Genomic DNA, 69167 nt, shown 5'->3' with positions numbered 1-69167 from the left:
GCTCGCTCATGGCTCAGCCGGCCCAGCAAAGTGCCGTGCGGGACTCATAGATTCATAGATATTTAGGTCAGAAGGGACCATTATGATCATCTAGTCTGACCTCCTGCACAACGCAGGCCACAGAATCTCACCCACCCACTCCTACGAAAAACCTCTCACCTATGTCTGAGCTATTGAAGTCCTCAAATTGTGGTTTAAAGACTTCAAGGAGCAGAGAATCCTCCAGCAAGTGACCCGTGACCCATGCTACAGGGGAAGGGGAAAAACCTCCAGGGTCTCTTCCAATCTGCCCTGGAGGAAAATTCCTTCCCGACCCCAAATATGGCGATCAGCTAAACCCTGAGCATATGGGCAAGATTCACCAGCCAGATACTACAGAAATTCTTTCCTGGGTAACTCAGATCCCACCTCATCTAATATCCCATCACAGGCCATTGGGCCTATTTACCATGAATATTTAATTACCAAAACCATGTTATCCCATCATACCATCTCCTTCATAAACTTATCGAGTTTAATCTTAAAGCCAGATAGATCTTTTGCCCCCACTGCTTCCCTTGGAAGGCTATTCCAAAACTTCAGTCCTCTGATGGTTAGAAACCTTCGTCTAATTTCAAGTCTAAACTTCCTGGTAGCCAGTTTATATCCATTTGTTCTTGTGTCCACATTGGTACTGAGCTTAAATAATTCCTCTCCCTCTCTGGTATTATTCCTCTGATATATTTATAGAGAGCAATCATATCTCCCCTCAGCCTTCTTTTAGTTAGGCTAAACAAGCCAAGTTCCTTGAGTCTCCTTTCATAGGACAGGTTTTCCATTCCTCGGATCATCCTAGTAGCCCTTCTCTGTACCTGTTCCAGTTTGAATTCATCCTTCTTAAACATGGGAGACCAGAACTGCACACAGTATTCCAGGTGAAATCTCACCAGTGCCTTATATAACGGTACTAAAACCTCCTTATCCCTACTGGAAATACCTCTCCTGATGCATCCCAAGACCACATTAGCTTTTTTCACAGCCATATCACATTGGCAGCTCATAGTCATCCTATGATCAACCAATACTCCAAGGTCCTTCTCCTCCTCCGTTATTTCTAATTGATGCGTCCCCAGCTTATAACTAAAATTCTTGTTATTAATCCCTAAATGCATGACCTTACACTTCTCACCATTAAAGTTCATCCTATTACTGTTACTCCAGTTTACAAGGTCATCCAGATCCTCCTATAGGGTATCCCAGTCCTTCTCTAAATTGGCAATACCTCCCAGCTTTGTATCATCCGCAAACTTTATTAGCACACTCCCACTTCTTGTGCCGAGGTCAGTAATAAAAAGATTAAATAAGATTGGTCCCAAAACCGATCCTTGAGGAACTCCACTGGTGACCTCCCTCCAGCCTGACAGTTCACCTTTCAGTAGGACCCATTGTAGTCTCCCCTTTAACCAATTCCTTATCCACCTTTCAATTTTCCTATTGATTCCATCTTACGCAATTTAACTAATAATTCCCAATGTGGCACGGTATCAAACGCCTTACTGAAATCTAGGTAAATTAGATCCACTGCGTTTCCTTTGTCTAAAAAATCTGTTACTTTCTCAAAGAAGGAGATCAGGTTGGTTTGGCACGATCTACCTTTTGTAAAACCATGTTGTATTTTGTCCCATTTACCATTGACTTCAATGTCCTTAACTACTTTCTCCTTCAAAATTTTTTCCAAGACTTTGCATACTACAGATGTCAAACTAACAGGCCTATAGTTACCCGGATCACTTTTTTTCCCTTTCTTAAAAATAGGAACTATGTGAGCAATTCTCCAATCATACGGTACAAACCCTGATTTTACAGATTCATTAAAAATTCTTGCTAATGGGCTTGCAATTTCATGTGCCAGTTCCTTTAATATTCTTGGATGAAGATTATCTGGGCCCCCCGATTTAGTCCCATTAAGCTGTTTGAGTTTCACTTCTACCTCAGATATGGTAATATCTACCTCCATATCCTCATTCCCATTTGTCATGCTACTCCCTAAGCTCCTCATTAGCCTTATTAAAGACTGAGGCAAAGTATTTGTTTAGATATTGGGCCATGCCTAGATTATCCTTGACCTCCACTCCACCCTCAGTGTTTAGCGGTCCCACTTCTTTCTTTTCTTCTTATTTATATGGCTATAGAACCTTTTACTGTTGGTTTTAATTCCCTTTGCAAGGTCCAACTCTACTTGACTTTTAGCCTGTCTCACTTTATCCCTACATGTTCTGACCTCAGTAAGGTAGCTTTTCTTGCTGATCCCTCCCTTCTTCCACTCCCTGTAGGCTTTCTGCTTTTTCTTAATCACCTCTCTGAGATGGTTGCTCATCTGCCTGCTCCCTGCCCAGCAATTAATTCTGTCCCCCAACCTCCAAATCAATCCTGTCCTCTCATCAGTTCTGTCATCTCCCCCACTCCTGGCTTCATCTCTGTTCCTCTGGGTGTTCTTCGTCCCCTCTCTCAGGTCCCTCAGGCTGCAATGGGGCCCTTTCCCAGGCTGGGTGGTGTTGGGGTCATAGGACGGAGGAACTGCCTTAAACTGCTGAATGCTTTCTGCTCTCCCTCTCCTGTGAGAACGGCGTCAGTCCCTGGGGATGGGGTGGGAAGGAGGTGGGAGTCTTGCCTGCGCCCTGCAGGAGCCCCGATTGGCTGCTCTGCCCCAGGCGGTGGGACAGTGGGGGAAGTGGCCCATGAGAGGGGTTTCCCCAGGCAGGGATGGAATTCACAGAGGGCTGGAGTTTCTCACGTCATCACGGGATGGGCCACAGCCCGGCTGAGATCCCGTCACTCACAAAGAAATGGTGCCTCTTGCCAGCACTGAGCTGGGTTTAGGCAGGAGCTGGCCTCTGAGAGGCTTGAAGTCTCTGTCCCAGTGGCAATAAACACCTGTCGCGCTTGTAGCCAGTTGGCTAATTGCAGCCAGCAGAGCGCCATAAACTATGGAAAATATTAACATTCACTTTTTTCTCAGGCTTACAGAGAGACTGCTGGCATAAAATTGATATTTCTAAGGTGCAAATTTGGCTCCAAATTTGAGTTTTGTAAAAACTAACCCAAGCTTTGCAAAACCTCAGAGCCACAGGAAGATCTCTGGGCTGTTATAGCTTGTAAATACCAATGGCAGATGGAGGAGCTGGCCTTGTGACTAGCCCGGGACTCAGGTCACCTCGGTTCAATTCCCTGCTCTGCCACAGACTTTCTGTGTGACCTTGGCCAAGTCACTTAATCTTTCCGGGCCTCACCTCCCCAGCTGCAAAATGGGGATCAGAACATTCCTCTCTGCCTTGTCTGGAGTGTGAGCTCCTTGGGGCAAGGACTTGGTGTCTGTACCGAATCTAGCACACTGGGCCCTGCTCTAGGCATGCCATGCAGCACCCGTCTCACTCACCCGACCAGGCTGCAGGGCCTGAGCAGGGTTTATCCTGCGGTGACTCCTCCCAGACACGATAGCACCAGCTTGGAGGGCAGAGGACCTGGCTCTGCTCTGCTCTCAATGGCCCCGCTAGGGATTGGAGTTGCCAGGGAAAGGAGGATGCGGCAGCTGGCTCCCTCAGGGTCTTGCTGACAGGAGGGCGAAAGGGAAGGGGCTGGGGTGGTGGACACTCTTCCCTCTAAGCTGTGCACGTGTGCGCACGCACACAGATCCTAAACCCCACGCACACGGCGAAACACCGCGCACACACAAATTTGCACAGAAGCACAACAATTTGCACAGAAACATTTTTTTGCACACACGGCCTGTCAAAAATTAGAGGGAACAGTGGTGGTGGGAGATTCAAGGGGGCTCATTGGAAGCAGGAGCAATGTTGGGGAGGCTGCCCCAGACACTCCCAGTGCCCCCCCCCCCCGAAGCCTTCTCCTTCTCAGTGCCATAGAAGGGGCCATTCTAATGTTATGTGCTTCAGTGCTGTGGCATGTAATTAGGAGTCAAAATCCCACCCTGCTGGGCCGCACTTGGCTGCGAGGCCATCCAGCCAGCTTCTTCGGCAGGTCCACATGCCACGGCAGCATCGCGTGGGTCCTATTGCTGGGGAGGAAAGGGCCTTTTGTGAAACATTACATGTGGTCAGGAGCTGATGCTGGAAATCTGGTGGAGGGCTAGATTTCCAGTCAGCTGTTCTTTCCCGGGAAGATACCTGAGAGCGAGCTCCGTAGGCATTGTCAATTCAGGAGCGCTTGACAAGTTCCAACAGAGAGGTCTGCAGCATTCTGGGAGCAGTATCAGGCGAGCGAGCCCTTTGATTGTAATCAGCGGGTTGGCAAGAGTCCCAGAAACTCGGAACAAAAATGCTTTGAACAGGCCAGATGCACAAGGTGTGTCACCCTTAGTCTGCGAGGTGTGGAGCGGTGACTCATGGCATTATCATGTTCTGCTCCGGTATGTGAAAGCATCCATCAGTGCTAGGCACCTCGTTGGAAGCTGGCCAGCAGCTGCTTTTGCCCGCCACACTTCCATCGCTCACATCTTAAGCTCCTGTGATGCCTTAGAGAATCGTGTGCTCCACCCCAGGACAGCAGATGGGCATTTTGCTTAATGACAGTTGCAGATGCATGGATTTGCACCCTGCTTGTTGATAAGACACCGCAGCAGGTCTGGGGTTGAGTCTCCACACCTTCAGCATTGTCTCCCCTGTGTCACGGTGCAGATGGTGCCTCTAATGCCGGCCAGACCTGCCATTGTCACTGAGCTGCAAGGACGCTCCTTTGTTTACGGTGATTTTGATGGCCTTGGTTCTTTGCAGTAAGATTCTTAAAAACCGCACTCTTTGGTTTGGTTGGCGGATGCTCCACCGGTGTAGGTTATCCCAGATGAGGGATAATTAACTTTGTCGTGCAGTGGACAAGCGAGTGAGTAGGGACTAAAGTGAGAAGAAAAGTGGGTGAAATACTCGTAGCTACACCTGAAGTGCTCTTTGTGTGAACGTTGCCGTGTTTTCTCGCTGTTTTGACAGTGATCCTGGCGTCACGAAAGTGTGAAATTTGTGGCACTTTTGCAGTCAAATTAAGGGCAACCATATTTCTTAAAGTAAAAACAGGGTGGCTGGGGCTCTCCCAAGCCATGCCCTCTCCGCCCCCGCTGGGCTTGCCAGAGCTGGCCTCCCTGTGCTGCCCACGGCTGGGGCTGACCACCCGCCCGTGGCTGGGGCTGACCACCTGAGCTCCGCGCTGCCTGGGGGGGTCAGCTCTGTAAGCAGCGCTGCCTTCAGCTGACTACCCCCCTCCCCCGCTCTGCCTTGCAGCTGGAACAAATGCCCAGTTTTGGCAAAAATGGACGGATGGCCCGGACAGAGCTGAAAGAGGGGACTGTCCCAGCCAAAACGGGACGTATGGTCACCCTAGTCAAATGACTGTTTTCACAAAATGTTTCAGGGAGGTGTGAAAAAGGGCAGAACGAAATGGTGACCAAGTCCCCTCTGTGTTTTCCTCACATCTCTGTACAAAGCCCATCAACCTTATGTGTGACCCCAGCCAGCACTTCAAGTTAGCCCTCCGGCCATGCAAAGCCAGATCACTGACCCTCTGTGTCAGTGAGGTCCAGTAAGGAGAAGCCTCAGGATGAAGCATGTAAAGTCTCTGCATTATAAGGATCTCTGTACAGAAATGCAGAGGAGCTTGTTCCTCCTGAAGCGTGTCTGAGCCCTGCACCTGTACTCAGCGGTACCTGTGCCTACACCGATCCTAATTAGTGCCTCGGCCTGCTTCTGCATCTGAATTTGTCTGTTTCACACTCCCTGTCCTACAGATGCACCTGTTTGTTAGGGCTGGAAAATTGGGCTTTTGACCGAACAAAAATGGTTGCAGGGAGTATCTGGTTCCCCAAGAATGTTTATATTTTTGGTTGGAAAACTGACAAACTCAAAGCTAAAAAATTTGAGGGGGAAATGGGTTTTGGTAGTTTTGGGTTGAAATTTTCTATTTTTTAATGTCAACCCCACCCCCACCCCCCGCCCCCGTAAATTTCCCCCACTCCTAAATTTTCTGACCTGCTCTGCTTCTTATGCATGTGCAAGCAGAGTCAGGATGAGCTCTACCCTGACGCCTGGTGGCAAATTGTGGCAGGTTGTGGAAAAGAACTTCAGGGGCTGGTCTCATTTGCATAGGCACACCCCCCTGCCTAGATGATCACTTTGGCTGCTGTAGGAGCCCCAGTTTCTCTGTTATTGGGGCAGGAAGAATAAACTGTTAGTATCCTGATTGTGTGAATCAAGGACAGTGGAACTGTACTTGGCCTTTTGTTATGATGGAGGGACTCACCATCAACTAAGCAGCACTCGCTAGGCAAGGGTCATAGTTCCAAAATGCAGTGAATTGAGAGAGGTTGGGGATAGGTGTTAATATTTGGTGGTATGGGCTCCCTGGTGAGGGCTCTAAATGTATCTTCTCTCTCCATTGTGGAATATCAGAGCTAGTTTTGATTCTATTAGGAGTCTAGTTATAGGCTGCTGAGCTGAATTCACTTTGGGTCAATGATGCACCAGCACTGAGGCTCCCCTATTACAAGCTGAAATCACTAAAGAGCTAAAATTACTAAAAGCTGAAATCACTAAGTGCTGTGTTGGGGAGGGGGGCTGACGCTATATTGCAGAGCAGCTCATGGGATGGCTGGTGGAGCAGAACAGTTTGTGGGACAGCTGGAGTGGCTCACAGGATGGCTGGTGGAGCAGAGCGGAGTGGAGCCCCATGCAGAGGCAAGGCAGTTGGCTTTGGACCACGTAAGGTGCCCCTTAACCCCCCCCCATTTCCACCCAGGCTGGGAGGTAAAACTGTAGATAAACTTTTGAACTCTGGGGCTGCCCTGACCAAGGACAGAGACTTTTGGGTCGTTGGACTTTTGGGACTTTGGGTGACTTTTGGGTTGCTGGACTCAAGAACCAAAGGGAAAGGACATGGCCCAATTTGCTTGGGGTGGGTTTTTGCTCATGGGTTGTGTTATGAATCCTGTTGGTGGTGTTTCCCCAACATAATGCCACATTGTTTCTCTCTATTATTAAAAGGCTTTTGCTACACTCAGACTCTGTGCTTGCAAGAGGGGAAGTATTGCTTCTTAGAGGCGCCCAGGGGGGTGGTATATATTTGTCTCAGGTCACTGGGTGGGGGCTCGAGCTGCTTTTGCATTGCGTTATTGGAACGGAACCCCTAGATACCGAACCTGGCCCTTCTTGCTGCTGACTCTGATGGGCAGAAGGGTTACACATGTATCATACATGTATCCGGTACCTGCATTTGATTTTCTTAGTGAGAAGCTGTAGGCCATCTTCATGTTGGAGTGGAAGTGATGCCCAGGTCCTCAAAGGGCTAACTCCCATTGAAATCAATGGGAATTAGGCACCTACAGACGGTTGAGGATCCGGGCCAGGGTCCCGTGCATTTTCCTGTTGAGTGCATGGAATGAAGAGCAGAAGTAGGACCAGTTCTGACTCTGGAGGGGTCTCCCTTGGGGAGGGCTCCCCATTGTGCTTCAGTGGCAGGACTAGAACAGGGTCTAGAGGCCCTAACCGAGCACAGAGCCTTATTGTGCTATGCACTATCCATACACATGGTGGGAGGCATTCCCTGCCCCCCAAAACTTTCAGGCTAAGTGGACAAAGGGAGGGTTATCCTTTGACAGAAGGGGAACGGAGTCAGAGAGAGATTGACTTGCCAAGGGTCACACAGGGTGTCTGTGGAAGGTCCAGGATCTGAACCCAGCTCCCCTGAGCTCTGTGTAGTGCGTCGCCCCCACACACGTCCTCTGAACAGACACCACGTCTGAAATCGTCTCTTGCCCCATAGGGTACGTCTGTGCTGCGCTGTCAACCCAGGCAGCTCAAACTCTGGATTGAGCCCAAACCCCGCTCCTGTCCGTGCAGAAATCAGTCTGACTTGGGCCAGGAACTCCTCTGGACTTGTGCCCATGGACCCTGCTGTGGGGGTGGGTCAGAGCCTGAGTCCTGCTGAGACTTGGATCTGCAGCTTGAGCTGCAAAATGACAGGGCTTGCAACAAAGTCAGAAGTTCAGCATAGCGCAATACGGACGCGTTGGCACGGCTGAGAGACCTGGGTCCAGCAATTGAAACCCGGGTTTACACTGCAGCGTGGCCGCTGTAGCAGACCTGGATTTACCCTGCAGCGTAGAGAAGCCACCTATCCCCTAGGCTGTTGGTGCTGGATGCTGATCCAGTTCATACTAGGGAGAAGAAAAAACCTCAAAGCAAAGAAGGGCGGGAGCAGGCTGCATGGGGAAGGGCCCAGTGATCAATTGCCGGGGAGGAGGGCGGTCACGCAGGGTGAGTTTTCTATCTAGACACACAGCTGGCAATGAATCTATGAAGGGGAACTGGAAGCCGTCACTCCATGGATGAAGTTTCCCGAGTCTGTTCCCCTCCCACTCCACCTGCCTGCTCTCGCTTCTCTATTGCCTGGTGCATTTATGTAATGAGTGTAAAAAGCGCAATCGCATCCAGGTCAGCAATAACTTGCCTGCCCTGCAGCACCTGAGCTGAGCGTGCTGTGCTCTCGGAGTGGGTGTGTGCAGGCAGGGGGCTGTATATCCAGTCTGACAGAGGGCGTGCCAGCTCACACCCCAGCTGGAGAGCCAGGGGAAGGAGCGCGGAGAAGCCAGCAGCAGAGGGCCGTATGGCAAGGAGGGATTCTTGAGGTTTAACCCCAGCTCAAGAATTGTTACCATTGTGTTTTCTGAAGTGCAGTCAGGTGAAGTTGTACTCCACTCGCTCTCTCTGCAGCCATGCTTCACTCTCCGCTGAAAACAGCCCTGGCTTATGAGTGTTTCCAAGACCAGGCCAGTTCTACATTGGCCTTGCCCTCGGATCACAAGCTGAAAACTAGGGGCACGGGAAAACAGAGAGTCCAGGAGCAGGTGATGATGACGGTGAAACGGCAGAAGCAAAAATCCTCTCAGTCGTCGAACCTTGGGCACTCCAACCGAGGTAAAACAAAGGAAGGGTTTGCTCCGCGCTGCCGCGCTCCGAGTAGCAAGGGATTCACGTTCCCCCTCCCTGAGCCAACTGAGAACCCACAGTGGGTTTTTATTTGGGGTCTTTGTAATCTAGGCTATTTGGTTCTGCTGGGTTTTGTCGAAAAGAGACAAGCTGGCCCGTTTCTCTGGAGTTGCCTGCTGGGATTTCTCTGTCCAGAGGAAATGGCAGGAAATCTTACAGCCTCTGGAAGGGCTAGCACAGGACTAGGAGTCAGGACCTCTGGGTTCAATCCCTGACTTTTGCTGTGTGATCCTGAGCAAGTGACTTTAACCACCCGTGCCTCTGTTTCCCCATGTGGAAAGTGGCAATCATCCCCTTCTCATGGCTTGCTTTGGGGCATAGTTAATGTATCTTCATGATGTGCTTTGGCAGCATCAGATGGAAGGTGCAAAGCATTATTAACTACTCGTTCCCTGACTCTAAATAGTGTTTCACTTCCCAGACAGTGATCTATTTTCCCAGCTTTCCTCTGAGTATTTCCCTGCTGTTTGGATTATTTGCCAAATGTCTTATGACCTGCTCTGTATCTGGGCTCACAGCTTTGTGCCCTTTGGGTGGCTTCCTCCCCCTCTAGTCCAGGCTTAGGAACACTGACCATGAGCAGCCCAACGCATGGTTTCCTGTAATGGCCCTGCAAGGCTCAATGCAGCCAGCTAGACATGTGCTGTCTTTACACAGGGACAGTGTAGCAGCTCAGGCATGCTAAGGAGTTTAGAGTGATGGAGAGCCCACGCTTTGTAAATCACAGGATACATTCTTTGTAAATGTAAATGCGCTTTGTAAATCACTGGTTTGCTCTAGCAATCGCTGCTCTGTCGATTTGTTAGCACCTAAGAGGAGATGATGGAGGATGAGGAATCCCTATCACATTTGAAAGGTGACAATCATCTCTCCCCCGGCTCATTACTATAACTGTGCACCTGAGCTCAAAGCGCTTTTATGAACCCGACTGAAAAGCAGGTCAGCAACGTTGCTCACATTTTACAGACCGGGTTAGTGAGGTACAAGCAAAGCAACTCATCCGTGGTTACACAGCAAGTCTGTGGCAGAGATGGGAAAAGAACTGAAGAGCCCTGTCTCTTAAGGCAGAGCCTTAACCTCAGGACCATCCTTTCTCTTTAGAGTTTGCTTCATTGTTCTTCCTTTGGGGAACTGTAGAAATTCTCCAGCAGAGGGGAAAAAAACAAAAACCAAAAAAACCTCAGAGCCAAACTGCGTCCCCACCCTCTCCCCCTCCCCGTGCAGCGTGGTCCATGTGTCAGGAAGGGCTTTCTGATTGGGTCACCTACAGCTGAGCCGCTCTCACCATCCATTGCGCCAAGTTATTCCGGTCTCAGTTGTGCTTGTGATTTCCAGTGGCCTTGTGATCTGGATTTCACTCCTGCTGTCAGAGCGGCAAAGCTGGGACACATCCTCCTGGGGAGAAGATGTCCAGCTGTGATGGAAGGATAGTGAGAGGTGTTAGCAGGAAGGATGAGTGATACTGATGCTGAATGAGACATGCAAAGGTCTCTGCTCAACCCTTGAGGATCTAGACTGGCTTTGCAAGGTTGTAAGAGTCTCAAGGCAGATATGTATAGATGACTCAAATATGAGAGGGGTCAAATATCCAAATGTTCTAGGTAACAGCAGCACTTGACTTCAAATGTGGGGCTGGCTTCCGAGGAGAAGCAGGGCTGCATTATGGAGTTTGGGGTAGGGGCCAAATGTTTATACAGTTCCAGCTGGCTTCCTAAGCCCCCTTGAACTATTTCCTTTGCATGCCAAACCCACTGCATGGGGGATGTAGCAGCTCTGTGGCGGAATGTGTGTAGGCAGTACCCCATACTATGCCAGGATGGTAGTGTATGAAGCTGTGACCGCTGTGATTGTGGGAGCCAGGAGCTGGTGTTGAAGAGGGCAGAGGCAAGCTTGTCTGTGGCAGCTGAAGGCGCTAATCACAGGGGTAACTGGAAGATGTGGTCATGTGTAAATCTGTTCCTAGCTCCTCTCACTTTTATCGATTAAGGCTTTGTGGTCTCAGGATCTGGTGGAATAAGAAACAAACCAGGCTGACAGTAGGTGCCGGATGAAGAGGCAGGGACTCAGACAACTTTGCCAGTTCGTGATGTTATGGTCGCTGTTCACCACAAACACCTCAACTGTAGGCAGAAATCTTTGCAGGTGTCCGTGACGATTCTGCCCCACACCTTTGCCACAGCTCTGCTGGGGATTCAGCCTACGGCTGATGGGCAGGAGTGGGTGCCATTCAAAAATGTCTGGAGAAATTGGGCAGATATTTACATTCTGAAACAGAATCGCCCTTGAGGATATGATCCAATAAACACCCTGATTTTCCAAAGTGCTGAGCACCCACCACTCCCATGGATCTCAATGGGAACTGCAGAGCACTCCGTGCTTTAGAAAACCAGGCACCTTGTTTAGGTAGATAGGCTCCTAAATCCATGCTTCACACCTGGCTGCTGCTGTTGAAAATTTGGCTAATTGTTGGTAATCACCTTGGACATTCCTGGCCAAGATATTTAGGAAACATCGACTCTGGGACATTTTCTGCTTTTTAATTCTTCTGTGTGTATTCAGGGACTAAATAGCATTTCATGTTATGGCACCCAACATTGTGCTGGGTTCATCACATGATATATAAATTGCACAAGGTCCCAGAATCAGAGCAGATATCCCAAAGTTCCCTAGAGAGTGGGGCGGGGGTGGAATCTCAAAGCAAAGTCACTTGAAAGGAGTTGGATTAGCATGGGATTTTTCAAAAGGTCCTATGTGACCCAGGAGCTTGTAGAAAGTCAACGGGGCTTGTGGTCCTAAAATGAGGTGCTTTTTGAAAATTCCACCCCAAATCAGGCTGATTCTGAGTGAGCAGGTGTCTTCATCAACAGCGACTCAGTGCCCACCTTGTGCAGAGAGGCCAGTGAATAAATGGGCCATGGAAAATGAACTCTCTCATCCTGGGATGAGTCCCTACAGCTCCTACTGCTATGGCAGTGAGTGTGGGAAGCTTACTCTGTTGCCGCCCCAGGCCGATCTCTGTTGTGGCTGGATAGAGGACTTTGCGTACTCCAGAGCTGTTAGAATAAACATACATTGATATTTTTTTTTAAAGCCATAACATGGGCCATAAAATTTCATCCCATTAGCCCTTCATTGAGCACAGTAACTTGTGTTTGGCTAAGACATGTCTTCTAGAGAGGTAGCCAGTCTTGAGATGAAGACTTCAAGAGCTGGAGAATGCATCGCTATCCATTGCTAGTTTGTTCCAATGGTTAATCGCTCTCCCTATTTCTAATTTGAATTTGTCTGGCTTCAACTTCCAGCCATTGGTTCTTGTTGTGCTGCTCTCCGCTACATGAACGAGATTAATACACACCCATTCCCTTGCTGTGGTGTGGGTTCCTGGGTTGTTCCTTGTTTACTGGGTGGCTGTGGTTTATTCCTGTGGTGTCACTTTGCATTTTTTTTAAATAGATAAGGTTTGGAAAAAAAACAACCTTCTGAATTTGCAAAAAAAATGGAAAAACTGCTCCATTGACATAGCTTATCTCCTCCCCTATCCCTCCATCAGTCCTTTTAGCCCTGCTTAAGGTCAGGTTGCCTGTGAGGAATCTGATTAACTTCCATTGACTAATGGCATTCCTGCAACTCACTCACTGCAGCTAGCCCTTAGTCACATGGGCAGCCCTACTGAAGACCCTCTCAGCAGGACACAAGGTTTGCAGGGGCAGACCCAAAAGACTTACTTTCTTTGTAAAAGAAAAGCTATTTCTAAGGAACGATAGAGATCCATACAGCAGTCTAACCAGCCCCGAGCCTGCTCTTGCCAGCATCTCTCTGTTCAATGTCACCTTTAGTGTGTACAGCTGCAAACTATAATGCTGTGGCCCAGATCTCAGTTGGTGTAAATCAGCATAGCTGCTGTTGACTTCAGTGCAGCTCACAGGCGCCGGAACTAAGCGTGCTGCCCCACCCCCTGGCTTGAAGTGGATTCCATCGTGTACACTCAGTAACAGACTTAAAGGTGGCAATTTTGCAACAGAAAAGCTTCAAAAACAGACTCCAGTGAGAAACTGCTGAGCTTGAACTAATATGCAAACTAGATACTATTAACTTGGCTTTGAATAGAGGCTGGGAGTGGCTGGGTCATTACCCATATTGAATCTATTTCCCCATGTTAAGTATCCTCACGCCTTCTTGTCAACTGTCTAAATGGGCCATCTTGATTATCACTACAAAAGTTTTTTTTCTCCTGCTGGTAATAGCTCATCTTAATTAATTAGCCTCTTACTCCACCTTTTCATGTTTTCTGTATGTGTGTTTATATATATAATCTTCTTAGTATATGTTCCATTCTATGCATCCAATGAAGTGGGCTGTAGCCCATGAAAACTTACGCTCAAATACCTTTGTTAGTCTCTAAGGTGCCACAAGTCCTCCTGTTCTCATTGTATCCAGGGTTTGCAGTTGGTTCAATGGCTCTCCGCACCCCCACTATACAAATGGTTCCAGTGCCACTTTTCTTTCTGCCAGTACCCCTGGGGCAGCTATGCTGATCCACACCTGCTGAGGGTGTGGTCCTTCGTGTTGTGTCTCACCCTGCCACTAGGAACCCTCTGGCTTACACAGACTCCGGCTTAGTCCAAGTGCATGCGTTTTAAAGATCTCATTAACTGCCGGGCTAAAATAAATGGTGTACAGTACACATTGAACCGTTAGGTCTCAATACTTCTGGTGGCAAGTGTAGGCTCTTCCCCAGTGAGCAGGACCAGCGGATTTCCCAGCCCCAATAAAGAGTTCCATAAATGCTCCTCCTCTGGGACTTTTCCTTGGTACTCTCCCTTTTCCACCCCTCGCCATGCCATTTTCCAGGAGACTTTGGCTTTCAATGCCAGAGCCTCGAGATCTGGGATACACAACAGCCACCTCCACTTGGAAAGGCAGATTATGGGAGACCTACATTGTCCTCCTCTCCTATCAAAGCCCCCCCCGCTCATGATAAACCGAAGCATCAACTACTTAAGTAGGACAGGACAAAATGAGGCTGATGATTTCCCCATGCCCCTGATGCTCTCTTGCATGGAGTTTGAATTTCCTGTCCAATTCTACCAGCTGAGGGCCACAATTCCATGACAGTGGAGAATGCAGATTTCACACCCCAGGCTTTAAAGAGCATAGCACATTTGGTGCTATATATACAACAGAAATTCTCAGTAATAATGCCAATTGTTAAATCTCACGGGGGGGGGGCGAACTGTCCGTGATGCAAAATTCCTTGCGAGTCCAGCCCATAGTAATGAGGCTACACAAGGAAAGCAAACATGTGCCTCAAAGGGGCTTATTTATTATTTGTATTGTTGGAGTACACAGGACCCCATTGTGTAGGCATTGTCCAAACACAGAACAAAAAGACAGCCCCTGCCCCAAACAGCTTACAGTCTAAGTCTTACAGACCGATGAGGGGAGTACAAAGAAACAGTGAGACAATATCTGTCAGCCTGGCAGGCCATGACCGTGCAACTCTGCTGGCTGGTGACCCAGTTCAAGAAGCATTTAGCACTCTCTCCATTGACGAGCATCGAGCGCGAATGACTCGGGGTGATGCTCAGCTAGGGAAAGAAAGGGTCTTGCTGCAGCTCAGGGCAAGGTCCTTATGAAAAAGGAGGGGTGGGGAAAAATTATCCCCAAAACAGTGAGGGTCAGATAAGCCCACGACCTGCCCTGAGCACCAAACCCTTCCTGGCCTCAGGAGTGTGTAATGAAGTAGTTGTGCTATGTTTAGCTGGGTTACACAGAGCATTATGGGATGGAGCCAGGCTCCACCCCTCCCTTACTTTTAGTTAATGGAGTTTTCTCCTGACTCTTGTGATGAAGTTGAATAAAGCAGCAAGTTCCCAGCCTGCAGAGCTGTAAGGCTGCAGAGAGTGGCCCTTTTACAAAAAGGGGAGCTGTTGAATTGCATGGGAAGTGGGCAAGGGAGGAAGGCATAGAAGCTCCACTCTGGGTGTTACTGGACGTGAGAACAGATCAGGAGAGCGTTAGCTAAGAAATTATTTCCAGGCAACTGGGGCCAAAGGATCTGTCCCTAGTGCTGGCTTTGTTAGCTAACACATATCACCGGGAAGAACTGCATGGGTTAAACCCATAGATTCGTGTCCCACCTTCCTCCTTCCCCACCCCAGCACTCAGTGCACCAACCTGCCCCATTGAAATCAACAGGGAGAATTGTGCCAGGGGAATGCACAGAGTGGGGGAGTACTCAAACTGGAGAGATGCGAGTGTGCCGTACATCCGTCCACACATGTCTTGCCAATACAGCCCTTATAGGAAAGTCCTTTGGAAGTGAATACGGATGAAATGAGTAGGGTTATAGAGAAATTAATAGAGTTCTGGACAGTGCTTAATTTGTAATGAAAGAGCTGCTGGGGCTCAAGCAATTATTTGCCGGGGCTCAAGAAATCGTTTTCACTTTCATAACTGATGTGGCAAGCTCAGACGTGCCGGGGCTGTGAACTACCAAGCCTAGAGATGCTGGTGCTCAGCCCTGGCCCAAATTAAGAATTGGTTCTAGAGAAGTTACTCTCCGAACCTCTTGAGTTTAATGGACAATAGAATCTTCAGTCTAGACATGGGCACTGAGGGGTCGGGGAAAATTTCCCTGCAGATGCCCATTCTGGGTAATTTCTCCTACCTCTTCTGGATCAGTGTTTCTCCCCCTCTGGTATAGTGCTCCAGCCTAGAATGATCACACGGTCGTGGTCATCCTCCATGCTATTACTCTGGCCTAGAGTGATAACTAGAATGTGCCAGCCTCCAGAGGCTGGCTGGGCTGGAGTGCTCACCTGCGCCATGTTTGTTCATGCCCCAATGTGGGTGTTATTAATGAGTTAGAAGTTAGGAGCCTAAATACCTTTGAGGATCTTGGTATTAGTGGCTGTAAGGCACTTTGAAGAGGAACAGCTCAGTGTGAATGACTGCAGGGTGTCTCAGAGCTGGCACACCAAACAGTCAAAGATGTAAGAGAGAGAAAGAGAGCTGGTGAGGAATCTTCTGATGAAACAAGGCTTTATCAACAAATGCCTGTTTCTAGAACACAAAATATTTCATGGAACCTTTGGATGACCTGTAGGCAGGTGTCCATCAGAAATCTGCCAGGTTTCCTGTAAGCTCACCAGGTGGAATGCTGAGCCAAGGCCTTTCAGAGTCTGCAGCTCTGGGACAGCCAGCCATGCAGACTGGCCTGGGGCTGTGGGCACCAAGGCTTCCAGGCTGCCTGCCCCAGAGCTGGGAGCCTAGGAGGGCCTCAGCCAAGGTTCCCAGAGTTTCTTGGCTTCTGGCTCTCCGTGAGCCAGACTGACAGAGAGCCTGGAAGCTCTGGCAGCCATGGCTGGGCCAGGGACCATGGAGCTTGGGCTTCCAGGCTCAATTTTCTTTTGGAATTTTCATAATGAAGTATTTTTGATTATTTTTTTCAGATTTCCTTTCCGTGTGAAATTTTGAAATTCTGCTTTTTCATTCTGAAATGGAACAAATTCTTTTCCAGACTTTTGTGTTGAATGGAAATTCCAGTTTAGGACCATCTCTACTAAGAGATGAAGGGGCTAAATTTTCAAAAGTGCCCGCTAATTTGGGTGCTCAAATTGAGATGCTTTGGGCTTGATTTTCAGAGGTGTTGAGTGCCTAGCGCTCCAGTGAAATTCCATCATTTGGAGCCAGTGGGTCTTTACGTTTCCTTAAACCAGGCCTTGGATGTCTCATTTTGGGTACCCAAAATTAGTGGGCACTTTCAAAAATGTAGGTCTTACTAACTCACACTGTATTGTGCTGTCACAAGGTACAATGGAGTTCCAGCTTGGAGGACAGTTAACACTTCTTCTAATCTTTGTTCTTAACGGTCAATGTGACCTCATATAAAAGGCTTTTGGAAGGAAGGGGAAATTGGCGAAATGAAGCAAGGATTACCTTCTTAGAGTTTGCCAGTGGGAGGTAGATGGAAAGAGGCTTTACACAGCAGGGCTGGTCAGTTGTAGGCTGTTGAGAAGTTCATGTTTCTGGGCTGAGTTATGCTGGTAGCTGATTAGAAAACCTGCAGGGTTTCTTCTTGATCTAAGAGATTTGGATAAGGACAGAACTGAACCTCTAAACTCCATTTCCACCACCATTAGCTAAGGGCTAGAATCTTTCACCTTGATTCACAATGAGTAGTTGAAATTCATGGGACTGCTCTCGGAGCAAGGCATTACCCAACACAAGAAAAGATGGAAGACTGTGATCCTTAGAGGTGACTGGAAGGTCGGATCACCCCTCTCCTGCCCTTTATTCCTTTCCCAATGACTACTCAGAAGGGGCTTCTAGCCTTATGCAGCCATGTCCATTGAGAGAGGGCTTCTCTTCCCCCTGATTTGTGATACATCCATTGTCCTTCTCTGGTGGACAGTAGGGAAGACCTTGACCCATCAGAGAACAAAGAACTCCTTGTCCCACATGCAAACCACATAGGAGCTTAGCTTTCCGTTCCTAATGTTGTTCTTCTGCTTGCAGGTTCCATGTATGATGGTTTGGCTGATGGCATTAACTATGGGACGACCCGGGGCAGCTATTATGCCAAAGCCCAGACAGGAAACAGCAACTGGGGGTATCCGGTAAGGTGTTCTTTTCTCTGTGCCTTGCTATTGGGGGGTACAGAGAGCAACTCACAGCATGAGAGTCCATAGGAGTGGACTGCTGGTCAATATGAGGAGCCAACTGTGCCGTGGAGACAAGAGTAAGATGGACATCAACAGCCTCCAGATGTTCTAGGTGGGCAAGGGAGGAAGTTTTCTTGTTCCCCTGAGAACGGAGGTAATAAATTTGTTTGGGCAGCACAAGAAGCCTGGATCTCAGCAGTCCACAATCTGGATCAGAACTCTCCTCTACTTCTGGGTGGATGGTTTGGGGCCATTATGGGGGTAGGTTCAAGGAAACTTGTTTCTGAAATCGGATCCAGTATTTTGCTTCAGGCTTATCTCTGCAAATAAGGGAAAGATTCAGTGACAGGAGTGCGGGGGGTAGGTAGGAAGGTAGGTCTCACTGAAGCTGTTGCCCCACCTAGTTGCTCTGCCTGAGACAGAAATGCTGCATTTCAGAGCCCTCTGTTTAGCCAAGCTGATGGCACTGAATCCAGGATAACCTGAGTGGTATTTGCAGCACCCTACAAAGCCTGGTGATACTTTTCAGTGATTTGGCCATTGTGTAAAAACACCCTGGGGGTGCAGCTGGCAGTTTGGGGATTTAAATCTCCCCTTATTTAGCTTTGTTCTTGCTCCTTCTCTTGTTCCCGCATGTTTGCTATAAATGCTGTGTCTTTGTTGGCTGGTGAAAGCCAAAGGCTGGTTACAATTTAGATACTGGTTCACGTCTTCTGTGCTTTGCTTTGTTGAATGATCCTCCATATCCCCTAGCCAGCGCCAGCTGACCGACAACAGCTGTGGCCACCAGGAGCGCCCGGTGTTGAATGAGCAGCAGGCAGAGAGTGTGTATCTGACCTGAGTGGTAACTAGCAATGAACTCACAGGTCAGATCCGAATGCAAACCTATCCCCAAACTCAGTGCTGGTTAGAGTTAGGACTTAGGGTTCAGGGTCACCGAGTCCTCTTGGAAAAAAGCAGATGAGATGACTGGGAATGATCAGGGCTTCTGTTCTACATCTTCTCCCAAAGATGGCACCCGCAACAGCACAGTGCCCCCTAGCATTGCAGCTGGGCACGACTTCACTATTGACTTGTGCCGCACCTGGCTGTTTTCTGAAGGTCTCTTCTCCAGGTACGGGCCAGGGGTACAGTTCCTCAAAGTGGCTGAGTCCGATAGACTTTCAGTGAGGGTCCTAAGTTCCTTGGTGACTTTTGAAAACGGTGCTGAGTCTTTGGTTACATTGGTGCTTTTGAAAATGTAACCCCAGGCCTAAATCTGCTTGGGCCCGTGAGATTACACACTACATCCAGACAGGGGAACTTCTTTTTCCACTCTGCTTGCTCCCTAGAGGTAGTAAAGGAATGCAACCACCACCACCACCCAACCTCCACCACCACCTGTTTTCAGCGAACTTTGAGCTCTGTCTTCAAGTTTGCTTGAAACTAATAAAATGTCTAAACTCTGTTATGCAGGTGTGTCTCCCATTTGCATTTCCTCTACTTTAAGAAATGGAAAAGGTGGCAATAATAAGAGGGGCAATTTCCTTAACACCTTTCATGATGTCTTGATTAGAATTATCGTTTCTGTGAAGTCTTAAAGGTTTTTGAGCTAGCAGGGCAGTGATAAGAACGTGACATCACTTATGGTTTTGCACTGAGTCCAGACAAAACGTTGGGCACAGTGATCCATTATAATCCTTGCAAGCCTTGATTGTCTATCCCCAGAGTATGAAAAGTACTAAAGGAAATCCTTCTCTATCCCCTACAGTAAGATACAGTCCCTGCCCTGAAGAATTTGCACTCTAAATATTGTTCTTTTTGGTAGGTGACCTTGAATCACTGATTCTACCCAATGTCTCTTTGGTGATAAGAGAAGTTATCTAGGAAGTACATGGAGTTGCTGGTTGGCCTATGGTTTGCGTGTTACTCGTTTATTCTCTTTCCTCTGCAGTTTTCTTTACCTGGAGAATCTGCATGGTCACTCCTGGGTTTTCCCTTGTATCTCATTTTACTATGTGATGCACTCTCGATAAGCATGTGTGATCATGTCTCCCACTAGTGGCTGGCACACATAGATAAAAGCCTGCAAATTACTTATTAATAAAGACCAGATTTTGATATCCTCACTCCTGTTGCGTAGTACCTTACTCTGCACTTGGCACCACTGAGATCGGTTGGACCACTCATGGAATAAGGTAGTATTCAACCCGAGTGAGGGCATCAGAACTTGGCCCTATGGGTGCTCTCCTTTGGTGTTCCCTTGGTAGAGACTTTTGATGATGAAAGTCCTGGGTTCTATCCCTGCTGATGACCCATGGTACAACAGTCTTATGTCGGATTGTTCTGACAGAAAGAGGACCTGTGTTTAGGTAAATGTGGGCCCTTCTGAATGTTACATCATCATGCCATGGGAGTGGTGGATTGTGTGATCTCATTTCGCTGATGGCTGCATGGAGCCACACTGCGCAGTGGGGTCTGAGTCATGCACGGGAGCCTGCGAGAGGCCCTTGCAGGTACTGTACGCACCTGCAGGCAGCTTGCATGTCAGTCCTGAACCTAGAGGTTGCCACCACTTCCCCATCTTGGTGATCACAGACCTATTGACAGCCAGGGACTCATCCAAGCTGCAGCTGTTGTACTGAACTGACCAGCGTCTGACCCAGAGGGTTCTGAAAGGGGAAGGAATGCTTGGAGCAGAAGCCCCATATAATTAGCACAGCAAAAGACCCTTTAGGCCCGTGGTTGCCTTTCCCTGCCGATGTTGCCCTGCCCTCTAGTTTTTTCTTTTATGTTAATGTTGTGGGGAATGCAAGGTGTTGGATTGGCAGCCCTAGAGGCTGGAGTGCTCCGCTTGCCCATGAATGGGTACATACTAAGCAGCAGAGTGCTCTGTCTCTGCAAACGAGGCAGACAGCTGGCCATCCTAGCAAGGAGGCCATAAGTTGGTGTCCATGACCCTTTAACTCTTTGGTCTGTCTGATGATGATGCTAACATGGAGGTAAATTAGTGCCTGTTATTACATTAATGAGTAAATGCCCTTTTGTGACACTTCTCCACTAGGAACTGTCCTGAGACCCTCAAACTCATGACATTTGTGGAAGCAGCTGGTGCAGGAGGTGGCAGAGCTCTAGCTACCTGCTTTCTTCCAGCAGAGTCCACCTGCTCACACTGAGTCCTCCACCAGCTGCAGCGCAGAATGGGCCTTAGCAGACCATGGAATATGGCTTTGTTATCCCCAGTCCTGCACTCTCTCTGCAGGCAAAATTCCCACTGACTTCAACAGGAGTTTTGCCTGAGTTAGGATTTCAGGATCAAGGTCGTTATTTGTTGCTACTGAAACATCTGTGGAGAAAAAAGGATGCTTGGGGCATATTTCTTAAAGAAAAAGGAATTTTGTTTGTTTCATACAGCCACAAGCGCAGGTGCCCAAATCCGTGAGTCCCGATCCAAGGTTTTGCATCCTTCACAATAGCCACAAGCTTAACATTTGCTTCCCTGGCCAATGCAAGTTGGCTCCTCACAGAACTAGATCAAAGTTACCTCTCTGCCTGCGACAGAGAAGCAGTTTCCAGAAGTGGATGGAAGGGGATGAGCGTCTCTGGAGGAACAATGTATTTTTGCTGCTTTTGCAAGTGTTCCCCTTGCTGTGCCGTGCCGTGCAGCAGCCACTCCATTTCACAAGCAAGATCAAGGGTGTTCTCCACCCATCACTCAGGGTGGGACCCAGTCATATTTCATTGCTGTAGCTTTTCCCTGCGGCCTGGGAGAGACTCGGTCTCAACATGTTTATATGGCATCATTTCCTTTTTTGCTGTCTGTTGCTCTAGAAATGCAACTGAAACTGGGAATGAGTAAAAAAAAAAGAGAGAGAGAGAGCTGGGTAATAAAAAGATTGCATTCTTAGGTGCAGAATTCAGAAACGTCCAGCCACTGGAGTGTGTGGGGGTGTCGTGGAGTTGCAAAGAAAATCAGGAGATCTGGGTTCAATTCCTGGTGCTGGCACTGACATGCAACCTTGACAAGTCACCTCGCCTCTCTGTGCCTCAGTTTCCCCATCTGATCAGTGGGGATCATGAGAATGACTCTTCCCTCTTAGTAAAGTGCTTTGTGGTCTGTGCATGAAAAGCACCATAACAGGGCTAAGTGTTGTTAACCATAATACTAATGAATATTGTTATGTGACTTGCCATGACTCAGTTTCTCCATCTGTAAAATGGGGATAATGATACATTTTTACTTACCCCCTGTGGGTGTTATGTGACTTAATTAATTATCCCAAAGTGCTTTGAAATCCTGGGCTGAGGAATGGTGTCCTAGATACGCTTGTTAATTTAGATGTGGGTGGATTTTACTGCTCGTAAAGGAAATGGATTGATATTTGGTCAGAGAAGTTCTGACTCTTAGAGCTCCTCTACCTTTGCAACTCTGCCATTGCCCCTCAGCCCCCTTCCTCATTGTATTTTTATATGGATCAATGACCCCTAGGGACTAGGCTTGGATTTCTAAGGTCGTTTTACAGGGGTGATGAGAATTTCAGACTCAAACTCAGGGCCCTAGCAGGATACGTGTGACTTCCCTGGAGTCAATGGGACTAGGAGGACCTCAGCTTTCCAGAGCTACAAGTTTAGGCAGTATCGCCGTAGATCTTCTGCCCTGCTGGTAGGGACTGTACGAAATTCTGAACTCACCGAGTGAATCCATGCTGCTCAGGGCTGTGCAGAGCTGCTGTAGGAAAAGCAGAAAGTCTCACAGTGAGATCTCTGTGTGGGGACTCTCGTTGCGCTTTTGTATGGAGATTTGCAAAACTTGCAGTGAAGAATGAATCATGATTTTCTGCCTCATTTCTCATTTTCAGGGGCAATTTCTGGGCTTTGCCAGCCCTGCTCTGCACTCTTAAAAAAATAATAAAGCTAGATGTGAGGCTGAACCAAACCCCTGAGCAAACACCCAGGAGAAGTTCAGATCCCTGTATTATGGCCTGGGGATCTGTGGCAGGTGTGTGTGGGAAGTAGTGATTTATTCCCCTTTGTTAATCCTCAAATAAGCCTGTTCCCCATAGTAAATGCTGGACCACCTGGCTTCACCCAAGTGATACTTGTCCACGTAATGGAAAGGAAAAATTACATGATTCTTGCAAAGTGGAGAAGAGTCTTGGGTGCATAAACTGCTTAGTCACATGTTCTCCTCCTGCTCCAGAGTTGGTTCCCCTTAGTCTAGATGGTGAACAAGGCATCCTTAATCAATTTTACCCTGCTGCTCATTCCTTTCCCCCCACAAGATCCCATGGGGCAGCCCCCAGTTTCTGGTCAAGGTGAAGCAGAGTGGTTGAATGCCATTCCTCAGAGCTACCTTTTGGTGCTCAGATTCTCTTATTATACGGTACGATCACCCTGGATTGGACGGATGGCTGGCTAGATATTAGGTCGAGAGCACTGCAGGTGAGGCACCAAGCCCACGCTTGGAGTTAATTAAGTGATCAATTTAGCTACATTTTAGAGAAAAGAAGTGATTTGGACAAATTCTTTGGTGACCTGTACCCTGTCTGATCCAATGTGAGTATGTGTGTGTGCGCACCTGAGCAATCCTCTTGGATGACTGTACAAACCAGTGGAATTCCCAACCGAGAAACACCACATGATAAAGGAGAACAAGGGTAATTATAATCAGCACATTCTCTCTCTGTGTCCCCTCTCCTGCTCCTTTTCTCCCACCCCGTACTATTGGGTCTGGTTCCAGGGGACTCCCTGAATGTTCATTACATTCATTACCTTGTACATCTCCTTTGAGCAATCAATGTCTGCTGTAATTCACGAATATATTTTGGTCCTCTCTTTGCTATGACCAGGAAACTGGCGTAGGTGGGGAAACAGCCGGTGACACTGTGCTCAGATAGATATATAACCACTGTGTATTTTAGACAGGGATCCAGACTGCTCTGTGACCCTAGTGCGAGAGCCAGTCAGAAATTTTCAGATGAATTGTTTATTTACTGAAAAAATCCAGCTTTGGCTCAAGTGAAACTATTCATGTATTTGGCTCTAATTCAGCAAATACTTTTGTCTGGGGGGAAAAAATGGAACAAGTCAAAATGTTTTGATTTGACATTTTCTAAATGAAATGTTTTAACTCTTTCATTTTGAAATGAAGTTTCATTTAGAAGTTTAGCTAGCTTTGTTTAAAACAAACCAAGAGTTTAAAAAAAAAAAAACCCAAAAAAACAAAATGGGGGGGGGACTATTTTGGGTCGAATGAAATGAACAATTTTTGTATTTTTCAGTTCAGCCACCAAACTGAAAAAGTAGTTCTTTGCTCAGCTCTACCTAGGGCAGATCCAGAGTCCAGTGTAAATGAGAGGGGATTTGACCCAGTCTGTTGGCCCGATTGTCCTCTCCTCTCCATAAATCTGGTGATGGGGAGTAGAGAAGCAGGCCTTGTATTCAGGAGCGTTCCCTCCCTCACTTGTGCCAGCTGTTGATTTTTGGATTATCCTCCCCACCTGGCCTAAGCCCCAGATCAGTGTGACAGCAGAGGACATTCTGCGTGGTTAGGAAACTCTGTTCAGCGAAGAGAGAAGGAGGCATGCTGGAGCCTACTTAGCTGGGATTTGGCCCCTGTGCTCATCCTGAGAGGGGAGGAAGGGACGCCCCAGCAGGATGTCACACTGCATCCAAGCAGGGGAAATATCTCCTCCGTCCCTGCAACCTGAGTTGACTGACACAGGCAAGAGGACCTTCCCCTGTCGCTTGTTAAAGTGGTTCAAAGGCAGGGCTGGCTAGCTCATGAGCTTATCAGGGAAGCCAGAGCAATTCCTCGGTTTGGAGGGGACCCTGCTGCTTTTCTGGTGGACGTGCTCATTCCTCAGTCAGAGTTAGAATACCGGGTATAATGAACTCGCCAGCCAGTAGCTCTTTCTCTTTGTGCTGGTGCCTTCCAGGAAGGAGAAATAGTAGGACCTAGGGAAGGGTGGAGGGTCTCGATCATATGATTCAATACCGGCCTCTTACAGGATCAGCACTGATTGGCTAAGGAATCATAGAATCATAGAATATCAGGGTTGGAAGGGACCTCAGGAGGACATCTAGTCCAACTCCCTGCTCAAAGCAGGACCAATCCCCAACTGCATCATCCCAGCCAGGGCTTTGTCAAGCCTGACCTTAAAAACTTCTAAGGAAGGAGATTCCACCACCTCCCTAGGTAACCTAGGGGTCAGACTAAAGGTTCCTGATAATAAGTGGGCTCTCTTAACTACTCTGGAGGTCTGAACAAGCTGCCTGCAGCAGGTGTTCTCATCGTCTCATGTATGCTAGTCAGCAGAGGTTTGAATTCAAGCTGGTGAATAGTTGGCAGGACCAAATGTCCTCTGCCTTCCAACAAACACAAACCCGCTGTGGACGTGCTACTTGAATGCACAGCACAGCCCCAGCAGCTCAGAGGAGGATTTTGTGTGCAATGAGGAAAGGGCAATACACATGAGGGAGGCAGGTGGGTGTATAAGATGGACTCTGGTAACAGTTTCAGGCAGGTGTATCGGGTTAGTGTCACACCAGAGAGCCTCGCTGAGTAGCAGCCCTGTGACAACTTCCATCAACCAGTCATGGCCGCGTGGGGAAGACTTGGCTGTATCCAGTGGCTAATGCCACCCTTGCACCAATGATTAGTGGCCCCAAGGAGATGGCCTTTGACCAAAGCCATCTCAGTATTACATTTTACACGGAGACGTCATATTTAGAGATGGGAACCTCCACAGTGACCCTTGGGAAGCTTCTAGCAATGGTGAGGATGCAATTAGTGTGGGGTGAGGCTCTGACATCTCAGGAGTGGCTGGGCTCATTCTCTCCTGCCTACCCATCATCACCTTTGCTCTCTGCAAGCTCTCAAGGGTACGTGATCTCTACGGGCTGGGTGGAATAAAGACGCAGCAGGTTGTTAGACTGAGTACCTCCCCCTTGCTATGGCTTCCCTTTATGAGTCAGTGCAGGGTTTCACTCTGGTAGGATTATTTTGAGGAGCTGTCAGCAATTTGGCAGAGATATTGAGCTCCTGGGGCCTTTGCTGCAGCCTTTCAGCTATCTATTATGTTTCCATTAAGGACTTAATATATTATTGATGTGAAGCTGCTGTTTTTCTTTTCTATGTGTTCACATCGGGGGTCTGCCGGGAGATCAGATATGGGGAGGTGTGTGGGTGGGGGCGTGAGCACACTGTTTGTCTTGGCGTGTATGCAGTGGGGGAATTATTTCATCCTGCATTTTAGCACGGCAGGCAGGCAGTTGTTTAGCTGATAACCTGTCTCTCCTCCCCACTGTTCTTGGAATGGCAAATTCCAGCTTATTGCCTTTTTTGGGAAGGCTCTTGTCTGGTAGACAGTGAGCCCGCACCAGCAAGTCAGCACAGCTCCTATCTGGGTGGGGCAGGGTAGTTGGGAAACCTCTTGCAAACTCCTGGGAAAACAGCTGCTGTGTGGTGAGAGGCTCATTACCGAAGCCAGCGCATGAGCTTCACTGCGGATGCTGCCAGCTGCTGGGCTGTTCCCATTCTAGAACTCTTTCAAGTGTCATGGCCCTAGTCGTTATCTGAGGGTTGCTGTGTACGGTATGGGCCTGAGGCAAAGCCCTGGGAGGTCAGTGGAAAGACTCCCACTGACTATGGATCAGGCCTTATATGCAGGTAGAGCAGAGGCCAAAGCAGAGAAGTGGGTCTCTCAACAAATCCACTCAGCACCTATGTGTAGGGTAGGCAGGGAGTTCATGAGGTGAAAATCTGCAGCTGCCCTGTTCTGAGCTGCAGGGCAACGTTATAGCCCCACTCTCAACCACGGACACTGAGTTCGAGGCCTGAATTTCCAAGGGAGCCCTAATTTGTATGGGGCTGTGGCTTATCCCTTCCCAGAATTCATAGGGAGGGTTTGGATGGGGGCCCAGGACAGTGTTTCATCATTCCCCAGTTCCTCTTTGCTGTAGCTGACCAGTAAGTTACCAAGTCATCTCTTCCCCTACCCTGTTCTCTCAGGGCAAATTGGGCCAAAGCTTGGCTTAGCTGGAGGATGCAGAGAAAGGGAGCCTTCCCTTGTTCAGTAGAGTGCGGTTCACTCCACTCAACTGGGATGTGTGGAATTAGGAGCCCTGCCTAATGGGGGGGTCCTGTGAGGAACCAGTTTAACCCTAATGCCACTCAATGCTGGTGGGCCAAATTTTGAAGACTTCTGTTAATCTTTTATGGGAGTCTGCCTGGGTTAGGACTGAGTGAACATGAAAACTAGATTCTGTCCTCAGTGATGCTGAGTTGCTCCGGAGTCGTTCCAGATTTATGCTGCTAGAACTGAGAGCAGCTTTAGCCCCATGGCAGGATCTCAGGGTGTAGCTTCCTATCGTCCATGAGCATTTGTAGGGCTGAGCAAGGAGCTCAGGGCCTGGCCTGTTGATGGAGATTTAAGGAGTGCGTTTTATTTCCCTTCCGCGCTCTCTGTGCCTGGCTCCTTCATTGTCAAAGACAGGCACTGGCCATGGGCATCGGGACAACGTGTCTCGCAGCTCTTCCTGCCTAGGGGCTCAGACACAGTGGTGATGGGAGAACCTGAGTACATTAGAAGAAGAAGGACCTGAGTACATTAGAATAGCACTGAGCAGGCAGCGGACAAAGGCTCCGTTTTTTTCTGGCCTGCAGCATGGCCGCGGGGCCTCCTCACGACACAGCTGCCTTAGCAGCAGCGTTCGTATCCCACTGGCATCTTCTGCTGACCAGGAGAGCCGTGTAACTGGGACCGAAGGCTGTGTCCGCATGGGTGTCCTGACAATGCAGGTTCCACTGCGCTGTAAGAGGAATGGGCCAGGAATTCCAGTGTTGCTAGGTGTCTATCAGGCAAGCTGCCATAACTGCCTGGGTTTGTTTGGGTTTTTTTTATGTGGGGTAAAACACCTTAGCACCCCCTTTCCTAGCTGGCAACGTTCCCAAGCCTCTGCCAAGCGCAGGCCTCTGAGAGGCAGATGCCACAGTTAGCATCCAGAAGTGTTGTTGCAACAGAATCTCACCCCAGTGTAACTGGCCTAAATCTGGAGTAACTCCACTGAAGTCACTGTGGATGTACACCAGTGTATCAGGTCAGAACTGGGCCCCTTTCTTTTAACTAAATACGGTGGCTTTTTGCTGGCTTAGCCCTGGCATTTCTTAAGAAATTCCACCTTATTGTTCTCAAAACTTCAAACGTTATTGTTGGCATGAGCTATTCATTCACTCCTTTAATGCATAAATCCATCCTCTTTTCCCCACATGGGCCCCATTTTGGGCCTCCACGGGGGAATTCTCACCTACGGGTTAGTGTGTCTGTCAGGGTGGAAGATGGGTAAGAAGAGTTAATAAGGACAAAGCAAGCAATGGGAAGGATAGAATAGGGTTAGAGTCAGCGTCTGTAACGGGACGGGCGTGATGCCTTTCACGTGACACAGACACCTGAGCTCCAGACCCCTGGGGTACATATCGGATCCCAGTCTGTGAGAAATGGAACAGGTGCCCTGATGCCCTGCCAAATTCTGTTGGATGGCAGTGTTGCCGCACTCTGTTCAAAGGCTGCCACGTTCCAGTCCAGAGGTGGCTGCGCATTGGTGGTAGGCGAGGTAGGTCAGGTGTATCTAGAGTTTGTAAGAGGCTTAGAAGCCTTTGGGATGAATATTAATACACAATATTAAGTAAAACTACAAGGAGGTGGGGTAGTTCAGGGGCTAGGGTGCTAACCTGATGCAAGGAGACCAGGGTTCAATTCTCTGCTGTGCCCCAAACTCCCTGGGTGAGTCACTTAGTCTCTCTAGCCTCGGTTTTCTAGCTGTACAATGGGGATATTACACTGCCCTACCTGTGAGGAGAGAGATGGTAGAGATTGTGAGGTGCTCAGATACTAGGATAATGGGGATCATCAAAGTACCATGAGCAGGTCCTGTTGTAGTTAATGTGTGGTGTGCCCACAGCTCCCATTAAAGCCAGGGCTCAGTGCCCCTCAGGATTTGGCCCCGTTTGGTGAACTCCTGGGAGTCACTTCAAGCCCCTTTTAATTGTTTTGTTTCCTGTTTCCTCCCCCTTCAGATGTACAACGGGACCCTTAAAAGAGAGACAGACAATCGACGCTTCAGCTCTTACAGTCAGATGGAGGGCTGGGGCAGCCGGCACCTCAACAAAACCGTCTGCAGCCCCACCAGTCCCGGTGGCAACTACTGCCTCAAGAGCAGCCGGAGTGAGCCTGACCTGTGCTGTGAGCCTCCCCGGGGCACGCTCAGGAGAAACCAGGTGGGAAGCCACGCCGTGCAAAAGGCCGCCCTGAACCGCCAGAGCACGTACAGCAGCTGCAGCACCCACCATGGGACCGCTAGGAAACCCATCCCGGATCGCAGCCTCTCCTGCAACAAGCCGGATGCGTTGTACGCCCAGCCCGTGACGGGCGGCAGGCAGGACGGGGTGTATGGGCATTCTATGTCCAGCTCCAGGTGAGTTCCCACGTGCCTGTGAGGTCAGTGGATTAGCCTGGGACTTCTCTGCAGGGTGATACCGCTAGAATGGCAGGGACCTCCGTTGTGCGCCTCTCCTGCTCACCATGCCACTTTGGGTTGGCATTCATTTCCCTACAGAAAAGCACCGGTTTTCATACTGCAAGTCCAATTTCCAAATGGTCAGCTCCTGGAGTCCTTCCCAAGGGTCTGATCCTGAGAGGTACTGAGTCCCACTGCACTCCCAAACCAAGCCTTTGCTTAGGCAGCACTGGCTGATTTCTGCAGGAGGCGAGTAAGGACGAGCAGACGCTCACTAAGGGCCTTGGATTTAGTCCAACTGGGAGTTTGTCCAGAAAGAGGACAGAGTGAAAGTACTTCAAAATCGGATCCCAAATTATGCTGTGATCTATTCTACTCTGCTCATTCCCTTCCCTATACGCAGTATGCAATCCCATCAGATACTTACTTACAAGTGTGAGAGGTATACGAGGGGTGGCAGGGATGCGTCGTGTCCCAAACGTCACTTTCTCTCAAACATCTACATTCAGAGATTGAGGAGCCTGGCTTGTGCTCAGGAGGTGATGCTCTGAGCCATGGTGTTCAAACCTGCATTGTCTCACTAGCCATTTCTCTGTTTGTACAGCACCAGCACAATAGGGCCCTGGTTTATGAGGTGCTGCTTCACTGCATCGAATGAATAATTACAATAAAAATAGCGATCACAACAGGATCTGCGTGAAAGCCTTGCCTAATTCAGCCTGAGAGCACGAACCAGAGGTTGTGAAAATTCCATTATGGGGGCCAGTTCATGCCCCTTGATCATCGTTGAGTTTTGGCTCTTAGCTTTACATACCACTTGTAAATCTCCCTCATTGAAAATTGTCCACAGCTGTTTAGCAGGGTCTGAGACTCCATGAACTGGCCTGTTGATGCATTATCTTTTGGCGATTTGGCTTTATGTATGCGCACTCTTCGCTTCTTTTACATGTGCAAAATGTTACTCAGTTTAGCCATGGCTTACCTTGTGGCTGGATGGCACATTGCTCAGAGCATGATGTTGTCCATTGGCTCATTTCATAAACCCTGTCATTGTTTTGGGATGGAAAGCCGCCATTTACATAACTAGAAGCAATTCATTCCAGGAATTTCTGACCAAGGAGTTACGGGCAGTAGGCTGAGAGGCTGTAGGGTGAAGAAATACACCCTGTGAACAGCTGCAACAATGAAGATGTTTTCTGCATAAGGTGAATGTTGCCTTTAAGTAATTGGTCCCAGCTGGGTCGCTGTTTCCCTACCGAAAGAGCTGGTATACACGGGGCTTTTCTCATATGTAGAGTTACTCGTAATTATGGAATGATATGCTGTCTTGAAGAATGGCTGTGGTTTTCTGAAGATTTACTCCAGGGAGAACTGCCCTTGTGTCAGAAATGCTCTCCAGTTCCAAACATCCCCTGGTTAGGGAGTGGTCCCCTTTGCAGAACCCTCCCAGCTCGTGGTGTGGCTCACCCCGCAGAACTGGTTCTGATTTAGGAGTTGTCTGTCATGAAGCATTAGACCTGGCTGGGGAGGTGTCATCCTGGTAGAACTGGTTCTGGATGGGGAGTTTAGTCCTTTTTAAAATTGAACCTGGCGGGGGGTTGTCCCCCACCAGAGAACTAGTTTAGTTTGGGGAGTGGTCTGTCTGGTAAAAGTGGCTCTGCCTAGTGAGTGGTGCCCTCTAGAGCGAAGTGAGATTAAGAACACTTCCTCTGTGTAGATCGGGTTAAGGAGCTGTTCCCTTTGAAAAGCCACTCTTGCTTGGAGGCTGGGGAGAAGAAAACTAGTTCTGATGGGGGTTGTTATTAACCTGGGTCTGGTTGAGGAGTTGTCACCTGTGCGTTTTTTAGGTTCTGTAGAAGTGTTCTCACTGGTGACATGCTGTCTTTATAGAACTGCTTCTGGGCTGGGTGCAGTTTGTTGCAGAACTAGATCTGGCTGGAGAGTTCTGCCCCTTGGAGACCTAGACAGTGTTTTGTTCTTTTGGAAGTACAGGTCTTTCTTGGGCATCTGTCCTCATCATTGAGAGGAGTTGTCCTTGAGGAACTGGGCTTGGCTGAGTAATGGTTACTATTGGAGAACTTTCCCTGGTTGTGGCATTGTCCACTGTGTACTAGTGGTTCTTAAGGTGGAGTTTTCACCTTGCAGAATGGGGACTGTGTGGGGCGTTGTCCTCATACTAGGAACGTTTTGTGTCAGATAAGTTTTCTGCAATGATACACTAGCCTTGCTTGTCAAATTGTCTCCTGTGAACAACTGGACATGGTTATGCAGTTGATTAAGTGGTTCCCCACCACAGAACTGAGAGTGCTTGAGGTATTGCCTCCTATGTAGAACAGGTTCTGTGCAGTTATCCTCTTGCAGAACTGGGTTCTGGCTGGGGTCCCTGTTAGCAATCTCTCTGGACTGATGGTCCTCTCCAGAGAGAGCCCTGGTTTTGGGGTTGACCACACTGCACTACTGGTCTTGTTTTGAGTAAATTCTCCTTTTTAGAATCGATCCAGGTTGATGCAGTGCATAGGCAGGCATTGTACCCTGCAAAATTGAGCTGGATTGGAGTGTTTTCTCTTTTGGAGAACTGTTTACAATCGCGAGTGGTCCTCCTTGTGGAACTGATTCTGATATGGGTGCTCTCCCTGCTGTAAAACCATTCCTGGACAGAGAATTACCCCTGATATAGAGCTGGACTTGTTCTGAATGATCCCTGTAGCCAATCTGGTTCTAGTTCCATCTGCTAGTTCCATCTCCGTTGTAGAACTGGCTGAGGTTGGAGAGGTCTTGCTGTGGAATAGGGCTGGGAAAATGTAAAGACATCCTTTTACCCTGGCTTTTCTTCAATAATTCTGAAGCTACCTCGGTGGGGACAAGTAAATGATACAGAGAAAAGAGGAGGAGGAGGAGAAGTACAAAGAAGTAAAAGGAAGAAGGGGATGAGTGGAATTAAAAAACTACAAGCACATATCACAGTGGCTCTTAGCAAGAGAAAATGGAAAATACCGTTGATTTAACTTTTTGGTATGGCTATGGTATTATTTACACTCTGGTACCAGGATGGTAAGTGCATTAGAAAGTTCGACTGAGTAATCCCTCGTACAGAACTGGATCTGGTCAGGGTGTTGTTGTACTTCTAGAACTATTCTTGGTTGTGTGTTTTCTCTGAGTTCTTTAGACAACAAATCTTCCCCTTCTAGAAATGACCTCTCTTGTGCAGTACTTTCTGTACAAGAAGGACTCCAGTCATATACCACTGGTTCTGGTTGGGGAATTGCTTCCCTTCCCTATCTGGCTATGATTGAAGCGTATTGTCTCTCGTAGATTTGGATTGTGGAATTGTTGTTCTTGTAAAACAAAACCTTGTTGCGGGTTTCCCCCCGCCTTGTAGAACTGGTTCTGTTGGGATAGTTGACCCCTTGTAGAACTTGTTCAGATCTGCTTGTAGATCTTGGTCTGATTTGAGAATTTTCCCTCTTGAAGACCTGTAGCTTCCCCCCAGTACACCAGGTCCTGGCTGGAGAGTTTGCTCTGAACAGTTATCAGGCAGACGCAGTGGTTATGTGAATAACAACATCTTCAGCTTGTTTAACTCACAGCAGACAATCTCCTCTTTGCTCACCTCTGTTTCCCCCTTCGCCTGGAGGTAAAGCATGATATTCCTATTCTACGCCCTGGGGCATGGTGGGACTCACTGAGAACCACACGTCCCAGCTCAAAGTCTTTGAGGGCTCAGAACATGTCTTTTGTTGTGCTTATTCCAATGGCTGCTGCAGCTGCTCAGTTCCCAAGTAGTGCCATTTGATTGTCCCTAAAGTGGAACTCTTTGCAGTCAGTTCCTCTTCCAGTCGTATGGTGTGTCATCTGGAGCCAGCACTTGGTCACTCATTGCTGGCCATGTTGGCTAAATGATCTGTAGCGATTCTGCCCAGTTAGGAGAAAGCTCCCTTTGCTCCAAGGCCACCAGATTCAAACTGAACGCTATGAGCAATTAGTGATGGGCATGCTGTATATAAAGCACACTAGGAGCAAGGGCATCTTTTGTTCCTCTCCAGCTGGTACACATAGGAGGACAGGAAACTATTACTGCCACCAGCTAGGGAGGTCCTACCTTTAGCTGAAGCTGTAGAGGCTCTTGCCTTTAGCACTTCAAGTCCCAGATTCAAATCCCACCGTGCTAGGCCAGTTAGACCTTCTCCATGATAGCCTGCCAGAGAGGGACTCGATGCTCTTCTCTGTAAGGAGGAAAAGGTGAGTTCTGGTACCTGCAGACCCTCCCTAGCATGAGGACTGCTGGAACTGAGCTGTAGCAGGCCCTGAATTTCGGAAGGGGAACAGTGTCCGCCATAATGCCGGATGTGCACTGCGATCATCTTTCAAGACGTGGTTGGCGTGTTTGCTTTACCCTCACTGTTCAGCTGTAGGTGGAAGAAAGAGGCTCAGATACATCCGCTGGGTACACCTTCAAATGTGTGGCTGTGAACCGTGGCTGTCGGTGGCAATGGCATGCAGTGACCCGCCTGCCCCCGTTGGTAAACATCTCATGGAGCAAATGCTTCATCACTTCAGAAGTGACAGCAGGTGTGGGCATGGCCGTAAGTCGTATTGAGAATAACTGACACAGGAGCACTAAAAACCTGAGAGAAACCGGAGCTGGCTAAAGAAAAGGGCCACAGGCATCAGACTGGATGCTATGGAACAGGCAGCAAAGCTGTTGACTCGAATGGGATCCTCTGGACTTGTTGCCTGGCCGGAATGCAGGACGAAGCCTGATAGGGTCATCACTGTCCATGTGTGGCTAACACAGGACATCCTGGCAACGCAATACCAAGTCCTCTGAAAAGTCAGAGCGCAACCCCCCACTGACCTGCTATCTCCAGCCACTGCAGACCCGTCTCTGGTGGAGGTCGTGATGCCTGGTGGAGCTCCTTTCCGGAGATGACTGGGAGACTGAAGAGAGGTCACTAGCAGGGAGTGTATCCTCCCTGTCCATGCTGATGGAACCATGGGTCAATCCCAAATGTGGAGCCTAGCCCTGAGTGGTTCTTCCCTGCTGTAAACTGCCTCTGCAAATGACTATCAGCACAAGTAATCACAGCCTGGTCCACTAGAGGCCAGAAAGAGTCCCCTGAAGTGTGTGTCTGTTTCCCAAAGGTAGAGTGATGCATCTTTTTGTTATGACATCCATCACAGCTGGCATGGCTGGGGTTCGTACTGCAATCGTTCACGATAGGAAGAAAACTGTCTCCTTTCAGTGTCTTGTGAATAGCACATTGGGGTTCAGCTCTCAGGTCTTTAGCTCTCAAACCATTAAAGCAACTTGCCAAGGGTGAGATTCGAAAACCAGAAGGGACCATTATATCATCCAGACTGACCTCCTGTATGACACAAGCCATAGAACTTCCCTCAAAATAATTCCCAGAGCAGATCCTTTAGAAAAATGCCCCATCTTGGTGGATTCCCCATCACTGGCAATTTTTAAATCAAGATGGGATGTTTTTCTTAAAGATCTGCTCTGATTCAAAACATGTATTATTTTGGGGAAATTTTAGTCCTGTTTTATACAGGAGGTCAGACAGGATGATCACTGTGGTCCAATCTGGCCTTCATTATGAATCTATGAAGAATGTAAGGGAATCCTCCTAGCTAGCTGCCTATGGTGCCAAAGCTTCAACTGTAATTATTTGGGTGGATCAAAGATGAGTGACAATGCTCTGAGCCATATTTGAGTTCCTAATGGTTGTGGAAAGGTGTTCAGTGCAAGGGGGTTTGAGTCATATGTTAGGAATCGCTGGGCTTGTGGATATTACCTTCTCTGTAATGTTTTTAATAAACAATGAGCAGTGGCTTTCTTAGCTCCTCCCTGCTCCTTTGTCCCCTGGGCCCCTAGACTCTCAATAACAAAAAAGAAAAGTTTCCATTCTGTTTAGTTGCTCTGGTTGTAGAACTTAACCTGAGTGAGGAGTTGTTCCCCTGGATGAATTCCCCTGGAGAAAATGGATTCTGGTTACTGACCCTTTCCACTGTGGAACTGGAGCTGGTTGCAGAGATTTCCCCCTATGGTTCTGGCTGGGGATGGATTTGTCGCTCTGTAGAAATGCCCGTGTAGGGAGTTGTCCTTGAAAAACTGACCCTGGTGGGTCGCCTATAAAAATTGCCCCTGCTTTGAGAACTTCTAGAACTGGATGCCATCATCAGAGCCGCCATCACAGCTGGCAGTCATCGGCTGGTCTTCTCAGCAGAATGGCTAAAGATTGAATGATCCCTGGAGATAGAACTTTCCTACTTTCCTCTCCCAGACAGCATGGGTACAGTGGAGGGAGAAACTTCTCCTGTCACAGCTCATGCTGTGCCTGTTCTGTTTGTGGAGAGAGGGATTTGGTTCCAAAGCTACCATCAGCCTGGTAGAGATGGTCAGAAAGGTTTAGATAAAATGACACTATCCTGAACCTTCACCAAAACATGGCCCGAACCAAACATCTTCTGAGGTTCCGAAGGTTCAAAGTCAACCTTTCCTGCCCCCATTTTACATGACTCCGCACTTCTTGGTTTCTGGCTTAATAACAAAATCTCAGCAAGAGGGGTTATCCTTTATGGGGAAGCCCTATAGAACTTAGTAGAGATGAAACCATTAGAATGCCATGGAAATTATTCTGGACAGCCTATACAACATAATAGAGAATGACACCTTTCTGTGGATTGTTTAATAGAATTTAATAGAGGATCATATCTCCATATAGAATCTCATAGGTAAATTTAAAAATCCCATAGAAAAGATATAATTCTCTTTTAGAGTCTGCTGGATTTTCCCATCAGGGATATTCCCTCCATATGCTGAAACCAAGAAACATCCAGTTCCCAAAGACATAATGTCCTGACAGGACCTGATCGTGACCTCACTGAAGTCAACGGTAAAACCCCACTGATGTAAATGGGAGCGCAGAGAAGGGAAAACATCATGGCAGAAGCTGAACTTTTGGATGCTTTGCTCCACCAAATCCCCTGAACATTTTAGTCTCACCCATCCTGTGACCTACCATTTTCCACTTGCATTCAGTTAATTGTTTAAATAAAATTAAACAAACAATTGGACTGCTAGTGCTTGATTTTTCCTCGCGTTGCACCTTGTGTTGTCATTAGCATTGTGAATTGGGAGCACTTTCTACCCACTCTGCATAGGTGCAAGGCAGGAGATAATCAGGCCCCCTGTTTCCACGGCAAGGAGGTGCATTTTCAAAGGTCTGGGTGGGTTTTTTCCCACGCTTTCCATCCCCCCTGCCCCACACCAAGTCCATACTCTCTTGTAACTCACCTCGGGATTCTATAGACATCTGCAATCATTCCACTGTCGGTGTTCATCTGTAACTCCACTTAAAACCTCCCTCTCTAGGCTCTTTTTCTGACAATAACATGGCCACAAACAGCAATGGCTTTCCTTGAAACAAAACTGTGATTTAGCACCCCAAAGGTTAAGGTAGATGCGTATGATCATGGGTATCATTCTGAAATCTACAAGAGGTCACACGCAGTTTCCCAGTCTTCTTTCTGTAAACAAACAACGACATTCCATTATTATGGATGTCAGTGGGAGTAAGGACTGGGTAAAAACTGAGTCATGACCTGAATACTTAGCCCACCAGGTTTCTTGGTGGTTGCAGCTCTCTTTGCAGGGACCATATTGCAATATTGATAGATCTGTCTAGATAAACAAACCCATAAGCTCTAACGGTAGTCGGCTGAGGGGCCGTTGCCTACTTGTATCTGGTGGCATCTTTCAAAGAAGTCATCAGCCTCTAAAGCATCTTGCACTTGCCACATAGCGACTGATCCACTCCTTTCCCTTCTTTTTGTTTAGAATATGCACTGATGAGTTGGACAACGTGGCAATGACCATCCAGAAAGCCATACAGCTCCTGTGCTCCTCGGATGAGAAATCTCAAGCCATGGGTGCATACTACCTCCAGCACACCTGCTTCCAGGATGAATCTGCCAAGCAAGAGGTAAACTAACTTGTTCGTGGCTGCATTTTCAGAAGTGGGCTCTGGGTCTGGGTGCCTTCATTTTAGAAGGTCCACGTGAGACCTCTGGGGCCTGATTTTCAAGCAGTGCCAAACATCTTTATTTCCCATTGCCTTCGACTGGAATTGTGGGTGCTGAGCACTTTCTGAAAATGTGCCCCAAGGCTCATTAAGTGAGGCTTCCAAATATCAAGGCATTTTTCCCCAGCTGACAGTTTCATTCATTCATAAACAGGTGGTTTCACTAACTCCTAGGCTCACAGCAATGAATTCCTTTCACAGGAGCTCTGGTTACTTCAGAGAAGTAGGACCAATTCAGTGCTGAGACTAATTAAGTCTACCAATCTACAGAGAGTCTAAGCTTGTGTGACTGCTACCTTCTCCCAGTCTCATCAACATGTATGTTACATCAACTGTAGGCTGCCTTAGACTTAGATTCACACCCCCGTCCCCTTACACATCAGCCCAGAATTTGGCCCCTTGATTCTGAGTGTATGTTACGCCAACATACGTGTTGCCTCTGTATAAAGCACTATGGAATGTTGCTATATTACAATTATAATGTGGTCTCTAGGTAGCTTTTCACCGCAGAAATAAGACTCGTGAGGCCGGATCCTCAGGTGACAGAAATCAGCGTAGCACTGCTGAAGTCAGTGGGAGCAAACACTAATTTACTCCAGCTGAGGTCATTACTTGCAAGTCTTAATTGTTGACATCTGTTAGTAACAATACCAGCTCTTTTCATAGGTGGAGTGGAGAGTGCTTTACAAAATTGGTATAATTCATTATCCCTGTGTTTACAGATTTGGTAACTGAGGCACAGAGCTATGAAGTGACTTGTCCAACATCACCCAGCAGGTCAATAACAGAGCCGGGAATAGAACCCAGTTGATCTCAGTCCAGTGCTCTGTCCACTAATCTTATACCCTAGTCATCAAGGCAGTCAGCACAGACGCTCTTGACTATAGCTATCAAGCCATTTGACTGCCTTGTAAAAAATGGGGTATTTTGGGTCTAGCCATCCTGTAATGCTCAGGGTATCCTTTCCATTCCAATTAGTACGCGCTATGCTGTCTTCTTGCATTAACTTCTGTCGCCGTGGTCTTTTAATACACCAGAGCAAATAGATGAGCTTTTCATGGGATGCTGATCCTTGTCTGTCTTCTCCTCTCGCAGGTCTACCGGCTAGGTGGAATTGGCAAGCTAATTGAACTCCTCCGCAGCCCAAACCAAAATGTCCAGCAGGCTGCAGCTGGGGCTCTTAGAAATCTGGTCTTCAGAAATCCTGCCAACAAGTTAGAAACCCGACGGCAGAATGGGATAAGGGAGTGTGTGAGCCTCCTGAGGAGAACTCCGAACACTGAAATACAGAAACAGCTGACAGGTACATGCAAGCAAAGGAGAGAGCCTCAGCTCGTGTAACTTAGGATAACTCCATTGACTTCCACACCAGCCTATAACACCTGGGGATCTGGCTCCTAGATACTGGGGCCTGAGATTCACCTGCCTGCCACCTTGCGTTGCCATATGCACCTGTGCAAAGTACAACACTATCAGACCAGCATGACACTTTGTACTCGCTTTCCCCATGTGCAAATGACAACACAAAGTGCGAGGCTGTGCAGGATCAGGCCCCTGGATTGCCCAATTTATCAGCTTTGTGAATCTTGTGTACAGTGTTAGGGGTTCCCAACCACTGGCCTGTGAATCAGGTCTGAGACTTAGAGATCACACCTATGCAACCAGGTTTACCACCACAGCTGTGACCATCAAGGGCTTTTGAGCCATCAGGACCTACATGTGATCACCTGAGAGCTGGGTCCAGGGCATTCTCAGAGGAGGGTCCCATCCTCTGGCACTTAGTTCCCCTTCCTGGTCTGACAGGAGGTGAGTTTTGGGGGTTTGTTTCAGAGAATATTACACAGTCTATTTAGTGTCCCAGGCTTACCCTGAAGAGTTGGGTTCTACTGGGATCACGTGCATGTGCTAACACTGGGTCAGCCCGAGTTGTCTTTGATTATAGTGTACTTGAGCCTTGGGTAAATGGTCCACTCCCCTCACTGCCCCAGACTGAAATGTGTACAGAAATATGATCTTTGAGGCTGGGACACCAGGCTCCATTCTGTACTGTAATAGAGGGCCTCTGTCCCAGGCCGGTATGATGCCTCTACTGTCTCCCATTTAACTGTATATACTCTGAAACTAGAACTTAGAGTATGCCCAAGTCCCATGGGGGGTTAGAGGGCACATGGTTAAATAGGAAGCAGTGAACACTGCTTGAAATACAAGAGGTTTTTGTTGCCTGGAAAGGATGGAGACCACTGAGCTAGTACAATGTATTATGGGAGAACTAGTTTCAAGACCCTTCTCAAGATAACGTGGACTAGGTAGAAGAGGTGACATTCTGGGTCTGTACTGGGAAGCCTAGTTTGAACAGCACACGCAGCACCACGCAGGTTGATCGTGGAGTGACATGTTGGTTAGTTACAGAGGAAACTGCCTTTTCTGTTAGAACTGAGATTGGATGGGGAGATTGGACCAGAGCGTGTCTCTCCAAACCTGGGGGCTATCTTGAATGCCTCGATTGTAGACCTAGAGCTTGATTCTCTTCTTCTTTGCACCAGTTTTGCATGGATGTAACTTTCATGGAGTTATTCCCTAGTTGCAATGTTAGTGATAGGAGATTCAGGCCTTTACTGCATCAAGACCTTAAGGTTTAATGTTTGTCTTGCATTTTCTTTCTAGGGTTGCTGTGGAACCTGTCCTCCACTGATGAGCTGAAAGAAGATTTGATACACGAAGCCCTCCCTGTCTTGACAGATTGTGTTATCATCCCTTTCTCGGGGTGGTCTGATGGTGTCAGTAATAGGACAAGAGAAATTGTTGACCCTGAGGTATTCTTCAATGCTACAGGCTGTTTGAGGTAGGTCAGCAGACAAGCATCGCTCACACCCTTTGTGGCTATGCTTAAAATGGACCCCTTATTTTAACAGTTATAAACCTTTAACTTTTTGAATCTCAACATCTACTGTCATTAATTATTGTCTGATCTCCCAAAATTTCCTGCAACTGTGAACATTTAAATTGATTAAAAAATAAATAAAAAAAAAGCTTAAAAATAAGCATGATTGATATTATCCATCAAAATTATAAGGACGGCCATACTGGGTCAGACCAATGGTCTATCTAGTCCAGTATCCTGTCTTCCTACAGTGGTCAGTTCCAGTTGCTTCAGAGGGAATGAACAAACAGGGCAATCATCAAGTGAACCATCTCCCATTGTTCAGTCCCAGATTCTGGCAGTCAGAGGTTTAGGGACACCCAGAGCATTGGGTTGCATCCCTGACCATCTTGGCTAACAGCTGTTGATGAACTATCCTCCATGAACGTATCTAGTTCTTTTTTGAACCCAGCTATACTTTTGGCCTTCACAACATCCTCTTGCAGGGAGTTCCACAGGTTGACTGTGTGTTGTGAAGAAGTATTTCCTTATGTTTGTTTTAAACCTGCTGCCTGTTAATTTAATTGGGTGACCCCTAGTTCTTGTGTTATGTGAAGGGGTAAATAACACTTCCCTAGTCACTTTCTCCACGCCAGTCATGATTTAAAAAAATACAAGTGAAATTCTGCCAAGCCTATTCATAAAGTTTTCATGGTGTCTAGAGCTAGATGAACATTTCCCACTGAACTTGTTTTTCAACAGAAAATTGGGGTTTTGATAAAACAAAAATTTTTCACAGAAAGTGTCCTGTTTCCTTGGAAAGTTTTGATTTTTCATTAGAAAACTTTTTGAAATTTTTTAGCTAACACAAGGAATTTGTGGTGGGGGATGAGGCTGGTGGTTCTGGGCCAAAAATGTTCAGGTTTCAGCTGAATTTTTTTAAAATTTTGATTGCCAAAAAACAAAAATTGTTTTCCATTATTTGATGAAAAGTCAAAATTTTCTGTGTGGGACTAAACCCCCAGATTTTCGATCCAGCTCTAATGACTATCTCTTGCCAGCAAATTCCAGCTGATTCTCTTTTTTCATACTGGATCCATTCATTCCAGTTACAGTCACTAGGTGTTGGCCCATCCCAGTGTAAGTGTCGGTGTCAAAGTGAGAGGCTTGTATTTGGGCCTGGGATGGTTTTATTTCTTCCTTGGAAAAGCCAGAGAACTTCTTGGCATGAAGATCTTCGTCCTGACTTGCAGTTTCTTCTACCAGCTTCCAAATTCCCCATCACGTTGGGAACAACTCAGTGGGGAGATGAAAAAGCTGTATAATTAGGTACTTTAATGAACTAAAGCTCTGCCTTAGGGAATGTAGCAACAGACCGCGCCCTTACCAGACACGCTAGCTAATGGGAGCTACATTCGCTTGTGAAACTGATGAAGCAGACTGCAGCAGGGACTGCAGCTTTCTCTGCCTGTCACTATCAGCCCCCAGAGGCTGGAGATCACTTCTGAAGGACAGCGCGCTCCTGCCTCCATCCCTCTCTTGGAGGAGAACTTTCCATGTGCAGTTATGCGGCAGAATGGTTCTTGTAAGCAGGGCTGTCATCTGCTCCATCCCTGTAAAGGCACTGGAGCTCAAATATGCGGATACATGTTAATGGAGAAATGGCAGTATTGGGGGATACTGCAAAAATAGCCATCCAGGGGGCAGGGTCAGTCTTCTGTGCACTGGTTTGTCATGTCTTGTGCCCATAATGCATAGCAATGACATGGAGATAATTCCAAACTTGAGGTCAGTTTGGGCCTAAAATAGGTCTTGAATAATGCGGGACTTGGACATCTGCTCATTGACAAAAGCCTAGCCACGCAGGTTTGTTAAGAGTTTCTGTCTGGCAGATGTCTGTGAGCTATTGCAAACCACTCATTTGCAAGCTACCGGTGCATTAAAACAAGATCATGTCATGCCGCTGCTAAAACTCTGCTGTCTTAGCCAACGCCTGATCCAGAGTATAGCGCAGCGAAACCATCACCACTTAAATCTAAGTTTTTTGCCCCTTTTTCTTAAAACCTGGTGTCCCCGTGTGAGAGAGATGACAAATTCCGGCAATATCCTGGACAAACCTTCTTGGATTAAGCTAAACCTTACTGAATTCAGTTAAAGTATTTTAGGAGTTCGTATTGTGAGATCGTATGTAATGTCTCTAGGGGAGAGACACGACTCATGTAAACCCTGGGAAATGTTAGGGGCTTCAAAGGACTCTCTTAAACAAGGTACTTTTTAAAGCTTCGCCTTGAGGAGGGGACCTTTGTGTGCTAGTCATGGTGGTCACCTGTCACATGAGGACAAGATCAGAGGCCCAAACAGTAGAAAGGAGGGACTCAGAGAGACATGGGGGTTCTTGTTATGAACTGATGACCACAGAAAACCCTCTGTGTGAGGTCTGAAGGACTGGTCACCAGCCCAAACGCCTGCTGGAGTTTGGGGTGATCTCTGGTAAGCTTATTAGCATGCGTGTACGTTGTATTGATTTAATATGTTTTCTCTGTAATGTTTTCACTTTAAGAATAAATGTGCTTGTTTAGAAAGAGCTGTGTGGTAATGGTGGTATTGAAGTCAATGTTGCTACACTGACCTACGCCCGTTGAAGGTGGGCTCCTTGTTCTCTGTGGCAATCTCCAGCTACTCATTATTCTACCCTCTCTCTGGAAATAACTCTAAGCAGATATCTTGCGTGTCCCCACTGTACCTACATTGTTCTCTCTAAGGGGATATCTTCCCTCTGGACTTACCCTAAAAGGAAAATCTCCATGGATGAAATTCACCCCTCTGGAGAGGAACGTGACAAGGCCTATACACCATCTAGGTCCCACTTTAGTCGTCAGAGTTGAAGTGGGACTTAAGTGGTGCACTGGCCCCCTGCAGAGAGGTGAATTTCACCCTATAAAGGCAATCCTTCCAAGTGGGTTGAATTCAAACAGAATTATGTAGGGAGCTCAGTGGCTGATGGAAAATACCCAGCTAACGGAGCTGCTTATCTGTCTTGCTTTATCTCCCTACATTTTATAAAATGTCTTCCTTCAGAAACCTGAGTTCTGCAGATGCTGGACGTCACACCATGAGAAACTACCCTGGCCTGATTGACTCAGTCATGACTTATACCCAGAATTGTGTGGCTGCCAGCCGGCCTGATGACAAGGTACCAGACATATGAGCTTCCCACTTACACACAGTTCACCAGCCTGTGCCTAGCCCTAGCCAATTAGTAGTACACCCTGAGCACTGACCGTGCACAGCTCTTTTGATAGTCCGGCTATTGATTTTGGTGCGCAAATGGGTGCAGAGCTCTTTTGAAAATTCTGGCCTACATGTCACAATGGTCGCTGCTGTATGCTGAACACTTCTGAAAATCTGGCTCTGATTTAGAAGTGAATTGAAAGTGAATTAAACTAAATCAGATTAAGTCTACTCTAACTCCAGATAAGAGTGTCCACACAGGGATTTAATGCAGTTTAACTAATCCACTTTAAAAGGTAATTCAGATTAATTTTCCAGAATGTCCCTATGTAGACAAGCCATAAATAAAATCAGAGTAAGGACCTCAGAGTTTGGTGTATTATATTTATGTTCAGGCAGCAGGGTTTATCTGCCTTACACCGCAACACATCATTGACTGTCATTAAATATTGTTACAATGCGCATACTGTTCCATGTTCCTGTCTGACTGTAAAACTGTGTGTTTTTTCGGGGGCTGATTTCAGTCCGTGGAGAACTGCATCTGTATCCTGCACAATCTATCCTACCGCCTGGATGCCGAGGTGCCCAATAAATACACCCAGCTCAACCACATGGCCAGGAATGCCTATGTGGACAAGACCCTCACAGGCTGCTTCAACAGCAGGAGTGGGAAGCTGGAGGTAAGACGTGCTCCTGATTCTGAGTGCTTGCAAAATGCACCATTCACTCAGCCCCTGTCACTGGGTTCGAGTGAAGAGCTGCCCTGCCCCTGCATTATCAGGACCAGAAAAGGGGTATGAGGAGTTACATAGAGTAACATGTCCTCCAGTTGGTACACCTGGGAGAGTTGAGAGAGTGGCCGCATATGCCCAGCCACACTAGATGTGTTGTCTGTACGTGATAGGTGCATGCAGATATTTGTATGTGACCGCCCAAGCAACCAGGGATAATGACGTGTGATTCATGTAGAAAACGCCAAGCTCCTGGATGTCAATCTATTACTTCCCCTTAGATTGATGAGTATGTTCTACCCATTCCCGATGAGGAGTACAAACCCAGAGGGCCCAGCTGGCTCTACCATTCTGATGCCATCCGCACATACCTGAACCTGATGGACCAGAGCAAGAAAGATGCCACCCTAGAGGCCTGTGCTGGGGCCCTGCAGAACCTCACTGCCAGCAGAGGACTGGTGAGCGCTCTCTCTCTCTCTCTCTCACACACTCACACCTCAATGGGCTCTACAGGGGGAAAGCACCTCTTCTAAACTGCAGAGCACCCTTGAATTGCTCCACAGTTTCTATTACAGCATTAAACTCTAATGCCATTGCACGCACACATCCGACACAGAGTGCACTGAGGATTTAGTCCGTGGATCCTCTGGACACGCCCTCAGCACTCCTCTGGCTAGGGCTGACACTGCAAACCTTCTTCCATACTAGCAATGATGGACATAGTTGCACAGCACACACTCTTCATGGCTTTCACCCAGCAGAAGTACCCTGGTTGTGTTGCCTTTTGAGGTCTGTGTGCCAAGGTAGGAAGGACTGGGCCTAAGACACTATCTGCGTGTGTGCAAAATAGGGGATGGGCATGGTGAATATCTGGTCTTGTTCTTGCCTAAACTTCATTGATTTTAATTTAAGTGAGATGGCTAAATAGATAAATGAATGGATTTTAAAATTTTATTAAAGCTAATGTTAAAAATATAGAGAGAGACAGATAATGCATAAGTTGGGAAAAGAGTGTCTGTACATCTGGGTATAGTGTTTAGATTATCCACAAATACAAAGTTAGTTTTTTAAAAATCATATGTTAGAGTACATTATCAGCAATAACCCAAATTTCGGTGAATAGATTTAACAATACAGTTTAGATATTAGAATCCAAATACTCGGGTACATCACTCATGAAAAGTTGTACAGAGAGCTGATTGTGGGAAGCAAAGTATATCAACGAGTGGAGATTGTCCCTCGGTAATTGAGAATGAGGTTGGTTGTCCTTTTAGAAAATACAATCTATGAAGAAAGTATTTGTTACTTTTCTGACTGCGCTTCTCATCGGCACTCCAGCTCATCCCTCCTGGTATTGCCGATGTCCGGGGATGTGTTCTATGCAGCTGTCCCTCGACCACCTAATGGAGTCTGACACCATGAGTTGCTGCATTAGCTGAATGTAGCGTTGACTGATTCCTCATTCTCTCAGCGCTTGCTTGTTACTGGGGTCCCATGGGTACACAGCGCAGAGAAGTGTTGTGTGTTACAGCATCCCACCCAAAGGTCACCGACGATGACACTGGGGAAGTCTTCTGCTGCATGTCTAGCTGGTGAAAGGATAACACTAACCTGTCAGCCTTGATTTGCTCAGTCTTTGGACATGAAAAGCTTTGATTTCTTTCAAATTTGAGAAAATTATCCCTTTTGTCAGTGGGGTGAGGCTTCTCAAAGGGGCATAGGGAATTTGACTTTCAGTGGGAGTTGGGTAGAGCTGGTTTGGGAAATTTTGATGGAACCATATGCCTCTGGGATATGCAACTCTGCCTAAATCCAAACGCTTCATGACATCTGTCATAAATATAAAGGGAAGGGTAAACCCCTTTGAAATCCCTCCTGGCCAGGGGAAAGCTCCTCTCACCTGTAAAGGGTTAAGAAGCTAAAGGTAACCTCGCTGGCACCTGACCAAAATGACCAATGAGGAGACAAGATACTTTCAAAAGCTGGGAGGAGGGAGAGAAACAAAGGGTCTGTGTGTCTGTCTATATGCTGGTTTCTGCCGGGGATAGACCAGGAATGGAGTCTTAGAACTTTTAGTAAGTAATCTAGCTAGGTATGTGTTAGATTATGATTTCTTTAAATGGCTGAGAAAAGAATTGTGCTGAATAGAATAACTATTTCTGTCTGTGTATCTTTTTTGTAACTTAAGGTTTTGCCTAGAGGGGTTCTCTATGTTTTTGAATCTAATTACCCTGTAAGATATCTACCATCCTGATTTTACAGGGGGGATTTCTTTATTTCTATTTACTTCTATTTTTATTAAAAGTCTTCTTGTAAGAAAACTGAATGCTTTTTCATTGTTCTCAGATCCAAGGGTTTGGGTCTGTGGTCACCTATGCAAATTGGTGAGGCTTTTTATCCAACATTTCCCAGGAAAGGGGGGGTGCAAGTGTTGGGAGGATTGTTCATTGTTCTTAAGATCCAAGGGTCTGGGTCTGTAGTCACCTAGGCAAATTGGTGAGGCTTTTTACCAAACCTTGTCCAGGAAGTGGGGTGCAAGGTTTTGGGAAGTATTTTGGGGGGAAAGACGTGTCCAAACAGCTCTTCCCCAGTAACCACTATTTGTTTGGTGGTGGTAGCGGCCAATCCAAGGACAAAGGGTGGAATATTTTGTACCTTGGGGAAGTTTTGACCTAAGCTGGTAAAGAGAAGCTTAGGAGGTTTTTCATGCAGGTCCCCACATCTGTACCCTAGAGTTCAGAGTGGGGGAGGAACCTTGACAACATCAGGTTGATTTCACTAGAACTTTGGCAGTACTTTATCTTTGTGGTTTTCCTCCAAAACAATGTTGAAACGTCTGGTTTTGATGTTTTTTGGAACAAAACATTTTGATGTTTCATTTTGAAATGACGTTTTGTTTCCGTTTTTAAAAACACTAGATTATACTACATTTTTTAAAAGTCAGCATTGAGAAGAAATGGTTTTTGTTGAAATGAACATTCCTACCACCCTGAAACCTTTTTTTTTTTTCAGTATTTTCCTTCACAGAGAATTTCCGATTCGAAATAAAGTCAATTTTCAGAATCCTTCCCAAAACGAATTTTTCCCCTCCTTTAGAGTTGAGTGTCTAATTCTCTTAGACACCTTTGAATATCCCAGGCTCGAGCTGGGATTGATTATGTATTTTAGGAAAAGACTTGTCAACAAAGGAAAAGGGAGATTGGTGAGGTGAGTTACTGACTCAGGAAGGTAGAGTTTTGTGAATGGTAGGAATGTAGAACTTAAAAGGGGAGATGGAATGGAATGCTACACTGGTCAGCATTCTATTACCAGAATAATCACGCTACTCAGATTTCCTGCCATGAAGATTCCAAATCTCTACAGAAACTTCTGTAGAGATTTGTTGAAATGTGGTATTTGTAGGCAATTAATAAACTTCATTTTGTTAAGCTGAGTCTTTTGGCTGAAATCTAGGACACACAATGCCTTGTGTGTTAGATCCACGTTCCTTTCAGCTAAGATTTACAGCATTTTTCCTTATATTGATCTCTGTTTGCACTCCCAAAATTTCCTAGAGTACTGCAGGGTTGCCATGAGATGAACTGCAGAGCACAAAACAAAAGCAGCACATAAATGACATGGAAGTACATGATTTTTTTTTTTTTCCGTTGGACTATCTTTTCATGTGCAAATGTGAATTTTAATGAGCTCAACATTGAGAGGGAGAAACTTGCAAAGGAAATTTGCAAAGCCTATCCTACAAGCCTTCCTGAGACAGATCTTCCATTGAAGGTGACAATTCTACGTGCAGGGAGTTTGCAGAATGGAATCCTTTAGCCCTTTAGGTCACAGGCTAGTGGATCCGTTCTCTCCTCAGTGTCCTGGGATACTTACCTCAATCCTCTTAGCACCAATAGGTAACACAACACATGTCTGTGGTGTACGCAGGGTGGGCAATCAAGCTGTCTGTCATGGCAACCCAGCAGAATGTGCTAGTGGTTAGAACTGCAGCTGATTACCCGAGAGGAGAAACGACCCTATGCCAATAATACATGCCTTTATTGGAAGAAAGAATGCAGCTGTCTGGCAACATAATAAAATTGTTCAGTGTTGGTCTCTGAGGCCAAGAATTCAAAAAACAAGGCGTAAAGTCAGGCTTCTGTGTCCATATGTAGGCACCTAACTGAATGGACTGAGTTGCTGGGCATGCATCAAGCCAACGGAGTCACTCTGGATTTACACCAGTGTAAACAAGGACAGAACTTCATGCAAGTGCCTGTCTTTTTAAAAGTGGTAATAGCTCATCTTAAGTGATCACTCTCCTTACAATGTGTATGATAACACCCATTTTTTCATGTTCTGTGTGTCTATAAATCTCCTCATTGTATTTTCCACGGTATGCATCCGATGAAGTGAGCTGTAGCTCACGAAAGCTCATGCTCAAATAAATTGGTTCGTCTCTAAGGTGCCACTAGTACTCCTTTTCTTTTTGCGAATACAGACTGACACGGCTGCTACTCTGAAACCTGTCTTTTAAAAAGTATCATTTAGCTGTACAAGGAGTGGTTTGTTCCTCTTGGGGTGGGATGGGTGGCAGGGGAGGGGCAGTTTGTGCATGAAACTCAAAACCCTCCAATTAATGTTGATAGGATTTAAGCTCATAAACCTCCCCACCTTGTCCCCGCACCCTCCCACCCCACGCAGGCTGAGGCGAGAACTGACTCCCCAGCCCCTAATATAAGTTGTTCATGGACAGAGAGGGATGCATAGGAGAGACCCAGATCCTCAAAGGTGTTTAGGCACCTAATTCTCATTGAAATAAATGGGAGTTAAGCACCTAAATTCCTTTTGAGGATTTGGATCCAAGAGGCTACAGAAGAATAAAGTATGATATTGATGATTATTTTATGACCTAGCTATACTATAGTGTGTATACCCAGAAATACTGTATGGATACAACAAGGAGTCCGGTGGCACCTAACAGATTTATTTGGGTATAAGCTTTCATGGGTAAAAAACCACTTCTTCAGATGCATGGAGTGAAAATTACAAATGCAGGCATTATATGCTGACACATGAAGAGAAGGGAGTTACCTCACAAGTGGAGAACCAGTGTTGACAGGGCCAATTCAATCAGGGTGGATGTGGTCCACTCCCAATAATTGATGAGGAGGTGTCAATTCCAGGAGAGGCAAAGCTGCTTTTGTAGTGAGCCAGCCACTCCCAGTCCCTATTCAAGCCCAAATTAATGGTGTTAAATTTGCAAATAAATTTTAGTTCTGCAGTTTCTCTTTTGAAGTCTGTTTCTGAAGTTTTTTTGTTCAAGTACACCTGTCCTGCATGGGTTGGGCATCACTAACAAATTCTAGTTTATCCCCTAGATGTCCAATGCAATGAGCCAGCTGATTGGCTTAAAGGAGAAGGGTTTGCCTCGTATAGCGCGGCTCCTCCAATCCAGTAACAGTGAAGTTGTCCGATCTGGGGCTTCCTTGCTGAGCAACATGTCCCGACATCCTATTCTCCACAAAACCATGGGTAAGGAGCTTCCATAAAAGCAGTTTCTGAGTGGTTGACTAACCTCTCCCCTTCTTTCACAAGCCCATCTTCTGTTGTAAACCCATCAGCTGAACTATGCCAAGCATCACCACCAGACATAGATTCGTCAAAAAAAATGCACTGATGTCACACGTCCCCTCCCCACGGCTGGTGAGCATCAGGGCTGTGATGCTGGCCAAGAGATGCTATTTGTCCTGGCCTGTAGCCACCATAAGGAACCCTTATGACATCTTTTGGAGTCGTGCACAGTCTGATTAACAAATGCTACTTCATCCCATTAGTGGGCCTCTCACTTGATCCCTGGCATGCTTCATGGATAAGAGAGATCAGCTGGTTTCTCTGGGCCTCTTTCTGGGAGAGGGAGTGTTTCCCCTGGTTGGGCTGGACTTGGCTTCTTGGGGTGGTGTATACGGTTTCCCGAGCGTAACCAAGCCATGTCCATTGTTATTGTTTCGATCAAATAGGACCAGATCCTCAAAGGTATTTAGGTGTGTAACTCCCACTGAGTTAGGCGCATAGATACCTATGAGATCTAGGCCACAGCAGCTATTGCATGATTATTAATGCCTCACTTAGGGCCTGATTCTGCAGCCCTTGTGTTGCATAGGACTTACTCAAGTATCTGATTTATCTGCACTGGTTTTTATTTCAGTCCTGACTGGAATATTCCTCCTCTTTAGCTCCCCAGGTGCTTCCAGATGTGTCCCGTCTCCTGGCCTTCCAGTCCGGGAACAACAGCAATTTGGGAGATATCATGTCCTCCGCTTGCTACACCATGCGGAACCTAATCATGTCCAACCCGCAGATGGCCAAGCCTTATTTGACGAGCAGCATGCTAAATAATGTAGTAAACCTGAGCCGAAATGGGTGAGTGATGGCAAAGAGGAGGCTGGAGGGCCATGTGCAAGCACGTTAAGAGATTATGCAGCCAACTTGTGCACATGCCCATGGGGCCCAGAGCAACTGCATCCCTGATGCAATGCTGTTCAGTGACCACTGGTAAAGACCCAGCGGTCACCAGGTACTATCACTGTAAGGGCTGAGAAGGCCGTGATGTTTGTTATGGGGGAGGACTGCAGAATCTCAGATACCATCTTGTGGTGACAAATGGAAAGCGCTCACTTCTCAGTGGGGACCCCTCTGTATCGAGGCTGGGGCTTGCCTGGGAGCTATGCACTGCAGCAGGTGGCGGGATTCCCTGCGCAGGTAGGCAGACACATATAGCTATGCTTGAGTTGTTAATGAGAGCAGTGTGGATGTTGTGGCAGGGGCCAAGGTTCAGGCAAGCCAATTAAGCTTGGATCCAGGGCTCAGGCAGGCTTGGACTCTGGCAGCTAGCCCATGCTGCAATCTCCGCACCGCTATTTGGTGCATGAGTCTATCTACCCATGCTGGGAGTCACACCTCCCCGCTGCAGTGTAGACATATCCTAAGGGAGTTAGGAACCTACATCCCATTGAAATTCAATAGGATTTGGGCACCTAACTTCCATTGAAAATCCCAGCCCTAAATATCAGTGATGTTGTTATGAATCCCATGTACCTCTTATTCAATCAGTTGCTATAGCTCTGGGTTCCCAGCATTATTATTATTAACGATACTCCTAGAAAGTGCTTGACAAAGAAAGCCAGGATCATTATCCTAATTTTACAGATGGGGAAACTGAGGCAGGGTCAACCTGCAGGCCAATGCTAGAGTCAGGAATCAAACCCAGGTCTCCTGAGTCACAGTCCAGTGCATTATCCACTTGGTGCTTCAGTCATCAGCCAGGCTCTGAGGAAAAGCAATAACCATGGCAGTAGAATCCACAAACTCATAAATAGAAAAGGAGGACTTGTGGCACCTTAGAGACTAACCAATTTATTTGAGCATGAGCTTTCGTGAGCTACAGCTCACTTCATCGGATGCATACCGTGGAAACTGCAGGCTTTATATATACACAGAGAATATGAAACAATACCTCCTCCCACCCCACTGTCCTGCTGGTAATAGCTTATCTAAAGTGATCAGCAGGACAGTGGGGTGGGAGGAGGTATTGTTTCATATTCTCTGTGTATATATAAAGTCTGCTGCAGCTTCCACAGTATGCATCCGATGAAGTGAGCTGTAGCTCATGAAAGCTCATGCTCAAATAAATTGGTTAGTCTCTAAGGTGCCACAAGTCCTCCTTTTCTTTTTGCGAATACAGACTAACACGGCTGTTACTCTGAAACTCATAAATGAGGCAGAGAATTGCTTGAACTGGTTGGCACTTGGCACCGGCATGAGCAATGAGGTTCTCCCAGAAGGTGAGAGGAGACTCGTCTTGGAGAAAGCTCAGATACTCAGAGAAGCGTTTGGAGCTGTGGAGAAGGCGCACAGAGAAAAGCAAATGGAAGCGCAGAATGGGCAGGCAGACTTCATGAGCAACGCCCAGTCACTACACCGTTACTGGCTCAAGCTTGTATAGCGCTCTTCTCACCCTGCGCCTCCCCTTCCCCCCGCAGGAGCACGGGGGAAAGGGGAGCTCCAGAATGTCTCTCTCACCCATTTGGGCCCCCCAGGCTCAGGGCTCTGTGTCTAGGGCATGCAGTGAGACTGCTTGTTCTCAGTTCCCCACCCTGGTTTGCAGGGGTGAGGCTCTGGTGCGCACTGATGGGGCCTATTCTGCATTCCCCAGTGATCTCCGTGCTTGTGGCATTCACAAAGCAGGCCCACTCGCAGCTCCTGGGGACTTGGCGGTGAGTCTGTGGTATGAACCCAACAACCCCTCTTTGGTCTCAGGGCTGTTTGCCTGAGTCATGTCCATTCTCAGCGCCCGTACGGTCGCCAAGCTGCTTGCCTGTAATATGGGCCAAGTAGACTCGGCTCCCCTCTGTCTCAGCACACAGGGACTTGGGTGTGGCAGTATTCGGGACTCCCTACGCCTGAGTTAGGTGCTTAGGCTCCCTCGCCGGTGAATGGGGAGAGACCGGCACCGCAGAATGGGATCCCCAAAAGCCAGCACGCTAGGCAGGGAGCCACCTAAGCCAGCCACTGGGGGATGCTGCCGAGGGGGTGGAGGACCATGCTAAGCCCAGCCTGTCACGGAGTTTGGTCCCTATCTCTGCTTGTGATCCACAGCCAGGAACCCCTCTCCTGCAGTCAGGTGACTTAGGCGTCTACACCATTTCATGGGTGATTGTCAAGTACCTGCCCAGCACCACAGAGCACAACTAGGGGAGATGGGGAAGAAGGTGGCTGTCTACTGTCTAACCCTTTCCTCAGTGGCGAGGGCCCTCAGCTGGGATGTGCTTCAATTCCCCTTGTACTTGATGGGAAGGGATGGGAACAAGGGTGTACCCTCTTTTAGGTGAGTGCCCTGATCACTGACCCCAGGGGTTCTCTGATGTGGGTTGTTCTCCATCTCTTCTTGAAGCGGTTTCACTTTAATTAAATAATTAACCATTACTTGGGCCACAGAAAGCCTAAGAATCACTCTCTAGCCCACCATTTTGGGTGCTCACCTAGACTAGGGGAGGCTTTGGTTCAATCACCTGCAGTTTGCTGAGACGGGATTTAAGCAACGTTCTCCTACATCTCAGTGAATGTCCCAACCGCTGGACTTAGAGGTATGGTGAGGTGGGGCTCCGTTAGTCATTTCTGCTGAAGCTGTTCCACTTCAATTAACTATTAATTGGGCCAAGGCAAGACACAGCAACAGGAAGTCCTCTGTTGCCTAGTGGTTAGGGACTCACCTGAAATGGCAGTGACTCTGGCTCAATTCTTCCCTGTTCCTAATGAAAAGAAGGGATTTAAACAACATTTTCCTTCTGTCTTGCCTGCTGAAGCTGGTCTTCTTTAGTTAAATATGAATTGGGCAAAAAACTGCTGTAAGCAGCCTTCTGTGGTAAAGGGATGGGGGGCTTGCTCAGGCCGCTGAAGACAGGGGTTTGAGTCCTCCAGCGACCGACTGTCATGAAGGGATTTGAACAGGGAGCTGCCCTGGCTTTCCTGTTGACACTGTTCCACTTTAATTAACTATTAATTGGGCCTAAGCATTAGAAGTCCTCTGTAGCCCACTTGCTAGGGAAGCCCCTAGGTTATTATAGACTTGAGTTCAAGTCTTGCTGAGGCCTGAGGAGAGGTTTAAACAGCAAGCGCTCTCAGGCTTTTTTGTTGAAGTTGTTCCATTTTAATTAACCATTGATTAGGCCAAGCAACCGCTAAGCATGTGAAATTAAATATACTCTATAGTATATTGGTTAGGGTGCTCACCTGGAATGTTGGATCTCCTTGGTCAATTCCCCTCTGTGCCTGCTGAGGGGAAGGATTTTGAACAGGGATCCGCCATCTCTGGGCCCTTTTAATAAAATGCAAATCACTCTTTTGTCCCCTGTGGCTGGCTACCTGCCCAAGCTGTGGGAGATCACGGTTCCAGTCCCTCCTCTGCAAAGGGACTAGAACAGGGATCTCCCACCTCCCAGGGACTGTTGCAACCTCTGGTGAACAAGGACCAATCCAGCTTTCCATTAGTCAGTGGAAAGATTCATTAGGAATTGGATCAGACCCTTAATCTGCTACAGGTTTACAGCATTCCTTTGGGACTTAACTGGGTAGAGCCTCTAGCTTGTCACAGGCCGAAAGATTTCCAGAGTCAAAAACCCAGCCACTGTGTACATCGGCCGTAGTATAAACTGACCTTCTCTCTCAGCAGAAATCATTGCCTGTAATTTTCACACTTGTTTGGAGGGGTCAGTTTGTTTTTACCAATAGTCAGTCAACTTCATTTCACATAGTCTGACCAGCATCTGCTGCTGCTACTTGTCTGGCCATGTGGACACAGCTGCGTCCCACCTAGAGCTGGCCACATCCCTGCATGAGTTGCTTTCTAGCACTTCATTGTCCAGGTTTTGGCTGGAGCTGGGGCCAAGTTGCAGAGTATGAACTGTGTCAGAACTCTCTGAAAGTCCGGGGTGGTCAGGGTTTATACTGGGCCTGTTATAGTGATCAGAGTCAGCCGTGAAGTTTGGATCCAGTTCTGGGTCTGGAGTGTTCCAAAATCTTAGAAGACCTGAAGCAAACCCCTGAAGGCCTGAGTCTTGTTCACAAAGTTGTTACTTGGGCAAACTCCCATTAATTTTTACTGAGTAAGTATTTCAGGGGTGGTACTAGTACAGGTCCAGCACCTTTGGGACCTGACCAGTCCCGAACCAGAGAATTTGCTGAACAATATTGTGTCAAACAGGTCTCTTTTTATTTTTATCTCGCTGGGGCGAATAAATGAAACAACGCTTGCAACGCCGCCTAGCCAAGGCTTATCGGCTTTCTTCGTAACAAAGTGTTAGTGTTGTTACAAAATTTTACTGTATTGGCACAAGGAAATAAGTAGATAAAGCATAAAATACAAAATAAAATCATGCCAGACCATGGATGTTGCCAGACCAGAGAGTGCCGGACTAGAGAGGTTCGACCTGTATTGTTGTTGTTTCTTCTGTCGCATCTCAGCTGTCCCCCCAAAGTAGCGCGAGGTTGTTCCTTTCATTGTATTACTGAGTGAGCTGTGCTATCTAGTTCCAAAGGAGTCGGGGCTTGTGCCATTTCCCTCCTGTCTTGCAGCTTTTTAGATTCTACAGTTCAGAAGTGTCTCTTTAGCTCCGCTTCCTCCCATTCCTCTGAGTTACTCCCCTTTGGACCATCCCAGAAATCCCCCTCCTCCTTGGCATTTGCCCAAATGATGTCTTCAAAGCAACCTGTGAGCATGTAGCTGAATGATCTCCATTGTGGCTGGCCAACCCTCTGCAATGGTGGAGCTGGTTCACACCATGCTGACAGGGGCTGGGTTGTTTGCATTGGTGGGTTGTGGCCAGCTAAGAGTCATTGGATTTCTTTCATCCTTCCAGCTCCTGTCCAAAAGCAGCTGAAGCCGCTCGCCTCCTGCTGAGTGATCTGTGGTCATACAGGGAGTTCCAGGGCATTCTCAAACAGGTGAGGAAGCTAAGTGTTAGCCTTTTCCTGATTCTCAGCTAACTGGATAGCAGCAGGCTGGATTTACCCCCGAGGTCAATTTGCTAGGGATGTAAGTCAGTGTTGAATATTGCCAGTGTCTGAGAAAAGCCAGGGGCTTTGAGAGTGCCCTTGGAGCTGCCCACCAACATATGGGCCTCATTCACCTCTCCTTTACGCTGGTGTAAATAACTCCATTGAGGCCCATGCAGATCCACTGGTGCAAAGCCAGCGCGAGTGGAAGAAGCAGCTCCACGCAGTCCCTAACTTGTGTGGCGAGAGAAGTGATTGTGACAGCCCCCAACATGGGTTCCTTTTCTCTAGTCCCACACTTCATCTTTTATCCCCAGACCTGCCCTGTGGTCACCTCCCCTACTTCAGGGACAGAATAATCCGTTAGACCAACAAGAGAAGCAGCCAGCATTTGTCAGGTTCCCTCTCCTTCCCCAGCAAAATCCCCAAACTGGCAGAGTCGCGACTAGCCTCTGTTCCAGACCGGTTTCTTTCACCAAACCGGGGTTCTCCTCCCCACACCATGGAAAGCCAAGAGCATAAGGGAGTAAAAGGATTGACTGAGGGGAAGGGGCAAGTGTGGAAAATGGGGGCAACTTGTGGGCCTCAAATCCACACAAAGGTTGATGGTGAGGGTTTTTTTTTTCCTGTTTTTAACCTTACAGCAGCCCTCCTTAAGACACCAATTCCACCTCCAATTTGACATGACAGTCACTCTAGCATATTTTACACATGGTCGTTGCACAAATATGCATCATACATACCTGATCCTTACTGACTTTCCAGTATAGGCAACGATATTTCCTCAGCAAGGCAGGTTGAGGTCCTGCTATCTATAGTGGGAAGACAATGCAGGAAAGACTCATTCCCTCAATAACTGTGACTGTTTGCATGCACACTGCATGCTTTGTGCAGGCAAAAGATTGCATAAGGTGCATACAACATTAACGTTTCTGCAAAGGACATAGTGAGTGCATGCAGCCAACTTGCTGGATGCAGGTGGCCTTTGAGGTAGGACTGAGGAATTTGACTCATGGGTAATGACATTAGATAATTATTGATTTGCAAGTTACCTGCATTAACTGCCTTCCAATAACTTCCATGTCTCATTCTGCAGCAAGGATTCGATAAGAACATGTTGGGGTCCTTAACCGGGAGCACTTTCAGGACCCTGTCTTCCAGATTCTAAACAGAGACCTTCAGCACAAGTTCAGCCTGCAGGTGAGAAGGGGATTGTCAGTGCTGGAAAAAACATGGTGTTCAAGGACAAACCAGCAGCAGTGTCATGTCATGTAAATGCTGCTCTGCTCACTTACATTTGGTAAGCATGTGAGGCTGTTTCTAGGGCCAGTTGCAAATATTCCATGAAAACCCTGTTTCACCAGAAAACAGGGGTTTTTTTGAGTCAGTGACATTTTTCACTAAAAAAGTGCTTTTTAAAGAAACCTTTGACTTTCAATCGAAAACCTTTTCGGCCAAAAACTTAGTTTTAGGTCAACAAAAATTTCCAGTTTTTGGTTTTTCAATAAACAGTCCAAATTTTCAATAGGGGAGGAAAAAATTCCAATCATCAGCCCTAGCTGTTTCTAACACAGAAATTGCCTCATTGGTCTAAGATGTAGGGAAGCCATTTCCTTCCAACTCACATGGTGTAACAGCTACACGGATGAGGTCGGCAGGACAGAAACTGTACCTTCTCTATGTTCGTACAGGGCCTCGCACATTGAACACAGCATGTGATGTGACCATGATACCTCCTCTCTACAACTAGGACAGCCCTTCAGTGGCTTTGACCTTTCTTCCCAAGCTAGAATATGAACTGTTCAACAGCAGTTTGCAGAATGCAATTATTGGGCAATGCAGCTTCTGTTTCAGCTCTCTCCAAGAACATGTTAATTCTTGAACCACGAGTCACATTAATCAGACCTTGTGATTAGCGTGGAATGATTCCCAAATTTAATATGGCACTTAACAGCTTCTAGGCACTTTATGAGCCTCATTAGTCCTCAGAAAAGCCCATTGAGATAGCTAAGAAGTGTACTAGGATCTGCATATTTCAGGTAGGGAAGCTAAGGCTGAGAGGTTAAGGCCACCAGGATTTTGAAGTACTCACTAAAATTCATTGCTTCAATTTTTGGTCAAGCAATCTGAGACATGTAGGGTCCAGTGGCATGCCGTCATTTTATGCACACATGTACTGGATGCCCCATGACTGGCTGTGCCCATGGGACGATTCTGTCCAGTCTCCAAACATGCAAACAAAATGGCATGCATGCACCACGTGTGAGGTCACACCACAAGGAGGACACCATTTTGTAGGACAAAATGGCATCCGCTGCACAGCGTGGCCTCACACGCATGGTGTGCGTGACGTCACGCTGTGTGAAAGTCGCCATTTTGGATGCAAATGCACAATTGCATGCCACTGGGAGAACCTGATCTTCAGAGGTGTTGATTGCCCATAACTCCAACTGAAGCGAACAGGAGTTGGGGCTGCTCAGCATCTCTAACACATCAGGCCTTTCACATCTGGCGTTTGGGCACCCCAGAAATTGGGGCATCCAAAATTAGTAATTGGCCCCCCGGTATGTCCTGTGTGGTCAAACACTGTGGGCCCCCCAAAATGTCCCCGTGGTGGGGCAAAAATGATGGAATCAAGTCCCCCTGCACAGCGGTGAATTTCAGCTGTGACAAATAATGTAACCATCTCCGCTGAGAATCATGGTCTGATAGATACTTGTAACCTTACCACAGATTCAGGGAGGGGAGGGGAACAGCACAGGGAAAGGATGTGAGGATTACGGAGAGTCAAAGGGTGAGGACGTTTCTGAATGTGAAAAAGACATTTTGAAATGAGTAATCAAGGTGTTTGTTTGTCTTTCCCTTGCAGAGTTTGTCGTTGGTTCGTGTCTGGAATGACTTAAACCTCAAGGGATCAGTTAGGACATTACAGATATACAGTGTTTATAGAGTTAATCCAACTGTAAAGCAAACGAAGTATGCAATTTTTTTGTGGTTGATACAGATATTTTAAAGCATTTTGGGGGGGAGGGCGGGGGAGGAGGAATTTGAGTTTAAAGTTTTCTGTTGTCAATAACTCTTTTTTTCAAATTGTGTGTGTGTGTGTAGACACACAGATACACACAGAGTGGGATTTTCCAAAGAGATACTTAAAACAGTTAATTCCACAATTTCCACTGAAAGCCAATGGGCGTTGTGCACCTTCACCCACTTAGGCACTTAGGAAAATCCCACCATATAGGGGTGTGTGTGTGTGTGTGTATATATGCACTAAACACAACTGTACCAACCCATGTCACAACCCATTCTTATGCAAATGTGTAAAACTACTAATTATATGCTATGTGTTTATTCCATTGTAGATGGCCACTGTAGACAGATACAAACCATAATGTTTTAGATGGCTGGTTATTTCTAAACTTGGTGGACATGGACTTCTTTCTGCTTTTGACTCTTTGTCAAGTGAGCTTTCATATTCAGAGATAAGTATTTTCTCTCATAGGTTACATGGTTTCTAAATCTCAAGAAGCAAATTCATGTCTGAGAAATAGAACAGGAGTACTTGTGGCACCCTATAGACTAACAAATTTATTTGAGTGTAAGCTTTTGTGGGCTACAGTCCACTTCATCGGATGCATAGAATGGAACATATAGTAAGGAGATATATTTATACATACAGAGAACATGAAAAGGTGGAGTAAGAGGCTAATTAATTAAGATAAGCTATTATGAGCAGGAGTAAAAAACATTGGCCAAACCGGACAGTCTCTACACAAAAGAATAAATGGACACAAATCTGATATCAGGAATCATAACATTCAAAATCTGGTAGGAGAACACTTCAGCCTCTCTGGCCACTCAGTAACAGACTTAAAGGTGGCAATTTTGCAACAGAAAAGCTTCAAAAACAGACTCCAGCGAGAAACTGCTGAGCTTGAATTAATATGCAAACTAGATACTATTAACTTGGCTTTGAATGGAGGCTGGGAGTGGCTGGGTCATTACCCATATTGAATCTATTTCCCCATGTTAAGTATCCTCACACCTTCTTGTCAACTGTCTAAATGGGCCATCTTGATTATCACTACAAAAGTTTTTCCTCCCGCTGGTAATAGCTCATCTTAATTAATTAGCCTCATACTCCACCTTTTCATGTTCTCTGTGTGTGTGTGTGTGTGTGTGTGTGTGTGTGTGTGTGTGTATATATATATATCTTCTTACTATATGTTCCATTCTATGCATCTGATGAAGTGGGCTGTAGCCCATGAAAGCTTATGCTCTAATAAATTGGTGAGTCTCTAAGGTGCCACAAGTCCTCCTGTTCTTTTTGCGTATACAGACTAACACGGCTGCTACTCTGAAACATGTGTGAGAAATATCACTGGAAGCAGGGCCTCGGAAAATCTTTTCATAAGCTGTATGTTACTGTACATTAGTCACCGATAGTCTAGAGCATGGAAGCTGCTGAGGCCAGAAACCATTTAAAACACCACAGCAAACATAAAAGACATGTATCTTACTAAATACCGCCATTGCTTTCCTAATAATGCTGTAACTGGCAAAGCTTGGCATTAGATAGGCTCAGCTTGACAATGGGACATGACATTGTTTCCCAGGGACATTGTGCATACTAAATGGGGATAAAAGGCAAAGACAAACAGCTGTTTTATCACTGTTGGTAGAAACCAACATAAAATATTAGTATTTGAGTGGTTAAGGAAGTTAGAGAGTCAGGAATACTTTCCGGTCCCAGATGCTATCCAGTTCATCCTGTATGTGGTAGAAAAGACCTACCAGTATATTTCTTCTTAATCAGTTTCTTCTATGACATTAGCAGGATGAAACCGATGGCTCTGTCTTGCTCTTTTGAAAAAGTCCACACTAACTCCAGTGCTGTTGAGTGAACGTGTGTTGTTTGGGGAAAGGGATAGGATCAGCTATGTGAATGGAACATGTTTGCAGAAGACCTGGGCTAGTTGTCCTGCATGTGACACCATTGCTTAGTGCAAACAAGTCATTCTACAGATTCGAGGGCTCCGTGGAGCTCCTGGAAAGAAGTCATTAAGGAAGTGAGTGAGAGAGAAGGAAAATAATGCAAGTGTTTTGTTGGGAGGCAAAAGTCTAGGGTCAGCTCCTCAGCTGGGGTAATGCAGCAAACTCTGTTATCGTCAGTGGAGTTTTGTCAGTTTACACCAGCTGGGATCTGGTTCACCGAGTTTAGGTTGGTCCTGCTATGGCTATTCTCTAGGTCTGAGCAAAGGGGCAGAACTTGCACCCTTTTACAGTAGAATGGAGAGGGCGTCTCCAGCCCGGGTAAAAAGGCAAGAAGGAAATGGTAGGGTGGAAGCTGTTAGCCAGTTGCTTTTTCACTTGGGATGCAAAAGGTATTTTTAACCCTTTGCACCTTGATGAACAATATCTCTTTGCTTGTACCCATACATGTTTATTTCTGAGCTTTCTGTGCAAGGATGTCAGCCAAGTGAAACAGATGGAGAACAAAGGCTCCCTGGGATGGATTTGTCAACTTTGTAGGCTAAACAAAATCATAGTCCCAGTCTCAAGAGGGAATTTGGCCCTGGGACATGATGCCATCATACCTTTCAAATACGTAACCGCTCCATTTATGTTATTCAAAATGTTCTTAGGAGAACATCAAACTTGGCTTGTGCAAGATATCTTTTCTGTTTTAAAGTGCATTGTGCATATTTTTGGCAGGCGTCACATTTCTCATTACTGGTGGTTGTAGGTGCAATCTCAACAATTGTACGCTTGCAGTTTATGCATGGAGTTGTACGTGTAAATGGGACACACTCCTTTGAAATTCTGGAGCTGAATGTCCATAGCTGTAAAGTTAATAGGGACAACCTGATGAACTGTTAAATGCATCAATGGCATACTGAGGGATAGGGACAACCTGATGAACTGTTAAATGCATCAATGGCATACTGAGGGACTTGCAGTGTAATTTTGCAGTTAATTGACATACAGTGCCTTTATTTTAAGGCACCATCACTGTCAGTTGCAGAGTAGCTGAATGTCGTATATCACTTTTCGTTAAGGCACAAATTGCTGTAATTGGGTACTTTATAAAGATGATAGGATTTCATTAGTAATTACTGCACTCAAAGGGCCAGATCCATACCTGGTATAAATTCCATTACTTCCATAGAGCATTTTAGCTAAAGCTAGAAAATAGCTTCAAAAACATTTTTTCCACTACATGCATCTGATGAAGTGAGCTTTAGCCCACGAAAGCTTATGCTCAAATAAATTTGTTAGTCTGTAAGGTGCCACAAGTCCTCCTTGTTCTTTCTTCAAAAACATTGTCCCTTTAGTGTGGGGTTAGTTACTGAATCACATAAGAGAGCCCATGAAGCTGATATGGCAAATCACACATTATCAGCCATCTCTGTGCCCCCGGAGCTATTTTACAGCTACTATTCCCTGTAAAAATTGGTGAAAGTAGACTCTAGTCTCCTCTCGCACCGTGGTGTGAATCTGGGGTAACTCTACTGAAGTCAGTGGAATGATGCTGGTATAAAACGGTTGTAAGGAAAATCAGCCCACTGGGATAACAGAGGTCACTGCAACCAAGTGGCTGGGTGTGTCCCCTCAAAGCAGCTCATTTGCCAGAGAACAGAGTTCAGCAAAACACCTGACGTGGTAAGGGCATAAATCTCACTTCCCGGGAGTAACGCCGTACTGTTCAGAGAGGCGCTGGTTTGTAAATGCATATCTTTAACTGTGACATCCTCTTCGACAGTATATTCTCCTCCCTCATTCTAAGTGTATTTTGAGCCAAGGATGTTTGTTTTGTTGGTGTTTGAATGCCAAAATTGGGCTTAGCATATCCCCAAAGCAATACCAGTGAGAACAAGCCCAGTGTACATAGCATGTGCTCTTGTTTGTAGTGGGTGGGTGGGAGGGGGAAAGAGAATTACCAGGGAGGGAACATACCCAATGCTGGCCCTGCCGCACATGTTTGGGCCTGATATTTCCAGAGGACAGTAGTCATGTAAATAACCCCCTTAACTTAGGCTGAGGTGAGCTCTGTGGGTTGGGGGGGGTCCCCACATGTGCTTCGTTTTATGTATTGTAAATTCCTAGGAAAGGGAAGTGTCAGATCATCATCTGTCTTTGTAACTGACCCATCCGTAGCTGTACGGTCTATGCTGTAGAGATGTGAGAATAGTGTCAGTTGTTTTGGCTGCACCATATGTATTTGCTTCACTGGAAAAATCTGAAATCCAATAAAAATGGCTGAAATGTCTTTGAACTTTTCTCTCTGGAGGGTGGTGGTTTTGCTTTCCCTGCCGGTGGAAGTACTGAAGAGTAAAACGCCCATTTGAAACTGGTCAGACCGCCTCAACTGGATTATTGTGATCAACATGGGTCCCCTGTGTTCAAGAAAGATGAAGGCACCAGATCAGGTGCAGGAAAGGGCTGCTAGGGTGATCAGGGTTGGAAGGGACCTCAGGAGGTCATCTAGTCCAATCCCCTGCTCAAAGCAGGACCAATCCCCAACTAAATCATCCCAGCCAGGGCTCTCTCAAGCCTGACCTTAAAAACTTCTACGGAAGGAGATTCCACCACCTCCCTAGGTAACGCATACCAGTGTTTCACCACCCTCCTAGTGAAAAAGTTTTTCCTAATATCCAACCTAAACCTCCGCCACTGCAACTTGAGACCATTACTCCTTGTTCTGTCATCTGCTACCACTGAGAACAGTCTAGATCCATCCTCTTTGGAACCCCCTTTCAGGGAGTTGAAAGCAGCTATCAAATCCCCTCTCATTCTTCTCTTCCGCAGACTAAATAATCCCAGTTCCCTCAGCCTCTCCTCATAAGTCATGTGTTCCAGTCCCCTAATCATTTTTGTTGCCCTCCGCTGGACTCTTTCCAATTTTTCCACATCCTTCCTGTAGTGTGGGGCCCAAAACTGGACACAGTACTCCAGATGAGGCCTCACCAACGTCAAATAGAGGGGAACGATCACGTCCCTCGATCTGCTGGCAATGTCCCTACTTATACATCCCAAAATGCCATCGGCCTTCTTGGCAACAAGGGCACACTGCTGACTCCTATCCAGCTTCTCGTCCACTGTAACCCCTAGGTCCTTTTCTCCAGAAGTGCTGCCGAGCCATTTGGTCCCTAGTCTGTAGCGGTGCATGGGATTCTTCCGTCCTAAGTGCAGGACTCTGCACTTGTCCTTGTTGAACCTCATCAGATTTCTTTTGGTCCAATCCTCTAATTTGTCTAGGGCCCTCTGTATTCTATCCCTACCCTCCAGCGTATCTACCTCTCCTCCCAGTTTAGTGTCATCTGCAAACTTGCTGAGGGTACAATCCACACCATCCTCCAGATCATTAATGAAGATATTGAACAAAACCAGCCCCAGGACTGAAGCTTGGGGCACTCCACTTGATACCGGCTGCCAACTAGACATGGAGCCATTGATCGCTACCCGTTGAGCCCGACAATCTAGCCAACTTTCTATGCACCTTATAGTCCATTCATCCAGCCCATACTTCTTTAACTTGCTGGCAAGAATACTGTGGGAGATTGTGTCAAAAGCTTTGCTAAAGTCAAGGAATAACACGTCCACTGCTTTCCCCTCATCCACAGAGCCAGTTATCTCATCATAGAAGGCAACTAGATTAGTCAGGCATGACTTGCCCTTGGTGAATCCATGCTGACTGTTCCTGATCACTTTCCTCTCCTCTAAATGCTTCAGAATTGATTCCTTGAGGACCTGCTCCATGATTTTTCCAGGGACTGATGTGAGGCTGACTGGCCTGTAGTTCCCAGGATCCTCCTCCTTCCCTTTTTTAAAGATGGGCACTACATTAGCCTTTTTCCAGTTGTCCAGGACCTCCCCCGATCGCCATGAGTTTTCAAAGATAATGGCCAATGGCTCTGCAATCACATCCGCCAACTCCTTTAGCATTCTCGGATGCAGCGCATCCGGCCCCATGGACTTGTACTCGTCCAGCTTTTCTAAATAGTCCTGAACCACTTCTTTCTCCACAGAGGGCTGGTCACCTCCTCCCCATGCTGTGCTGCCCAGTGCAGTAGTCTGGGAGCTGACCTTGTTCGTGAAGACAGAGGCAAAAAAAGCATTGAGTACATTAGCTTTTTCCACATCCTCTGTCACTAGGTTGCCTCCCTCATTCAGTAAGGAGCCCACACTTTCCTTGACTTTCTTCTTGTTGCTAACATACCTGAAGAAACCTTTCTTGTTACTCTTAACATCTCTTGCTAGCTGCAACTCCAGGTGTGATTTGGCCTTCCTGATTTCACTCCTGCATGCCCAAGCAATATTTTTATACTCTTCCCTGGTCACTTGTCCAGTCTTCCACTTCTTGTAAGCTTCTTTTTTGTGTTTAATATCAGCAAGGATTTCACTGTTAAGCCAAGCTGGTCGCCTGCCATATTTACTATTCTTTCTACACAGCGGGATGGTTTGTCCCTGTAACCTCAATAAGGATTCTTTAAAATACAGCCAGCTCTCCTGGACTCCCTTCTCCCTCATGTTATTCTCCCAGGGGATCCTGCCCAGCAGTTCCCTGAGGGAGTCAAAGTCTGCTTTTCTGAAGTCCAGGGTCCGTATTCTGCTGCTCTCCTTTCTTCCCTGTGTCAGGATCCTGAACTCGACCATCTCATGGTCACTGTGTCCCAGGTTCCCATCCCATCCAATGGAGAACTGATCCTCGGAGAGGAGACTGAAAAATGCTTGGCTTGTTCGGTCTAGCAAAATGTGGGCTGAGAGGTGGTCAGATTACCTGCCAATGTATTTAGAGAGTAAACACCAATGAGGGAGAAGAGTTATTTAAGAGAACGGACATTTTTGCAGAAGATGTCACAGACCGGCATTGATTTGGGCTGAAAATGAGTAGAAGGCTTCTAGGTATCGGAGGAGTGAAGCTAGGAGGAGTGAGGACAACCAACCAAACTAGTTGTAAGATAAGATCCTGACACATTTACAAATGGAATGCTATGACAAGATTTCCGGGATGGTGCGGGCTCAGTGGCCCACGGGGCTCCTTTTTGGTCCTATATTTTATGTTCCCAAATCTTATGCTGCAGCAGTCAGGAAGGAATCCCGCTGCCCAATGTATTGTTCTGTATACCTCTCCTGCCATCTTCCTCTGAAGCATGAGAGATAGCGACAGCTAGAGGAGTAGGATAGGACACGATGGACCAGCTTGATTAAAGCTGGAATGCATTTTTGGACCATGTCCACACGTTTGCATATGGAATTAGTAGGGGAAGGGATCATCGCAATTGACACTAATTATAGTTCAGTTCCACCCTTTATCCTACTCTTGGCTGAGTTGGTGTAGATGCAAAGGGTGGGGAGACTTAAGAGGAAGATGACTGCTGTGATATGGACAGCAAACTGCGGCGTGGACTATACATGGAGAACACTAGCTACAAAGAGTCAAATCCTAAGTCTCCAACTGCTTTTGTACAGGGCTTCCAGAGGCCTCATTTCACCAACCAGGAGTACTGCGGGGCTCCTGGTAATTCTTCTTTCATGTTAGATGAGCAAGCTGCACCCTCACTTTGTAAGCCCCATACTTTATATATCTTTAATGGCCAGAATTTCAGATGTGCTGAGCACAAGTAGCTCCTCCGAAGTCAGTTCTCAGGACCTCAGAAGCAAAAGACTAAACTGGGAATGTGACGGGCTGGGTCCCAGAGACCCCCTTGGGACTACCACCTGATGTGCTGAGACTACCTCTAAGCCCGTTTTCCCTGCCAGCTTGGGACTTCAGTGCCCTGCCTCGTGGAGCCACGCACTCTAGCCTGCTACAAACACAGCCCCAGGTCTGAACCACATCCCCCAAAAGCTGCAGGCTTAACTGAAAACACCCAGATACCCAGTTCTGAATGGGGTCCAATCCCCAAATAAATCCATTTTACTCTGTATAAAGCTTATACAGGGTAATCTCATAAATTGTTCACCCTCTATAACACTGATAGAGATAGAGATATGCACAGCTGTTTGCTCCCACAGGAATTAATTACTTGCTCTGGATTAATTAATAAGTAAAAAGTGATTTTATTAAATATAAAAAGTAGGATTTAAGTGGTGCCAAGTAATTAAATATAAAAAGTAGTATTCCAAGTGGTTCTAGACAGAACAAAGTAAGTTACCAAGCAAAATAAAATATGCAAGTCTAAGCCTAATACAGTAGGAAGCTAAATGCAGGTAAATCTCACCCTCAGAGATGTTCCAATAAGCTTCTTTTACAGATCAGACTCCTTCCTAATCTGGGTCCAGCAATCACTAACACCCCCATAGTTACTGTCCTTTGTTCCAGTTTCTTTCAGGCACCTCTTTGGGGTGGAGAGGCTGAAGACAAAATGGAGGGGCTTTCAGGGCCTTTTATATCCTCTCTCCTGTGCAACATCACAGCCAGAAGATGGGGGTCTCTAGCCACCTGGGCAAGTCACATGTCTACGAATGATTCAGCTTTTTGCAGGCCGACGCCATTGTTTACATGTTAGTTTGAACGTTCCCAGGAAAGCTCAGCTGTGGATTGGCATCTCCCAAAGTCCATAGTTAGTTAAGTACTCCCAATTACTTGAATAACCCCTTCACACTATGTTGATCAAATCTGTCTTATGTGCTTCCTACAGCAAACACTTTGAATACAAGCATAGAGCCAACGCGCATAACTTCAGATATAAAAATGACACATGCATACAAATAGGATGAATATATTCAGTAGATGATAACCTTTGCAAAGATATGTTACATGGCATATCTAGCATAAAACATATTCCAGTTATGTCATCTTTACACTCATAAGCATATTTCTATAAAGCATTATGGGGTGTAACATCACAGGGAAGACTATTGATGTTCTCAGTTTCAGCTGGGTTCAGTTCCTCACAATGTGTGTGTGCAATATTTAGCCAATCAAACACAGCTTACATTCCTCACCACACAGAGCCCACAAAGAATCAGACAGGTAGCAGGTTGATAGCCACAAAGTTCATTCTTCAGTTATTGCATTTAATAGGGTCTGATCCTGCATTGATTCATACATGAATAGATTTAAGGCCAGAAGTGACTGTTAGAACACTGAGTCCTCCTGCATTTCACAGGACATTACATTTCACCCATTTACACCTGCATTAAACTCAATAACTTATGTTTGGCTACAGCATAACTTGTGGCTGGCCAAAGTATAGCTTTCAGAAAGGCAGCCAGTCCCTCGGTAGTTTGTTCCAATAGTTAATCATACAGTTAAATATTTGTGCTTAATTTCTAAATTGAATTTGTCTGACTGACTTCCAGCTATTGGTCCTTGTTCTGGCTTTCGCCGCTGGATTACAGAGCCCTGTCCCAGACTGTATTTTCTCTCCTTGAAGATACTTAGATATGGTCATCAAGTGACTGCATTCATCTTTTTGATCAGCTAAATAGATTGAGCACTTGGGCTCTCACCGACAGGCATGTTCTCCAGACCATTTTTGTGACTCTCTTCTGCACACTCAAATTTTCCAACATCCTTTCCCAAGCATGAACACCAGCCCTGGACATGGCTCCCTAAAGCCAGCCACAGAGGTAACATCACGTCCTTAGTTCTGTTCACTCCTCCCCTATTTATACAGCCCAGGATCACATTAGCCCTTTTTGCCACAGCATCATCCTGGCAGCTTATCCACAATTGACCCCTAAATCCTTTCAGAATCCCTGCTTTCCAGGATACAGCCCCCACTCCAGTCTAGTGGTATGGCCTATATTCTCTCTAACTTTTCATTTGGCTCCATTAAAATCTGTTCTGTTTGACTGGGCTAAGCACTGAGCCTAGGAGGGAGTGAGAAAAGGAGAACAGATGTACTGTGATAAGAAATGGTTAGGGTTGGCATCTTTTGGAATTAGCTCTTCCTTGCTCATCTGACTCAGTGACACCAGCTGCTTGTCAAGACATGACTATCTAAAATGAACATGCAAGTGCAATCAAATGATGTAAGAGATGAAGAGTCCTCAATTTCAATTGGTCCCTAGAGAAACCAGAGGCTCTCCTTCAGGGAGCAGAGGGGTAATCGGGCTGACGTGACTGCAGCTTGAGAACCTGCAGCTGCACGTCTTCTGCGGTGCGAGGCCATGAGTGCGGCACAGCTGTAGGCCTGCACATGGCACACGATTCTAGGAGTTAAAGCCCCCGTTCCTCTCTCTGCCATCCCCAGCCTTGGTTTGGGTCCTCTGAATGGCTAACAAGCAGACATGGGATCTCTCCTGTGCTAATAAAATGTACTTAGTTAAGCCCACATGAAATTCACCTATGGGAACGGCCGTCAGACAGCTCCCTACCTTACTCGGGGGCTTGGTACCAACCTGTAGCTGCTTTATGCCACACCGCTGGCCATAAGCTACCCTGAATGGCACCAAAGATGCCATTGGTGTGGAGGGTGCAGGATGGTAACAAAACGTGAAGGAGAAAAAAAAATACCCCTTAGCCTGAGTGGCTCTCTGGACTGAAGCCTGGGGCTAGCAGCACATGGAAGCCACTAAGAGCAGGG

General features: G+C 46.8%; 1 protein-coding gene across 1 annotated transcript; it reads left to right on the top strand.

Moving 5' to 3' along the window:
• The first annotated feature begins 8488 nt into the window (after positions 1–8488).
• PKP1 (plakophilin 1) lies at positions 8489–58648 on the top strand. The gene is made up of 14 exons (XM_084610914.1): positions 8489–8954; positions 17547–17647; positions 28749–29146; positions 37032–37176; positions 38371–38578; positions 39940–40117; positions 43214–43328; positions 43891–44046; positions 44379–44555; positions 49458–49611; positions 50313–50499; positions 55494–55578; positions 56726–56829; positions 58499–58648. Exons 1-13 carry the CDS (start codon positions 8753–8755, stop codon positions 56795–56797), a joined length of 2178 nt encoding a protein of 725 aa, XP_084467040.1. The 5' UTR covers positions 8489–8752; the 3' UTR covers positions 56798–56829; positions 58499–58648.
• Positions 58649–69167: the final 10519 nt, after the last annotated feature.

The sequence above is a fragment of the Lepidochelys olivacea genome (genome assembly GCF_965140295.1).
Source record: "Lepidochelys olivacea isolate rLepOli2 genome assembly, chromosome: 21".
Taxonomy (NCBI): domain Eukaryota; kingdom Metazoa; phylum Chordata; order Testudines; family Cheloniidae; genus Lepidochelys; species Lepidochelys olivacea.
This window is presented reverse-complemented; position numbering and strand designations above follow the sequence as displayed.

What these genes read in the sequence shown, in the direction of transcription:
- PKP1 (XM_084610914.1), top strand. Translation starts at nt 8,753, where the DNA reads ATGCTTCACTCTCCGCTGAAAACAGCCCTGGCTTATGAGTGTTTCCAA. An exon ending in CCAGCCGGCCTGATGACAAG is followed by an intron (nt 43,329 to 43,890) that starts GTACCAGACATA and finishes GGCTGATTTCAG; the next exon opens with TCCGTGGAGAACTGCATCTG. An exon ending in TCCAGGGCATTCTCAAACAG is followed by an intron (nt 55,579 to 56,725) that starts GTGAGGAAGCTA and finishes CTCATTCTGCAG; the next exon opens with CAAGGATTCGATAAGAACAT.